Source organism: Gossypium hirsutum, chromosome D12, assembly GCF_007990345.1.
Source record: "Gossypium hirsutum isolate 1008001.06 chromosome D12, Gossypium_hirsutum_v2.1, whole genome shotgun sequence".
Lineage (NCBI taxonomy): Eukaryota > Viridiplantae > Streptophyta > Magnoliopsida > Malvales > Malvaceae > Gossypium > Gossypium hirsutum.
The window spans coordinates 9,976,373-10,048,461 of NC_053448.1; the positions used below are offsets into that span (position 1 = coordinate 9,976,373).

General features: G+C 32.7%; 6 protein-coding genes, 1 long non-coding RNA gene and 1 pseudogene across 9 annotated transcripts; 3 read left to right on the plus strand and 5 right to left on the minus strand.

The window, feature by feature from the left end:
- Nucleotides 1–2,436: 2,436 nt before the first annotated feature.
- Nucleotides 2,437–3,642, plus strand: LOC107945766 (probable transcription factor At5g28040; annotated as a pseudogene).
- A 1,310-nt stretch (nt 3,643–4,952) lies between these two features.
- Nucleotides 4,953–6,725, minus strand: LOC107945765 (cytochrome P450 81Q32). Its single transcript, XM_016879881.2, has 2 exons — nt 5,728–6,725; nt 4,953–5,650 (listed from the first exon to the last, which is right to left on the minus strand). The coding sequence occupies exons 1-2, from the start codon at nt 6,610–6,612 to the stop codon at nt 5,033–5,035; spliced, it is 1,503 nt and encodes a 500-aa protein (XP_016735370.1). The 5' UTR covers nt 6,613–6,725; the 3' UTR covers nt 4,953–5,032.
- Nucleotides 6,726–11,967: 5,242 nt separating this feature from the next.
- On the minus strand, nt 11,968–13,792 carry LOC107945767 (biogenesis of lysosome-related organelles complex 1 subunit 2). Of its 2 annotated transcripts, none has more exons than XM_016879884.2 (3): nt 13,535–13,792; nt 12,667–13,408; nt 11,968–12,435 (listed from the first exon to the last, which is right to left on the minus strand). In XM_016879884.2, exons 1-2 carry the CDS (start codon nt 13,628–13,630, stop codon nt 13,142–13,144), a joined length of 363 nt encoding a protein of 120 aa, XP_016735373.1. In that variant the 5' UTR covers nt 13,631–13,792; the 3' UTR covers nt 11,968–12,435; nt 12,667–13,141. The 2 variants fall into 2 exon arrangements, with proteins under 2 accessions (XP_016735373.1, XP_016735372.1); XM_016879883.2 differs by having other exon boundaries at nt 11,968–12,556; nt 13,535–13,763.
- A 4,283-nt stretch (nt 13,793–18,075) lies between these two features.
- On the plus strand, nt 18,076–18,920 carry LOC107945769 (uncharacterized). Its single transcript, XR_001696728.2, has 2 exons — nt 18,076–18,327; nt 18,630–18,920. It is a non-coding gene; the product is annotated as an uncharacterized lncRNA (long non-coding RNA).
- Nucleotides 18,921–19,714: 794 nt separating this feature from the next.
- On the minus strand, nt 19,715–22,308 carry LOC107945768 (amino acid transporter AVT6A). Its single transcript, XM_016879885.2, has 6 exons — nt 22,217–22,308; nt 21,600–22,122; nt 21,346–21,498; nt 20,791–20,994; nt 20,230–20,695; nt 19,715–20,129 (listed from the first exon to the last, which is right to left on the minus strand). Exons 2-6 carry the CDS (start codon nt 22,024–22,026, stop codon nt 20,003–20,005), a joined length of 1,377 nt encoding a protein of 458 aa, XP_016735374.1. The 5' UTR covers nt 22,027–22,122; nt 22,217–22,308; the 3' UTR covers nt 19,715–20,002.
- A 25,785-nt stretch (nt 22,309–48,093) lies between these two features.
- LOC107945770 (WPP domain-interacting tail-anchored protein 1) lies at nt 48,094–54,204 on the plus strand. Its single transcript, XM_016879887.2, is given in 6 exon segments — nt 48,094–48,496; nt 49,446–49,849; nt 49,852–50,025; nt 50,443–51,662; nt 52,243–52,437; nt 53,529–54,204. Coding segments are annotated over 5 exon segments (2,169 nt in total). The 5' UTR covers nt 48,094–48,496; nt 49,446–49,461; the 3' UTR covers nt 53,721–54,204.
- Nucleotides 54,205–54,297: 93 nt separating this feature from the next.
- Nucleotides 54,298–61,982, minus strand: LOC107945771 (pentatricopeptide repeat-containing protein At3g02330, mitochondrial). Its single transcript, XM_016879891.2, has 3 exons — nt 60,199–61,982; nt 60,015; nt 54,298–55,396 (listed from the first exon to the last, which is right to left on the minus strand). Exons 1-3 carry the CDS (start codon nt 61,728–61,730, stop codon nt 54,338–54,340), a joined length of 2,592 nt encoding a protein of 863 aa, XP_016735380.2. The 5' UTR covers nt 61,731–61,982; the 3' UTR covers nt 54,298–54,337.
- Nucleotides 61,983–68,564: 6,582 nt separating this feature from the next.
- Nucleotides 68,565–70,161, minus strand: LOC107945772 (factor of DNA methylation 1). 2 transcript variants are annotated; one of them, XM_016879893.2, is made up of 3 exons: nt 70,058–70,161; nt 69,179–69,468; nt 68,565–69,065 (listed from the first exon to the last, which is right to left on the minus strand). In XM_016879893.2, the coding sequence occupies exons 2-3, from the start codon at nt 69,389–69,391 to the stop codon at nt 68,868–68,870; spliced, it is 411 nt and encodes a 136-aa protein (XP_016735382.1). In that variant the 5' UTR covers nt 69,392–69,468; nt 70,058–70,161; the 3' UTR covers nt 68,565–68,867. The 2 variants fall into 2 exon arrangements, with proteins under 2 accessions (XP_016735382.1, XP_040964359.1); XM_041108425.1 differs by lacking the exon at nt 70,058–70,161 and adding an exon at nt 69,912–70,017.
- Between the last annotated feature and the right edge of the window lie 1,928 nt (nt 70,162–72,089).

Sequence of the window (72,089 nt, forward strand, 5' to 3'; positions counted from 1 at the left end):
CAAAACAGAATGCTCAGAATTGATCACACGGCCTAGCACACGGGCGTGTGGCTTGGCCGTGTGACCCTTGCAGTTATTTACTGATGTTCACACGGCCTAGCACACAGGCGTGTGGCTTGGCCGTGTAACCAAGTCAGAGAGTTACACGGGTACAGACACGGGCTGGACATGGCCGTGTGCCCTATTTTGAATGCCCATACGGCCTGACCACACGGGCGTGTGTCCCCTGTACCTTGGAAAAATTTTGAAATTTTGCGAAAATTTCTCTGAGTACCTAGTTTAGTCCCAACTTGTTTCTAATGCATGTTTTGGGTCTCGAGGGCTCATATAAGGGACTTTATGAATAATATCTGACGTGAATGTTAAATAATATGAAATGTCTGTATTTGATCTGTATATTCCAGCAATGCTCCATAACCTTATTCCGGTGATGGATATGGGTTAGGGGTGTTATAGTTAGAATTAGGGGTTTGCCAAAAAAAAATTAGAAATAATGATAGGGAAAAGACTTGAACCTTGAATCTTTAGGGAGGGGTACTAATGTTTAACCATTGAAGTTGTAGCTCATTTCTTACTTATTTTAGACAGTTAATCGTATATATGTTTTTGTCTGTTTTTGTCGAAAATTTAAGAAATTATAAAAGGACGGAAGGTTTTGAACTTGAGACCCCCCTAGGATAAATGCTCTAAATCTTTCATTTCTCGCTTAATCTTATTTCTTAACTGTATATATTTATTTTGGAGTGTGACTTTACCCTAGTTTGCCGAAAATAATAAAACAAGAGAAAGGGAGATCGAACCTAGGATCTCTAGAGATATTTACATTACTTAATCGCTAGCCCAAATACTCAATTTTATTTAGATTCTTACAACATTTATTCTTAAAACGAGGTGTGACACTTGCTTGGGTTTAAAACTAATGCAAATGGAGGGATTTAAACTTGGGTTTCAAAGACAAATTCACTAACACTTAACCATTAAGCTAGTAACTTTCTTGTTTAACACACGCACAATGATAACCTTATAAATCAGGCCTGACCACCCTCGGTTTCACAAACCCTGATTCTATTAACCCTATTTTTGAGATGTGACACAGAATTTATATATTGTCTCAATTTGGTCCTAATTCTAAAAAAATAAAAAAATACATAAATATTTTCAATATATATTAAATTTAAATATATATTTAAAAAATAGCTAGATCTTGATTCTATTTTTATATATTATTATTTTTTGAAAATTTTTATATATATTTGAATATTTTAGAGTTAGGACTAAATTCAAACAATATGTAAACATTGAAGGTTAATTTTTTAAAAATAATGACTAAATTGCCACAATATATAAAAGTTCAGAGCTAAATTTGTTATTATTCCAAATTTTGAACTGTCAGCTCACTCTTCAATTGAACACTTAATAACACTTAAGGAAATTGACAAAAAATAAAATTTTGATTAATTGGATGATCATTTTGAAAGTTTTTAAAATTAGGTGACAAAAGAAAACTTAAACGTAACTATGTAGTTTAATTCTTTTATAACTTCTTATGTTTTGGTATGATAATAATAAGACACATTGCACTCTCGCACAACTTCGAATATTAAAAATTATATTTTTGTAAGGGGCAACTACAAATCTGAATATAAATTATAAAAAAGACATGAATGATAAAAAAAAAATTTAAATCACCTTCCTTCACCTAATTACTCTTGTTTCAATAGATCACACAATATTGCCACATTTGCATGCAACTTGACCAGTTCCAACGGCAAAGCAATGGTTATCAATTAACCTCATAATTTCCTCTTTTTTCATAATCCAAAATGCTAACCTCCTCAATTAATCCATTCTTCTAGCTCATTCAAGGGCATTAGTAGTCATTTCCATAACTTAACTCTCCATTAATCATTTTAACTTATGGTCTAATTTCACACTCCCTCCCTCATGTTTTACTCCAACTCCATTCTAGTCCACAGCCAAATTCTAAATTCTAAATTTTCCTCCAATTTCATTATCTATTCAAAATATATAATATATTACATTATTTATATATGATGCGATTTATATCACACAAAAACTAATAAATAAACAAATAAAATCATTAAATATTAAATTAAAATGGAATTTGATTGATTTTTTATAAATATAAATAAATTTAAAAGGTGATATTTCAAATCAGATTTTGCTTCAACAAGCATAATATCAATTTAATACATAAGATTTGTTTTAATTGGGGTTAAAAGGTAGATTTAGCTCTAAAGCTTTACCCCTTTGGTATTTTATTATTATTATTTTGGTGCTTGAAGTTGTAAATTATTGTACAAAACACTGCTAGGAAAAAAAAACCTTTTCATGTGGCATAATTTTTTAAAAATAAATTAAAAAATCTTAATATATTAAAAAAGAAAATTTGTGCCAGGTGACAGTTTTCTAATTAAGCATTAACCCTTTGAGTGGTTATTGGATTTGTTGATGGGAGCTGAGCCTCACCCTCGCTCTGGTGTTCACCTTCAACCCCAACACACCTTCCATCCCAAGTCCTAAAAAACCTAACCCCCCCAAGAGAAAAGAAAAAAAAAGACTAGCCATGGATTCCAGCCAACCCCACCCCTCTAAACCCTCTGCCTCCAAACTCCCCATCAAGCGTAAATCCCCTCACCACCCCCAGTTCTTCACCCCAAAACTTGAATACCAACCCATCATTCTTCCTCCCCCAAACCCAAACCCAAACCCCAACCCCAAACCCTCCTTTCAAATTCCAACGGATCTGGTCAGAGCCCGACGAGATCCGTTTCCTCCAAGCCCTTCTCCGATCCCATCATCTCTCTTTCCCCAAAGACCTCCCTCTTTTCTACTCCTCCTTTTCCCACTCCATGTCTCAACCTTATACCAAGTCCCAACTCTCCGAAAAGCTTAGGAGACTTAGGAAAAAGTTCAGGGTCGTTTCCTCTAGGCTGGCTCGAGGCTTGAACCCTTCTTCTCTCTCTCTTCATGATCGAGCTCTGTTTGATCTTTCTAAAAGGCTTTGGAGCCCCGAGTTTGCTTCCTCTTCCCCTTTTGGTAAGAACAGTTCCGGGTTTAATGGCGTTGCTGGGAATGGTTTTGATGATTGTGACACAATTGATGATGACGGGGAAGTGAAGATTAACGGGGTTAGTTTGCATTATGATTTTGCCGCGGGAAGGGATGAGGTTATTAGTGGCGAGACAATTGATGGGGTGTTGGCGAAAAGCGTGTTGAATGCGTTCGATGAGTGTATCAAGGAGGTTCGGGTGATGTTCACGAAGCAGGGTGTGGTGTGCATGGATACAACGGAGAGGAAGTGGAAGGAGCAAAGGGTTTCTGAGTTTGACGTGTTGGGTAGGCGGCTGAGGCTGGTTATCGAGAATTCTTTGACTAGGCGATGAGTTTTTCTTCTAGAACTGGTCGAATAATTGAGATGATAAAAATTTGTACATTCCAGCCCTTGTAGATAAATTTTCAGGTTGGTTTATGTTTCGATGTTCTTCCGTATTGGAGTGTTTTTTTTTATTATAAAAGTCTGATTTTTTCTTTCACATGGTATACTTGTGAGCTTCAAATGTTCATGGATTTCCCTCGACTTCAGTAGTTATTGTTGATAAAACTGGTGGTTATTGCTCATCAGTTGGGATGATAAACTTTTCTTGCTGTTGCTCATCATAGCAGATAAATTTTCAGGTTGGTTCAGGTTTCAATGTTCTTTCATATTGGAGTTTTTGTTGATAAAAAATCTGATATATTAATACTGTGAGCTTCTAATGTTAATGAAGTTTCTTTGAGTTCAAATGCTATTGTTATGAGGAATCTGAGGATGACTTATTAAATATTAAAAGGGGTGAATAGATTGTTTCATAGCAACGACTAAAAGTTTGACTTGGATAATTGAAATTATAATGTTTTATCGTGGAGATTTGCTAGAATGCTTTGGGTAGATTCTATTGGAGTTATGGAGCATTTTATGTTTAATAACCCAAGGTTCTTAGAGAGTAACATTGGATGGGTAATTGCAGAGTACTTTGTCAGTCTTAGTAGTTAGAGCAATTAGATAAGATCTTAATCATTTTAGGTTCATTTGTCCTGTGCATTATTCTTCCTTGGTTAGATAACATTTCGAGCAACACGTGTTTTAGGAACAAAATCAATTGAGTTTTGTTTGCTTCATCCGGCAACACAGTATTCTCGGCTTCGAAAAATGAATTTCAAACTGTTTAGAGAAGTCATCTTGCATCTTGCAGAAACTAATCAGTCTTTATATTTGCCTCTCACCTTTTCCACATTGTTGTTTTGTTTGACTTAATTATATATCTCCACATCGTTACTTTTCTGTTCCACAATTCTCTTAACTTCTGAAATTATAACATCAATTTCAATTGGAATTGCATGTTGAAGTTGAAGATGTTTGCTTTTTTTCTTTTTGTGTGTGAGTGATAGTACATACACTGAACTCTCAATTATTAGAAGTGTTTTCTGGCACTGAAGTGAAATTTAAGAATCACAGTAGTTATAAATATTGCAGGATGAAGATTCTTAGTGCTGTTCCTATTTTTTGAAACAACCCTTTCAATTGCTTTGATCATCATGCATGTTATGTTTTAAAAGCCTCAATCTGATCATGCCAAATTTGAGTTTTAGGCCGAAATACTGGCATGGCATGTAATGTAGTGACTGATTTGAGCAATGAGATATGGTGCTTGAAGAACATGCAGGCACACATCATATTGCCTCTTGAATGATGCATGAATGAATGCATCAACCATTTTGCCCTGTCCGCTGAGAAAATGAGATTAAGTACATGAATATTATCTTTTATTTAATAAAGGTAAATTTGTAAATTATCATTACATTATTAGTAAAGTAATCAAAGAATTAAACATGATAATGTAACTTTTCTGATATTTTAATCAATACCTTTTAATGCTTAACAAATGTTGTAAAATAACTTCATTGACAATCTCATTCCAAAAAATCACTTAGTAAAGTACAAAGTATTTAAATATAAAAAGAAAAAATGTTAATAGAAAAGCTTATCGACGATGGGGCGAGCTTTACACAAAGCTTCCAAAGGGTGAAGTTTAGGCATAATGGTCCCTTTACCTTCGCTCATATCAATTTCCTTCCCCTCAATTCTTTCCCATTCAAAGCACTGAATCAATGATCCTAAAGCCAGACCCACCGTTCGTTGAGCTAGATTGGCCCCTGGACACGACCTCCTACCCAACCCAAACGGCAAGAGCTTCTGAGAATGCTCTATTTTCTCACTATTACCATCAAATCTCTCAGGCTTAAAGCTTGTTGGATCATCCCATACGTTCGGGTCTCGATGGATGGCCCATGCGTTCACCAACACAATTGTGCCACTTGGCACGTCGTATCCTCCTATGCTGCAATCAGTGGATGGCATGTGTGGGACCAAAAGAGGCGCTGCAGGGTATAACCTAAGTGTCTCATATATTATACTTTGAAGGTAATGCAGTTTGGGAACATCTGATTCTTCAATCAGCTTTTCTTCACCAATTAAATTGTCTATTTCATCTCTAGCTTTCTTCAGCACTTGCGGGTGATTTAACAAATTGGCCATTGCCCACTCCATTGTCACTGATGATGTATCAGTTCCTGCAAATAGGATCACCTGCACACGACACAGCAATATTCTTAATTTCATCATACTTACAAAGTATTGATCAGAGTAGAAAGACTGAAACTAACCATTATGAACCCCTTGATAATTTCATCAGTGTAGTAAAGAGGATCAGATTCTTGCATGGAAAGGAGATGATCAATCATACTATTATTCTTCAGTTTATTACTTCGATGGTCGTCAACCAACTTCTGCAAAAATCCATCCAATCTTTTTCCAAGCTTTTTCAGCTTTCCTTCAAACCCTAGACCAAACCAGTTCAACACAGGCAAGTAATCTGCTGGATTTCCCGTTCCACTGTTCTTAGCTACCTCCACCATAAGCTCCCTAAACTCCCTGGCTTCTTCTTCATTCGTCACTTCATCCCCGTAGTACCGTTTTCCCGCCAACATCCTCATTATGTTGTTAAACGTCAAGTCGGAAAGCATGGGTTTCAGCTCCACTTTGACGAAGTCCTGACGCGAATCAGTCGACAGTCTTAGCATCAACCGCCTGGTTTCGTCTTTCCGAACGTTTACGGAGGCGTTTAGGCGACCCGAAGAGAAGATCTCGGTGGCACCAATTCGACGTAAGTTGCGCCAATGATCACCGTAAGACGAGGAGATAAGTGTAGTGTAATTGTAGCCTAAGTGCTTGGCGATGATGAACTTGGGTCGGTTTGCGAAAATGATATCATTCTTGATCAAACATTCCTCGGCTGCGGTCGAGGACGACACCACGACCATGAGCCGGGAACCAAGCTTGACAGAGAAGATCGGACCATATTTTTGGGAGAAAGTGTGGTGCAAACGATGGATGGGTGGTTTTAGGAGGTGAAGGTGGCCAACAATGGGGAGTGACGGTGGGGTTGGGGGGAGGTTTTTACGGTGTCTTCTTGATCGAAGAAACAAGTTTAAACAAATGATGAAAAATATAAAAGAAAGAAATGAGTAGAGAGTTATTGATTCTTCCATTCTTTTTGGCTTTACTTTTGATGGGTTTTTTTTCTTCTTTTTATTGAAACACCTAAAATGTTTATATATCGGGCTTACATATAAGTGTCGTCCAAACAATTAACTCTAGTTTCCAAATTTGACCTACTTTTCAATGGGTCAAATGTTTGATTTTTCAAATGCACTAGAAAGTTTGATCTTTTAGGGTCATACCATGTTTTGCATTACTTATCTACGAGTCGAAGTTAAGAAATTTTGTTAGGGAAATTAAGATATAATGCATGAATTTGATGAATTTTAGTCCTTCATACTTTTGAATTGCTCAATTTTAGACCTATACTTTTTTGTTTTTGAAATTTTAGGTAACGTTGGTTAAATTCTGTTATTATGCGTAAAATTGTACATTTAGAGCTAGTTTAGCATTACTTTTGAAAAATGTTTTTAAAAAGTTTGATTTAAAATCTAAATGTTTAGTATTGTTGACAAAAAAAACCTTTTAAGAGCTAAAATATTCATTTTAGTCGTGATGTTGTAAACTAAAAAAAATGCATTTAAATAGTATTTAAATTTTTTATATTACAATATTTCAATAAAATATAAAAAATAATTTATTGTAATTCATTATTAAAATTTTGATTATGAAATACAAATTTTGAATATTTTAAAGTAATTAATATTAATTATTTGTAAAATTCAATTTGAATATATAAATTATATTAGACACCAAAAGCATTTTAAAAAACAATCCAACATGTATATTTTTTCAATAAAACTAAAATGTAATTTAAAATATAATAAAAGAGTTTTGACCTACCTAGGTCAAACATGCCTCCTGCATGCCATACGTCATTCATTGCACTTGAAATAATTGAGTTCCTCCGCTCGACTCCGTCTCCATTTGTGCTTCTTCTTTTTCATGGACTCAACCCGATCTTTTAGGGTCAGATTTTTTTTCGGAAAATTGGGTTGGAGCGAGTTGAGTTTAGTGAAATTAAAAAATACTCAGGTCGGGTTGGATTTGAGTCCGATTCTATCTTGAGAAATACCCTTAATATATACATTAATACATATATTAAATTTTTGTTTTCAATAAACAAATATATAAATAAAAATAAATAAATACACTAAGTTTTAAGTTCAAACTAAATAATAATAATCTTATTTGGTTTAAAATAATTAAATCAAATTCGGGTCGAGGTGAGGCGAGGCGAGGCGAAGTCTGATCTATTATTAAATTTTGAGTTTGGGGTGGATTTTTTTTTCTTAAGAGTTGAGGTTAGGTCAGGGTCGGGATGGATTGGTCAAATTTTGAGTTAGGACGAGCAAAAACTTACCCCACATTGTTGCCATCCCTAATTCTTGTTAAGTTTTTTTTACATAACATCTTGTTTAAGTTTGAGTTGAATATAAGTGATGAATTAAAAAAAAAACTAGTTTTTCAATTCTAGGTAAATTTTTGTTTTCATCATTTAATTTTAAAAAATTATATTTTGGTCACTAATATTTTTCAAATTGTTTTTTTTGTTACCCGATCGTTGATCGCTAAGTGGCTAACGGTGGCATTTTTTTAGTTGGTATAGGAATAATTTTACTTTTTATACTTTCAATCAATTTTACCCTTATTATCTATAAAAATTTTAAAAATAATTTAAAAATAGAAAATTCAATGTAGAACTATTTATAAAAAAATTAAAATGTAAATAATATATTATCAAAATTATAAAAAATAGAAAATTATAAAAACCATATAAAATTTAAAAATATATATACAATATTTTTAAAAAATTAGTAAAGTTACGAAAAAGTTATAAAAATATTTTTAAAAAAATTCTAAAATGAATTCTTTCAATGGATTGAAAAAAGTAGAGTGACATTTACATTTCCATCCTTCATACTAGTTTTGAGGGCTATTTATTTTTACACTTTTTAAAAGTTTCAAGTTTTATATATTTTATTTTATCTTTCCTCCGGCTATTTAAAATCACTTAAATTGGGTAATAAACTAGCTAACGCGTCAAGTTTAAAAAGCTTAGGAAACACATTCAAATTTCATATCTTACCTTATTCACAATAGTGTTGAGTCTTATACAAACATATGGTTGAGTTTTAATTATGCCGACTTCATACTAAATTCATAATAGGACTCAACACTCAAGTATAATTCATTACACATTTTCGTACCACTTATTGAAATGACTTGCATAGTTAGCACTTATTGTTCAATTAGTGAGTATTCGACTTATACTATATTAATTTAAATTTCATTTCCGATCTATACTGATTTCCATAAATAAATTCATTTTCATTTCACAAAGCTTAACTTACTGGAATTAAAATTTTCTTTGTTATCTCACATACTTGTTGTTGTCGTACTGATTAGCATACAAGCTCACTTATAACCAAATACTGAATTATTTGACATGTTTGCTAAATCACTTAATCTTTATCAAATATAATCATTTAACAAATTAATTCATATTTCAATGTACTTATGAGCTTATAGTTGAACTTTTTTATGAATTAAGTTCATCACTTATTGCTTACATATCAAATTAACATATTATCATGATCAACTTCATAGCCCTTTGTAACTTAAGTAAGATGAGACTTAGATATTCGAGATTTCAATTGATCACACCACACATATTGCACTAACTGCCTAACACACCAAACATATAAGGGCTTAAGTTGCATCGAGGTGTTCTATCATAAGGCATCATATCTCCATTCATAACATATCTTCATTAAAATCACGCCACATTAATTTTTATGGCATGCCAATTATATCTTAACTAATCTACTAAGCTCAAAAGGGTAATTCACATATTAATCATTCAAATATTTGCACAGCTCACATATAGCATAAATCATGCTTATCTCATATTCATACATTTGATCACCACATATCACAATCACATATGGATGCTCCTCGAGCAATCTTTCTTTTCTTTATTACAATTTCACACATTCACTTATTTACTAGGCGACAGTGTCAAAGTTTCACATACTTTGTTGTCAATTACCTCATATGTTTTCAAATATAAATTACCTCATATGTTTTCAAATATCAAAGAATCAAGTTACATTTACACTTTTATAACATATTCATCCAAATAAATATTTTTCTCAACAATTAGTGTCATGTTTTATATGTTTAGTTCATTCATAATAAACATTTTTATTACAACTCATATATACAAAGTAATTTAATATTACAGCTCTTCAAACCAGGGTTGTCTAGTCATACATCAGTCGCTAAATCATTTATATCTTAACCTGCAAAATTCGAAATTATAATCCTTTTATTATTTCTGAAACTAGACTCAATTATTTTATTACCATAAAAGTTTCAGAATTTATATTAATGTACATTAATACTAGACTTGATAATCTTTTCAGGCATAAGAAAAAAATTGTGGAAAATTTTTAAACGCAAACCATTACTGTTGTCTCCAAACAACCTGTATGTTCTTAACTCATTTTCAACATTTAAGCCAATATCACTAATATTACCATTTCCTTTCTAATTATCATAACATGCCAACTTATGTTTATTCACATTCCAATATCAACTTAAATTTAACCATTTATTATACTAATTATCAGATCTAATAATAATAATATTGAAAGAAAGTTAGCAAATTCAAGAGTACTTACCTCTTGGATGTACTTAAGTTTAAAACTAAGTTTATCAACACCTTGAATCTTTCTGAACCCCAAGTTATGGTCTATTGATCAAGTATTCATCTACTAAAAAATATCCTGAGTTCGAATCATTATTATATATAAAAAAAACACTTTAAATCTTTCTTTTCACTAGCTTGGGAGCTCATCCTCTACCATTTCCCTTTTCCTCAACACTAAACATATAACAAAAATATTGATACTCAAACTTTCATAACTTTCCCACAACAAAAATCAAATCTCAAATGATAAAGATGAGAAAGAAGGATACTTAATTTCTTACCTCAATTAAAGCTTTCTCTCACTATACTATAGAAACCCTAAACTTTAATGGAAAGATTGAGGATGTAAACATGCTTAAAGGATACTTAATTTTTTACCTTAATTAAAGCTTTCTCTCTTTAACCCAAACTTTCTCTCACTATACTATAGAAACCCTAAACTTTAATGGAGAGATTGAGAATGTAAACATGCTTAGGAGGTGATTTTCTGAGCTGCGGCATAGCTAGTGGTAGGTCTTGCCCCCCTCAACCAAACGGTATAATTTCGCTTTTAAGCCTTCCAAAAAATAAAACATTAAATCTAAGCATTTTAAGCTTTTAGTCAAATAGAAAATTTTGAATTTTGACCCCTTTAAAAATAAATAATTTAATTTAAGTATTTTTAACACAATAATTTTAACTTTGACCCTAAAATTTTATAATTTTATCTCGATTCCCCTAAAAAATTTCGTGTCCGCCCTTATTTCTAACTAATTTCAGTGAGGAATCAAAGTTGAAAGATATAAGGTTGATTTTGAGGGAAAATGCAAGAAAAATGAAAAAGAGAGAACTCTCCCATTCAAAGTCAAAGTTGGTCAATGATCTAAGTCAAAGGCCTAGTTTAGGAATGCTTCTCAAAAGTGTTTTTGGAAAAGAAAAATAACAATTTCAATGGAGAAGCTAAAATTTTCAGCTTCAGAAAAAAAATATTTTTGGATCAATTTTTAGCTTAGAAAAAGCATTTCTTTCCCTCAAAAAACAACTTATTTAGGAATATTTTTGTACCAAAACACTTTTGAGAAATATTCTTAAACTGGCCCAAAATTAACTTATGTGATTCACATTTAATCACCATATTATAAATACATCCAAAAACTAAAATATAATCCCAACCATATAATATTTCTATCATAAATTGCACATACCAAAATGTCATTATATGAGAAATTCCCACTTTTGCCCCTTTTCTCTACTAACTATTCGTTCTCATCAAATGTAGCATTTTACATATCCAAACTCTAAATCATAGTTGTACTCCCATATTACAACACTTACGATAAAAATTACATGGTAAAAATGAAAAATAACTACAATTTGATCCTTGTGCATTTCAATCTTTTCCAATTTGATCCAAAAATTATTTCTATCGTACTAATTCATGTTCCTAGTCATTCTCCTGCCAAATAATAATTTATAGCTCATGTTTTCTCTAGTTTTTTAAACTAGAGTTTAATCCTCGTACCTTTTAAATTTTACGATTTAGTCATTTTGTTCTCACATTTTCACATTCAAATTTTCTACCTTGATTTCCATTTTCAGAATCAAAGTAATTCCTTTCAATTTCTCCCAATCTGACTCATTTTCTAATTTTCCTAAAAAAATCAGTGTATGATCTCAGAACAGTACCGAAAATTTTGGGTTACAAAAACAATAAGCAATAATAAACGAACCATAAATACTAAGATGAAGCTAATCCTTCAAATTACAAGCAGGAAATATATAATCTGATTACGACCAATACCCGCTTTTGCCAAGCTATCAACTAAGCCATTAGCCTCTCTAAAAATCTCCAGCCAATAAACAACCTCTAGTAGTTTCACGGATTTGTCCAAGCTCTTCAAATGATTTCCAAAATCTCCATGGACAAGAATTCTCCTTATTACACCAAGCAATCGCCATAGCCCTTAACTCAACTTTCACTAGGATTCTGACATTCAAGGGGGCAAGAAAATAGCCCTGACAGTTGTAATATTGTCATTGATTACTAAGGGTTTCATGTAGAAATCAGACAATTTGATAGCATTGTCAATGTTCTTCAATCCTTCTTTGAGTCTCATTGTTTCCTTCTTCAACCTCTCTTCCATGGAAGCCAAAGCCACTGCCACATCTACTAAGCACTCTAAGGAAAAGACAACATCATTTTTGTTTAAACCCATCGTCTTTGCTTCTATATCAGATGAATTCTCATGATAATGGGAATTCCTATTTCAAGTAGAGTTGAAAATTAAGTGATCCTATACCTGTAAGGATTTGGATATTGGTTTTCAAGCGTTATGATTAAAATAGTTCAACACTACCTAGAGATATTTGGAAGATATATAAAACAATTGTGGATATGAACAGTACTAACCTTTGATCATCAAAGCAATTATGGTCTGCTTCTAGTAGCACCACTAAATTTAGCATACAGAGGACGAACACCACATGTTGTAACAATCTTTGTAGACCATCTGAACTGCAGATCTGCAAATGCTGTTATAATAGAAGAATAACCAGTATCTCTGGGTTCATCGTCATTCCGAATTTGCCAAACTCAACTGAAAATACAGCTGCCAGCCACTGCCAAATTGGTTTGCCAATCAATCAAGAATCAGAATTCCCGATTAATACCTCACAATTTCAAAGCATAATATGGACCTTGAACAACTTGAAACCAGACTACTTATATAATGATAAAAAGGCATACAGATTTTGGCCTACACTTTAAATGCTTAGAAGTTCATAGAACAAAGAAATAAAAACCAGAAGACAAGAAAAGCAGACATTTTACATTCAACCAACAATTGGTTTTAATCTTAAAAAGGAAAAGGAAAAAAAAAATCTATTTATGGAGGTGGATGTTGGTAAACAGATTGAACTTTAGATTCCAACAAAGAAACATATCTATCAAGAACTGAAATCACAGCTTCAAACTCAGTCACTTGCTGTTCTATTGCATCAATCTGTTGAACATATTCATCAAAGTTCCCACTCTTGTTTTTCAACTGTTCAACAAATACCCTTAACCCAGATGCCACATCCCCAAATCCTTTGTACTCTTGAGCCACTCTCAGATTCATCTTCTCCAATAGCTCCAAAACATTGTTAGTCCCCTGCACAAACAAAGGTTAAACAAAACCTGGATAGCCTTCAAAGGATTGAAAACTGGAGCGAGGTATCTGAATTATAATGAAGTATTTGGAGTTTTAGAGAGATTTGAAATGGAGATATAGGGAAACCTGGAGTTCTGATTTGACCATTGAAGAGAGGCTGGTAAAGAGATCGTTGAGCGACTCGGCAAGGTCGTCTTGGACTTCTGGCTCTTTGTCAGCCATGGCAGGCTTGGACTGGAACCAAGTAATTTTTGCGTTAGGTTTCTCCAACGATGAGATTTAATATTAAGCAAGCATGAATGGCCTTCTAAGGAAAACTGAGCTTTTAATCACCTCAAAACAGTATGGGCCTTTCGATGAGAAAGCAACTCATCTCAACCATTGAAAACGAAGTAAAAATGTCGAAATGGGTTTATTATTTATTTTCAATATAACTATTCTTCTTTCTTTATTTCATACAAATCCCTTAATTTGGTTATTTATCCAATCCTAACTAATTGCTATCATTTTGAAAGGCTAAACTATTAAAATAGTCTCTCTTTTTTTATTTATCTTAAATTACATTTTAGTCATTTATATTTAAAATGTTACGTTTTAATCACTTACATTAACGTGTCGTAACATTTTAGTCACTCAGCTGTTAATTGTCATTAATGGTGTAACGGTAAGCTGACATGACATGACACGTTAAATCATCATTTCAAACAAAAGTTTTAGGTTAAATTATACAATTGGTCCTCATATTTTTTCGTTTTGAGTAATTTAATTTTTTTATATTCTTTTAACTTTCTTTGTTTTTTTTTAATTTCCATTCTCTTTTGCTTCTCCTTTCGTTTTCCTCCCATCTTCATCTTTTTTAACTTAGTTTTTTTATGTTTTTCATTTGTTAAAATTAGTCCCTGTATTTTTATTTTTTTAACAATTTAATTTTTTCTTTTTATTTTTTTATTTTCCTTTTCTTCTTCCCATCTAGTTTTAACAATTGGAAAATATAGAAAAACTACATTAAAAGAGATGGAGAATGGAGGGAAATAGAGAAATAAGCAGAAGAGAATGAAAAATAAAGAAAAATAAAGGAAAGTTAAAAGAACATAGAAGAAAAAAATTAAATTGCTCAAAACAAAAAAAATATGGGGACCAATTGTATAATTTAACCTAAAATTTTTTGTTTGAAATGATGATTTAACTTACCACATCAGCTTACCGTTACACCGTTAATGACAATTAAAGGCTTAATGACTAAAATGTTACAACATGTTAACGTAAGTGACTAAAACGTAACATTTCAAACATATGTGACTAAAATGTAACTTTAAGGCAAACAAAATTGACTATTTTGATAATTTATCTAAAATGTTAATATTTTATGTAACTCCCCGATTAGTTTATTGTTGTTTTTGTGAAATTTGATACTTCAATGGTTAAGTGTTTTGGGTGTGTGTATGAGGTCTTGGGTTCAAGTCCCACATTTGGAAAATTTTGTTATTTTTTTTATGTTGGGTAGGCTTAGATAGTATCGTTTGTAAACTCATATTAGAATGAGTTTGTTGGCTCTAGTGGTAAAGAGTTAGCTTGTCTTGAGGTCTTGTGTTTGAATCTTTGTACGAGCGTGGATCTTAATTTTTATGAAGTTTTGAGCTACTATTGTCGAGGGTAAGTTTTTGAATTGTTTATGAATTTCTGTTGCGATTTTGCATTTGGTTGCGTTGTGCTCAAGGGGGGTCTCGTTTGGAATTGTAAACTCATTTTGATTATGGGTGTTTTGTGATAATTTTAGGTTCTGTTCACTCCGGGGGTGCGATTGGTTCAAAAACAAACCAAGTGTGTACTCCTAACACGAAAAATCGAGCTTCAGCGAAAGCAGAAATTGGAGTCTATCGACGCCACACGGCCGTGTGGTCGGCCGTGTGACTGACAAAGGTGTGGTCGTGCACATGACACGACCGTGTGATGGTGTGAGTGCAGCCGTGTGGGCCACATGGGCAAGGCCAATCTGGGCGTGTGGGCCCATACGGGCATGTGGGCCTAAAATTTTAAAAATTTTCCTACGGTCGTACGGGCCAATCTGATCAACTGTGGGTCTACCGTAGGGCCAGTAAGGGCTAACCAAACCTTAATTTTTGTGATATGATATTCCGATAGTCTACTCTGAGTAAGACACCGATATGTATGGCTGGCTGTTCTGTTTGAGTATATGTATGTTATCTGTATACGAGCATGTTAATTCTGTATTTTGTATCCGTGTTTGGGGTGGGATTTGCATATGTGGAGGAAGTGATCTATACAACAACCTTTCGCCTATATTTTGGCAACTTGATTGCATATTATTCTGTCATGTGTCGTATTGACACTATGTGGTGTGTTGGGATAGGTGGGTGTTTTTAACCCCACATGGTGTGATGGGATGGTCGGAGATGGTGTGTAGAGGATGGGGGTAGAATTCTGTATATCTGTTATGATTATTTGATTATACTATCTTTATCTATCATGAACTTAGGTCCTAATTTGTATCTGACAGTATGTGAAAGTCTGTGTATGTTGCATGACTATTTCTGTTGGGTTACACATTGAGTTTATGAAAACTCACATCTATTTGTCTGTTCTGTTCAGGTAATTCACAAACATAGAGTCGGTGTGACGGAGGCTCAACGGTGACCACTTGACGGGAAACTGTTTCCATTCTTATTATTTAATGGTTTTATTGAAATTTTCGGTTTTCGTGAGAGTTTTGTAATTTTTGGAATCTCTGAACTTTTTGGACTGTTTGGTTTAAATTTTTTGTCTGGTTGCATTTTGATTTCTAAATTGCGACGACTTGAAAAAAATATCGATTTTGAAAACACGAGTGTGGTTTTGTTTTAAACGGTTTTTCAACTTTCGCTGCGAAATGATTTGGATAACATTAAAGGATAACATGTAACGGTCATGTCGAAACCATTTTTTGAAAACAAAAATTAGTTGTCGACTTTAAAAAAAATTGGAGTCGCCACCGATCCTTGATTGAGATGTGATCGGCTCACCTTAAAAACGATTTTGGTCTACAAATTTTGAGAAAACAGGTTCGGGAGTCAGTTACGCACGAGGAAGGGTTAGCACCCTCGTAACGCCCAAAAATCGGTACCAAATTGATTATTTAATATCTTAGTGTCGAGGGTTAAAAAGATTTTTTTAAAAAACTCAAATGATAAAATCTGAAAAGGATAATCAAATGTTCAAGTCAGATAAAGAAATCGAGACCCAATACGTTAGGGTACAATTTCTCAAAATCCCCGAACTTTGGATATCGCTTTTTAGCTTTTAAAGAAAATATTCATTTCGAGAAAGCAATATGTCATTCCCAATACGTTAGGACACCACAAATTAAGTTCTCAAAAATGATTTTTATACTTATGCACTTTAAATAAAGAATATTCTTGGTTATTTAGGATTAATAAAGAAAATCGGAACCCAATACGTTAGGGCTCAATTTCCTCGAAAATCCTGAATATCAAATATTGCACTATTTTTTAGAAATTCTTATTTCGAGATGACAAAACGTCGTGACCAGTAAGTTAGGACCCAACATTTTTGAATTCCCGAGAATAAGCTTTTATTTGAAATATGTACAATTGTAAAAATAAATACTTGGCCCTCTAAGTTCATCGAATAGAAGCGAAGCCCAATAAATTAGGACACAATCATTCTCAAAAAATATGAATGCCAAATATTTAAAAAAAATTAAAAATACGATTTTAAATGCTTTGATGAAACCAAAATATATTTTAAAAGTATGATAAAAAGAATTTAACACACAACATGAAACAAATACTTTAATTTAAACTATACATGTACATATATTATAGAAAATGCGTGTATATGTGCATGGAATATGAAATATAAGAGATGCATATGTATTATAAAATGTCAATGCGTATATATATATAAAAGTCATGAAAATAAAATAATAATAAAATTTATATAATATATGTACATACATTTTAAAAATAATAAAAATAAAAATGTATAAGCATAATATATTAGTAAATTATGAAAATATGGATATATATTTATATATAAAAAATGCAGAAAATATATGTATAATAGGTTTGAATAGAGTATGTATATATATATTATAAAAAATGTATATATATTTGGATTATAAAATATGAAAAACTATATAAATATTATAACATATAAATATATGTACGTATATATATGTATATAAAAATAAGAAAAAATAAAATAACAATAAAATATAAGATATGTATATATATTAAAAAAACATTTAAAATATATACATATATATATAATAAGATACATATATGCATATATATATGTATTGAAATAACAATAATAGTAAATACTAATAATAATACAGTAATAATAATAAAATTTAAAAGTATTAATAAAAAATAAATAATAAAAAAACCATAAAATGACAAATTAAGGATTAATTTGAAAATAAACAGATTTTAAAGTTGAATTAAAAAATAGAAAACGAGAAAGGGAGCAAATTAAAACACGCGCAATAGAACGAGGACCGAAATAGAAAATTACCCAATCCGCCCAAAACGCTGCGCATCATTTGGATCAATTTGAAACAGAAATAAAATGTGACAGAAAATTTAAAAGAAATAAAAATTTTAATTTAGACAAACTATAAAGTCAGGAGAACTAATTGCGTAAATAGTTCATTTGTAACAAAAGACGCGGATCCTATGGAAATGGGTCGGGTTGCACGGGCTATTGGCTATATGGCGCCGTTTTGGGGCCACTGAAACAGGCCCCAAACGACGTCGTTTTAAGCCCTATAAAAGCCCCTCTTAAAACCCTAAAAATCATTGTTCTCTGCCATTTTTCAATCGCGCCGTTTCCATCTCCCCTCTTTTGTTTCCGACCCATTTCCGATCGGCCACAACGACGACGAAGGCGCCTCGACGGTAAGTACTCTCTTCCTTTCTTTTACGTTTAGTTTTTGTTTTAAGAAACAAAAGAAAAAAAGCAAAATAAAATAAAAACAGTAAAAAGAACAGAGAAAAAAAACAAAATCCGTCACCTTCAAAATCCTTGCTTTTCTGTTTTTCTTTTTTATTTTCTTTAATTTTTTTCAATACAAAATTTGTCTCCCCCCCCAAATCAGTTTACAATCAGCCCTTTTATACCAAAAACTAATAATAATTAAATAAACAAATAAAAATCCTATCACTTGCTCGTTGTGCTGTGGTTCGTGGTTTGTTTGTAGGAAGAACGTGAAAACGGCGTGGGGGTTGCTGTGACATGGGGCGTGCGCGGCGCTGGAATTTGCTGCGACGTGGAGAACGTGCGCGGCGCAGGGGAAGACTTAGGGTTTCTGGAAACAGTTTAGCATTAGGTTAATTGGGTTAGGCTGCATTTGGGCTTGAGTTAATGAAATTGGGCCATGTTGGGCCGAATGTATATAGTTTATTGGGCTGTGCAAATGGTTTTGGGCCCAGGGCAATAATTGGGTATTACAGGTCAATAATAAATTTATAAATGAACACGTTTTATTAAACTTGGACGTTTTATTGAAGGATCATTAGTTTCAAAACCCTTCTTCGTGACACTACTGGATTCGGCCATAACGTCTAGGCCGGGTTTGGGGTGTTACATTTTAAAAATCTAAAGATATTGTGATATAACCTTAGAAATTTTGGTAAATTCTTAAAAATATTGGTATGCCAAAATGTTTTAGTTGATTAAGTTTGGGCATTAATGAAATCTTTAGAAATTTGATAAACCCATAGAAATTTTGGTATAACCTTAGAAGTTTTGGCAAGACTTTAGCAATTTTGGTAAATCTAAGATATTTCGATATAACTTTAAACACAAAATATTGAGTTCATCGAGTCTGAGATACTAAGAAAATTTTTAAAATTTTTGATATAACCTTAAAAATTTTAGTAACACCTTTGGAGATTTAATACAACATTAAAAATTTTGGTAAAACTTTATATATTTTGATATAACTTCATGAATATTGATAAATCTTTTGGTATGCCCAAATATGAGTTATTCAAGTCTATCTGTAAAGATTTTAGTAAACTGTTGGGTCTAAAATAGCTCACATATATTTAAAATTTTACAAGTTGCTTTAATACATTTAATTAAACTTCATATTTAATAATTATTGTCTTGTCGGTTAAGTTTTAACTTGATTAGCATAGTTATTGTTGTCAATACAGGAGGACGTGAGTTCAAATACGCTGAAGTACAATATCCTCTTATTTATGGATTAGGGAGAGGCTATGTGTTGAAAAATCAAATATGATCAGAACATATAATAAAATTGATAAAAAAAAGTTATTGTCTTTGTAATCAAATGTAAAGCACCAAACTTCTCGGAGTGATGTATGATGATGCTCACATTTTACAAGTCTAAGATTTACCATATTTATAATTTTACAACTTTGATTGCAAGCCTCCACAAGATGATTATTGCATACAGTGCAATGAAATATAAAATTACATTCACTTCCCTAAAAATCTAACATTTTTATACAGTTGAAGAGAGAAGTTGATCTAATTAAATGGCTTGAGAAACCGAAGCCTGGGTTGGATGATTCTATAACTCGGGTTCTCTTTAGGGGCTCATGCTTATTGATTCTTCTTCAACAAAGATATGGCATTGCCATATACGAGCACCATATTTGAAAACACAGAAAGGACAATCATGACAATAGCTAACATCCTGTCCTCCTTTCTCGATATAACATGGCGATCCCTGAAACCGGATGGAGTATGATTTGATGGAAACCAAACAATAATGGTAACATCGACTTTAAAACCAAAGATGATGAACTGAATGGAATTGAAAACCTCACCTAAGCGTTACAGCGGCGGGAAAAATGAATCCAAGGCAAACTGCAGCGGTTGCTCCAGTGAATTGGAAAGCAACCCAGATGCTGGGTATGAAATTTGCACCCAAGAAGATAAGTATCAAGAGTCCGGAAGTAATAAAAGCAAACCTCGTGGTAGACTGGGGTAAAGGGCTGGCGGAAGGGAAGAAGAGGCCATCTATGTTGATTCTAAGCGGATAAAAGACGATGGGAAATACAAGCATGAGGTGAGCAGCATAGCTCACACGGACAGCATCATTAAGTAGGTAGCTATAGGGAATGCCAAGGTCAGTATCGAAGTTGGCAAGCACATCAGCCAATGTTGCATCACCGAATAGAAGGAATCCGAAGACACTTGTCATTATGTAAACAATTGAGCATGAAGCGAGAGAAGTTCGAACAACTGCTCCTATCTGGGTTGTGTTTTTGAGTTCATTGGCTATATTGTGAACTGCAAATTGTTAAAAACACATGAATCTTAAGTATTCTGATTAACCTGCACTGAAGTCCAGATGAAAAACAAGTTACTTTAATCAAGTCGCATACCATTGTAGTGGCAGATAAATGCGGTGACTAGAACCGGGAATACAGTGAAGAGTTTCCAGAATGAGGTCAAATCAGTGACATCCGGTAGCAATCTCGGCATCACTACAGTTCCGCTAATCAACTTGAAAATTGCTATGGCCAGAATAATGACAAGAAACGCAACAGCAAGAGCAACTGATAATGCCGACGAAAATCTTAAGGAGTCTAAAATATGAGAATGCACAACAGCAAGTTAGTGACATGCAATAAAAGCTATACAATTCAAAGACAGGATGTTTGAGTTTGGATTTAATAAGTAAAAGAGCACTGCTGATTCTCCGAGATAATCGAAATAACAAACACTTACAGGATTTGTAAATTCCATCCATGATAAATGAACGAAAGTTCTTCGTAGAGCTGCTCTAAAATACCAAAATAGTTATACATCTAATATGTTTACCGATTAACTTGGGTGCTTTCTGCTTTAATTGTGTCGACATACTAAGTTCTAATATCTCTTAAGAACAAGCAAGACAGATAAAATTCAGCAAACATTAGCACAACAAGACCACTAACCAATGCGTTTAAAACATGCCAAAGGAGAGAAGATGCCGATTGTTGAGATGAGAAGAACAAAGGTACGCCCGTTCCACCAATGTTGCCCGAACCAACCTTCAAGGACACCAGCATGGTGAACTCCACTTGATGATGTTCCAGAAAGCACATCACCTTCAAGAAACAATTAATGAATCATAATAAGTTTATAGCTCAATTGAATGTAAAAGAACAACCAGATATGCAATTTTAAGTTGAATGAAATGAAACCATACCAATAATAATCATATACACAATGAGAACTCCAATGTTGTTGACTAAAACACAGATTTGTAACATGATTTTTCCATACTTTCCAAATGCATCCCCCATAAGACCTCCATAAGAAGTTATTTTTCCAGCCTTACTAAACCTTATCAAGAACTCAATAGAGGCATCAGTTAAGAAGGCCATAAAGATGATAAGAGCAACACCAAGAATCAGTCCCAGGACTTTCATTGTAGCGGGCAAGGCCATGATCCCTGCACCAACAATTGTTGTTGACAAGTTAAACACTGCCCCAATAAAAGAGGCTCCATTAAATTCATCATGAACAGCATCTTCATCTTGTTGTTTAGGTAGCAAGGGAGCTTTCTCATCAGCAACATGTTTGCTTCTCCCTGAACCCTTCTCTTTATTTGGTGTTATATCCCCAACTGTCATCTTCAAAATCACCAAAAACTCTCAAAATTTCCTAATTTTCATAGAAATCTCAATCACATTACAGGGTAAAACCAGCCTTGAGCACGCTCCAAGAATCTGATTCGCACAAAAAAGACAAAAGCTTTAGGTGCCAAAACATTAATTCCCTGGATAACTTTTTTTCTTTTAAAAATGCATTAATAGTCCTAACCTCTAACAAAATCTAAACTTTAATTTGCACCCTTTTGAGGTTGAAAAAAAAGAGAAGATTTCTCTTCTGCAGCTAAAGGTATACCTTTTCCAAATATATTAATACAAAATTCCAGACAACAAAAGCTTAAAAACCCAATTTATATTTCCTTGAATTAAATCGAAGACAACCCCAAAAAAGGAAGATCAAAATTTCACCGGACACAGAATCTAAAATTAGAATCTAGTACTAATAATAGAATGATTTGGGATATTTTATTTCAAGGAAGCCCGATAGAAGGATGGTGCATGTTATCAACTTTCCGCCGTTGCGCATTAGCAATTGTAATGGCTGAGCTCTTTCTCCCGTTCTTTGACTTTCTTGCTACTTATGCATGGATACTGTTTCTACCATTGGGAAACCCTTCAGCCGCTCGACCATTCCATGCAAATTTGAAGGGAGAAAACATAAACAAATTCGACTGGCGAGTTTACTTAGCTAAATTTTAATATCTTAATTACGGATGGTAATCGAGTAAGGCATGAGGAAGATCGGTTCATCTACTTCCATCCAAGTTTGCATGAAAATTTTCATTTTATTTTTGGGAAGTGTGACCCTTTGGCCAATACGTTATAACTTCAATTTCTTCATTTTTTATTTTTTTAATAGTCAATAGATAATTAGTAATTAATATAATTATATTATATTGCTATATAACTATACTATTTATAAAATTTTATATATTCATATATAAAGATGTTTATTATATAAATTATATAAATTATTATTTAAAGCTAAAGTAATATAATCAACATGTGCTTTTATATATATACTAGCTTCTGGTATCACGTGCGTTTGCACCTAAATACATGCTTTTATATTTTTATTATTTAATGAAATATTTTTATTTCTTATAATTGAATACGTTTAAGTAAAGATAAAAGAACAACACTATTTTGAAAATTTATGTAAATATCTTAAAACTTTAATTCTGTTATAAAATAAAGAGATATGGAGAGAATAAAAAACAAAGAAAATATGAAGTAATAGAGAATGTACTTTATTGATCAAATGGATAATTACAATGTTTCATCAAAGTCTCTATTTATAGGCATAAGAAGTATAAAAGAAATAGAGATCTAATTCTAATAGCTATTAGAATTTAAAGTAGATCAAAATTTTATTTTGATCATGATGGACATCACTTAATAAGATATTCATAACACTCTCCCTTGGATGTCCGTTAGTAGATAATGTGCCTTGTTAAATCCTTATTAGGAAAAATCCTATGGGATAAAAACCTAATGAAGAAAAAAGAGTTCATAATTTTCTATTATAAGCTGCCTCGTTAAAAACCTTTACCAAGAAAACCCAATGGGACAAAACCTTGGTTAAAGGAAAAGAGTACAACTTGTTTTTAGACTCGCCCTAATGACAACATTACATTACATCTTTAAGTCGACACATTCCAATCTTGTGTAGTAGTCTTTCAAATATTGAAGTTGGCACTAGAATGAATTTGTTGAACATTTATATCACCTATGTTTCGTTCTGTCACCTTTGATATAACAAACCCTTTAATTGAGCTATACATGCTGCATTATCTTCGTATAAGATAGTTGACATCTTTTCCTGTAAAGGCAAATTACATATCTTATGGATATATTGGGTCAATAACCTTAGCCAAACACACTCTCGACTTGCCTCATGCATTGCAATTATTTCTGTATGATTTGAAGAAGCAGCAGCTAATGTTTGTTTTGTTGAACGTCATGATATGGCAGTACCCCACATGTAAATAAATATCATGTTTGAGATCAACCTTTATGTGGATCCGATAAGTATCCAACACCAGCATAGCCGACTAATAGGGATTTTGGATCATTTGAATAAAATAACCCCATACCAGTAGTCCCTCTGAAATATTTAATTACATGTTTAATTCCATTCCAATGTCTACGTGTTGGAGAAGAACTAAATATTGCTAACAAGTTTATAGCGAAAGCTATATCAGGTCTTGTGTTGTTTGCAAGATACATCAATACCTCTATGACACTTAAATATAGTACTTCAGGACCAAGAAACTCTTCACCATCCTTGCAAGGACGAAATTAACCTTTATTCACATCTAATAATCGTACAACCATCGAAGTACTTAATGGGTGTGTTTTATCCATGTAAAATTTCTTTAGTAGCTTTTTCGTATAAGTTGATTAATGAACATGAATTTCATCTTTTAAATCCTCGATTTGTAAGTCAAGATAAAAATTTATTTTTCCAAAATTTTTCATCTCAAATTCTTTCTTTAAACAATTTATTATCTTTTGAAGCTCTTCAGGAATTCCAATAATATTTAGATCATCAACATAAACAACAATTATCACAAAATCTGATCCAAACCTTTTTATAAAGACACATGGACAAATTGGATCATTTTTGTAACCTTCTTTTAACAATTATTCACTAAGACAATTGTACCACATCGTCCAGATTGTTTTAATCCATATAAACTTTACTTTAATCTGATCGAGCAATTTTCCTGAGAAACTCTATATCCTTTTGGGATTTTAAATCCTTTAGGGATTTTAAATCCTTTAGGAATTTTCATATAAATTTCACTATCAAGTGTACCATATAAATAGTATGTAACAACATCCATTAGATGCATGCCAAGTTTTTCACATACTATCAGACTAATAAGATATCTAAACGTGATTGCATCCACCACAAGAGAATATGTCTTTTCATAATCAATGTCGAGCCTTTGTGAAAATCCTTGTGCTACAAGGCGAGCTTTATATCTTACGACTTCATTAATTTCATTTCGTTTTCGCACAAATACCAATTTATATCCTACCAGCTTTACACCTTTATATGTTTGGACTACAGGTCCAAAAACTTCACGTTTAGAAAATGAATTCAATTATGTTTGAATTCTATTTTTGCCAATTTTTTCTATTTTTACATTCTTCAGTAGATCTAGGCTCAGGATCCTCATTTTCTTTTGTTATTTCAATAACAACATTATAAGCAAAATTGTTGTCGACAACTGCATTTATTTTTGGTTCCATCTTTTTCTCGTATTGACATAACTTATTGAGATTTCTTTATTTTCATCATTTTCTTTTTCACTTTTAGGTACCTAAATCTCTTCTTGAGTTTTATAATTAGTTATGTCATGGGTCTCTTCAGGAACCACCGACTCTACTATATGACCATCTTAAATATTTGCTCCTTTTCTTTTACAAGGATTTTTATCTTTGGAACTGACCGGTCTTCCATGCTTCAGGCATGGATTATTTTCTTTTGCACTAACAGTTTGTCCTATTAGGATATCAATTCATATTGGAGCATTTTCTGTTGGTATGTGAGATTTAATGAATCTGGCGGTTCATTTGTAAAATGAATTATCTGTTCAACTTCTGGTTCACATTGCTTTGTATGAGGATCTTAGACATTGATAATTCATTTCAAGTACTTTATTAATCCAACTTTTCATCCTCTCCCCCTAATGTTGGGAAAACTGACAACTCATGTCATAATTAAATCTTGAATTAATAGCTCAAAAATATTATAAGGAGACTCATATAAATATACATTTCTAATTTTTTATTATGACTCATCTTTGTGCGTTGCGTTGGAGCAGTTGAAACATATACCACACATCCAAAAATTGTAAGATGTGAAATATTTGGCTCTTGACCAAAAATCAATTGTAATTGGAAGTATTTATAATTTATTTGCTTGATGCGTACAGCATGTAAATCAATACAATCTCATGCTGAAATAGGAAGTTTTGTTCTCATAAGTAATGGTTTAGACATTAACCAGAGGCGTTCAATCAATAATTTCTCTAAACTATTATGCGCATAAATAACAAACTTTTACAAAAGTTTTTCAAACTCAATCAATAAAAGACTGAGATATAAACTCATCAGTATTAGCAAGATGAAGTTTCTTAGTTGCGTGATCTAAAATTAATTATTTAAACAAGCAATCTTGCAAACGATAGGTTGCAAGTTGATAACACATACATGATTATTTTGTAGATGTATTTACCAAAATCATATAATAACAAAACCATCCACATGGTGGATGAATGGGCCCATATTTATTTGAGAAATGTAAGACATTATATCTCAACTTTAGCTACTGAGTTTCTAAGAATCAATTTTCATTGGGAACAAACAACAAATGAGAATTCTTTAAATTAAAGAATCTTCTGGTTCTTTAATGAATATCCATATGAATTTTCAATTAATTTTCGCATCATATATGATCCAGGATGGTCTAACTGGTCACGGTAAATAGTAAATGTATTTGTATTAGTAAACTTCTGGTTTACTTTAACATGTTTTTTCAATTTTACTAATAATGTAAATATAAATTTTGACAATTGATAATTTTATTTTCATTCTTTTTATTTTGTATCCACATATAAATACTATTGTGACATTTACTACTGAAAATGTCTAAATCAATGTGAAGTCTATAATGCCACTAAGTTAATAAATAAATATAATTTTCAAACAATTATATGTAATATTCGCTTCAGAGAATATGTCAAAATATTCAAATATAAAGCATTTGGTCTAATGGAATGATTCTCACTTAGAGTGCGAGAGGTCCCGAGTTCGATTCAAAATATAAATAACCCAATCCTCTTTTGATTCATATGAAGTATAATCTTTTTTCTCATTCACAATCTCAATATGAGATTCATATGACATATAATTTTATCATCTCAAACTTGGTGCTTTTTAGATATTGATATATTAGCTCTTTTGGAGCTTTCAAATAATTTTGTACTATCAACTATTAGAATATATTTGTTTATTTTAGTACCAAATAAGATAAATATTTTCTATCTGTAATGATAAAATTCATTACTACATTCTCATATCCTTCCTTAAAAAATATTAATAGAAACAAAATATTTAGGCATACATGTAACAACTCGTTTTTAGGGTTAATAGGAACAGTGGTTTTGGGACCACAAATTCGAAGTCAAAATATTTATTTTATTATGGTTTAAAACATGATATAATTATTGTGTGAAATTTTCATAAAGAAATTTTACCGTTTAAAGGCTTAATTCGGTAAAAAGGACTAAATCGCGTAAAGTGTAAAACTTGCATTCTATTAGAAAAAGGTGTCTAATAGCTATGAATTATTAAAGTAAAGACCCTTAATTGGTAATTAGTCCATTAATAAGATAGTGGAAGTTAGTAGCATGGCATTTGGAGTAGTTATTAAACTTATTAAAGGTTAATTTTGTAAATTGGTAACTAAAGGCTAAATAAAATAAAACAAAATAATTTCTTCTCCATTCATCTTTTCTAGCCGAAAGTTGCTAAAGAAACACAGCCATGGGATCTTGAATATTTGGCCATCTCAAGGTTTAATTGTAAGTTCATTTTTGACTCGATTTTTAATAATTTTTATGTTTTTGAGGTCGTTGCAGCTTAATCTAGTTAGCCCGTATCTCCGATTTCAAAACTGTTAAAGTATTTGAATGCTGCCATTATTGAATACATATGTGTTATGATTTTTGATGATAGATTATGAAAGTTTGTTGTGAATTATACAAGTTCTATAAAGTGATTTTTAGTAAAAATGTAAAATAGGGATTAAATTGATAAAAGTGTAAAGTTAGTGGTTAAAATGTGAAATAAATAAAAATTATGTGCTGCTAGGGGCATTATGGTAATTTTTCTAGCATGGGTCTATTGGGAATTTCATTAATTTGTGATTTTTTAATAAGGACTAAATTGTAAAAATGTGAAATAATAGGGGTAAAAAAGTAATTTTTCCAAAATGTGTAAATTGTGCTAAATTGAATGAAATGATGATTAAATAAGTAAATTTTGATATTTTATAGATTGAGATAAACGAGATTTGGATCTAGAACAGGGGGAAAACAAAGTATCAAATTAGTCGACCTAATTCGTCGTTACAGCGAACGAGGTAAGTTCGTATGTTTAATAAGCATTAAATTATACATGTTTAAATGCTTAATTGAGATAATTATGGTGAATGCTTAAATATTGAATTCATTTGTGATTACAATGCTTTGGAAATGTTCGACGGAGATTCGACAAAGTAAAAGTCCAGGTTGAACCTTAGGAATAGATGGAATACAAATGTCATGATATTAGGGTTACCGAGACTACATGTAAGACCATATCTGGGATATGGCATCGATATGAGACTTCGTGTAAGACCATGTCTCGGACATTGGCATGGATATGTGATTTCGTGTAAGACCATGGCTGGGCTATTGGCATCGATACGAGATTACATGTAAGACCATATCTGGGATATGACATTGTTACGGTACTATGTGTACGAGATCCCCGAGTATCCTTTAGCATTCCAAATGGTTCAACGAGAAAAGTGAATGAAACATGGTTATAAGTGATGGTACAAAGAAATAAAGGTATTCGTGATAGAAATCAACAAGTAAGTGAAAGTTGAGAATGAAAGTACGATCGAGTTAAGCAAGATAGGTATGTACAGAACCTATGTGAGAACCAAATGAAAGCGAATTGGTGAGTTCATACCATATCATGTATATGAAACGAGAAAGATATGTGTTTAGATATGTTATATACCAAAATGTGCTTATTTGGCTATATGGAAGTATAAATTGAATGTTGTATGAGAATTAAATTGATTAAACTTGTGAAAGCTAAGGATAGCTATGTGGGTGATTATGTGATTGAATTGTGAGATCATATGAATTGGGTTATACTTTATGTAATTACTTAAAATGTGTTTAGTTGCTAATATTAGTTTATTAGCCGTACGAACTTACTAAGCTTTATAGCTTACTTTGTGTTATTTTTTTCTATGTTTATAGTGTTTCGAAGGCTCACTCAGGTTGGAAGTCGTCGGAGATCCCATCATATTATCCAGCTATGGTTTCGGTACTTAAAAGATTTATAATTTTGGTTATGTGGCATGTATAGGCTAGTTGGTTTATTAAGTGTATAAGTGATTTTGGCTATTGGTGCCTATATGTTTGAAATGTATTGAGCCATGAGATTTGGCTTGTTTATAATGTGAGGTTTGATATGTAGATGGCCTTATAATTGGTATGTGATTGTGGTTATGTGGTAAGCTTTAGTAAAGTTATTGATGTATTAGTGGAAGTGTCCAAATTGATATTCACGATTGATGAATAATGGTATTTATGCGTTTGTTTATATTGGTATTGAGAGGTTAGGTTGCAATTGAGATAATGAAAAAGGAATGGAGTATTTTAGGTCTAAAAGACATTGATTTACATGCCTTGTTAAATTGGTTTAAATGATTATTGTTTGGCTAAATAATAAATCATATCGATTTAGTATGTTTGTGGTTAGGCAAAAGTTTGTGTATGAATAGATGAAATGGTTGAATTGGTATGGCATGTTTGATGCATGATTTCACAATATTTAAGCTGTCTATTATGTATAAAAATGGTATATTTTGTGCTTGTGTAGGGTTGACCTTTATGGGTGGCGAATTGGCCTTGCAAATGGTCTATATTCGTCCACACGGCTGTTCACACGGGTGTGTGAATTCTGTTACTTAGAAAATTCTTAAAGCTTCGAAAATTTTTATGTGTAACCAGTTTAGTCCCAAACCTTCTTAAAAGCATGTTTTAGATCTCGTAGACCTATTTAAGGGACAACGTGATTATGAATGAATGTGATATGATGATACATGATCAATGTATATGAAATATTTGTATAATGATGTGAATTGTTCGATAATGCCTCTTAACCCTAGTTCGGCGACGGATACGAGTTAAGGGTGTTACATTTATTGGTATCAGAGCTACGGTTTAGTCGATTCTAGGACTAACGTAGCTTATGTGAGTCTAGCTATACATGCCATATTTAACCAGTGATAGTGTGATATCTCCCGGCTCTGATGAAATTTGTTTATTTAGACAGATGTGCTTTCCAACCGAGCTAATTCCAATAGTACAGAGTGTGACACTCAAATATTTGAGTGAAAATGTGTTTATGATGAGTTGAAATTCATAAAGGTATGAATGAGAGTGCATGATATTTGTTATTGATAAATTTTATGTTATGTGCATGTATATGTGAAAGTTAAATTTGAGGCTTTACAACCCTCACCCCCTTCATTAGTAAAGTGTTACAATGAAATCCGTAAGATTTAGATTGAATAAGCTCACAAGTCTGGAATTACAGAGTTCCGAAATTGAAGGATTAATACTATGATCAGATAAGAGAATGAGTCAGCAAGTAAAGATAGTACAGAAGAGATAGTGAATTGTTTTGAAGGCCATTCGGATTATGCAAAGTCATTGTTAAATAAGAAGTTAAATTCGATGAAACAAAATATTCAGCTGTGATATCTAAAGATTATATTAACTGGAAGTTCTTCTGAATTGATTTCTGTTAATGATGGGATAATGAGAAATCAGTAATGTCAGAGATAGACAGTAGAATAATGTTTGAATTGTAAAGATAGTTGAGTACAACGGTTATAGTCGAATAGTTTACGACGATTTCTTCTGGGTACTCTATGTGTTTGTCTACTTTCAGAGGTATATGTGGCCGAATATCTTCAAATGAAATTCTTATTGTATGAGAACATTAGCTAAATATACTAATAGACGAAAGCATTGTTGGTCTGTTTGGGTTATGTTCGGCATTGCTCTATCTTTCATTGGTATTCTATTTCTTTTTGTTAAAGAAAAGTTGATGATAGAATCTGTGTGATGATAGTATTCTATTCCTACTGGTTATTGTTTTGTTGAATATACATGAAGATTATATTGCTTCTGTCACAGTTGATTTTAGTGCTTATGAGTGATGTTTTCTTCTGGAATTTCTCTGAGATATCATTGAAATCTTTTTTATTCTATATGTGTTGTAATTTTCAGAAATTCTGTATAGTTCCATACTTTGAGATTTCGCTACCTCGGTTTTATTATGGTTCTATATGATTATTTCCAAGAGATATTCTTTTGACGGAGATGAATATATCTATTATGATTATAATTTCTGGTTTGATCATGAGAGTACAGTGGTATTGTCATCAGATTTATAGAGGTTATATTTCTGCATTTATTTCTGTTGAAACCATATTTGATTTTCTTTTGTGTTCAAAATGAATTATTAACAGCTGGGATATTATCTATTTATACGGTTGAGATGTAGGTCTTATTATGGCATTATGATTTTTATCTGACGGAGGTGGCTTCAGTATAGTACAACGCTTCGATGATTAATAGTTGAGATAACTTTATTATAATCCTTTCTAGTTTTCTTGAAAGGGAATTGACATCGGCAAAAAGCATAGACGATAGAAGATCAAGTTCAAATTTTTATAAGAGTTATCACTTCCAGGTAAATCTTGATATATGTCAATGAGTAAAGATGAAATGTTATGTCATATTTGAGTTATGAAGTTTTTAAGAAGATCTTTGACTAGTATCTTGAAGAAATTGCGATAAATTGTATGTCTAAATTATCTTGTCAACAAGAAAAAAGGTTTTCTTTGAAAAGTTATTGTTTGACAGCCAAGATCGATTCAGTTGTTTGGTTTGATTGGGTTATTTGTTTGAAAAGTTAATTGAGTTATATGTGTTTGAGTTCATCCTTGGGTCCGGAAATAAATTTTGTGCTTTCATGGGTAAATAGATGGATAGTCTGAATGAAAAATTCATATTTTAGAAGACATTATACAAAATTATATCTATCGGAATGGTTCTAATTGAGAAATATTATTGTAAAATTAAATTTGTTTCGATTGTTGAAGTTTTCATTTGTGCGAAGTTTGATTTGGTTTAATATATGTTAATAAAGTTATAAATAGTTGAAAACACTGTTAACTGAAGCAGCAATTTTGGTTCAGCCTGAATCGGGTACAGAGTTTATGATTTTCAGTCATGCGTCATTGAATGGTTTGGAGTGTGTTTTAGTACAAGAATGTATAGTGATGGCTTATGCTTCCATGCAGTTAAAGTTGTATGAAAAGAGTTATTCGTCACGCGAATTAGAGATGGTTGACATTGTAATTGCATTGAATAGTTAGTGACATTAATTTTTTGGTGAGTAATGTAACCTATTTGATGACTGTAAGAGTTTAAAATATTTGATGTTACAAAGAGAATGTATCGCAAGAGAAGATGAACATGACCATTTGGTCATATATGGAACCTAGAAATTTACATTCATGTCCATTTGTCTTCCTAGGATAGTCTATAAATAGTTTGCATTTTGTAACTTTGAAAGGTTAGAATTCTGATTTTAATAAAAAAATATTTTTTGAGAGTTTATTATTTTAAGTTTCGAAGAACACCCCTGAACTTATCAAGACTTTGTTTTGTGGCGTTCAACCCTTTCGATCTTATCACTCCCCTTCTCATCTATATTCTGAGTGTGGTGATCAACTATATCGACGGTTTCTAACTCTTTATAGTTAGCGGGTCTCGATTTTCTATTTTTATACTTTTCAATTCCATAAAAAAATTATAGAAAATGGGTCATGATCTCTTATATCGTTGGTTCTTTTTTGGGTTCGTTATTATGTCGAAGTCCCATATTTCCTTATCTTGTTATTTTAATTTTTTTCTTTTAACTTGTTGTAACACCCCAAATCAGGTCTAGACGTTATGGCCGGATCTAGCTATGTCACATGATAGGTGTTCGAAAACCGTGTCGTCATATTAAAACCATTTCCATTGAATTCCTTATCTTAATATCTTATTAGTTCCAAAATTGCGTTGCTCGTTTAATCGATAGTTTCAAAACGTTATTCGTTTGCGAAAGCTTTTAAAACAGATTAAACAATTGTGCATTTAGGAAAAACATTTGTTTCTTTTGAAAACCAAAGTTTCCTACTACTAGCGTTGTAATCCATAAGGAAAGGAAAATTAAAACCCAAAACTAAAGTCCAAAAGCCCAATTACATCCCAAAAACTTAGCCAGTAAAAATAGAATAGAAATAAAACCAATTATCGAAAATATGAGTTAAAAACCATGAAAGTCCAAAACTGTAGTCACCGCCGAGTCCTCCGCCGCATCGATCCATCTAGATCTGGGGATTACCTATGCACATTTAAACAAAAGGGGTGAGTTTACGAAAACTCAGTGTGTGATCCCAAAGAAAACAAACAATAGCAAATCACAGTGCACAGTTAAAGCAGTCTTGGGCCTAACCCCTTTTTTAGCATCAGCAACTATTTGGGCCTTAGCCCATCTCAGTACAGTATCCAATATGCAGTAGGGCCTTAGCCCATCACATTATCCGTTGCAGTCATGCAATATTCAGTAACAAAGTCCTACCCAACCAGCCTCTACACACCATCTTCGTCCAACCCTACACTCCATGTGGGGATCAAATCAACCCACCCATCCCTACACTCCAGGTAGTACCGAATGTCGCACAAAATAGTAATTTACAGCTGAGCTGCCAGTATGTTAGGCTTAAGAGCCTTTCAGTAGACTTCCTCCAAATATAATTAACCCAACCCCATGCAATGCAACATACAAATCATAACATGCTATCTCAGGACATCAGTACATATAACCAGTTCAGTATACAAGCATACTATCGTCATGCTCAACACATATATAAATCAAACAGACAGTTCGTACAATTAGTGGTCTAAATGATGCTTACCGATCCTACAGTAGGTTCACAGTCGACTTGGGCGACCTGTGCAACCTTAGCAATGAATTAAGTGATAATGGGCTCACACGCCTATGTGGTTTGCCTGTGTGGGCCCACACGTCGTGTGGCCCACTCAGCCCAAGTTGGTCTTGGCTACGTGGTCCATTTTTAATGTAACCCATACTAGCTAAATATTCATATATGTTTTCACTATTTACTTATATGTTCCTTCAAAGCTGTCTACTAGAGTCACTGTTACTAAATTATTTATATCTTGAGCTAAAAAATTCCAAATTAAGGTCCGCTTGATATCTTTGAAACTAGACTCAAATGCCTTTCTACCATAAAATTTTTAGAATTTTTGGTTCAGCCAATAAGTACAGTAAAATCTTCAACCTTACCCATGTTCTGTTGTCTGACAGCTTCGACCTTTCTTTGCTAAAAATTAATTATCTCTTAGTACAAAATTTGGATGATGTTACCATTTGTTTCTATTGAAAATAGACTCATTAATAATTTAAAAATGTAAATTTTAACCCCTAATTATTTTTCTCCAATTTTTTATGATTTTCTAAATTTAGAATAGGGGAACCCGAATTCATTCTGCCCTTGTGTCACAAAACTTATTATATCTCACGATTTACAATTCCACACCGTTTCTTCTATGAGAAACTAGACTCAATAAGATTTAATTCCATCTTTTTTTTCATCCTCTAATTCAATTTCCACAATTTATGGTGATTTTTTAAATTTAGCCTACTGCTACTGTCCAAACAGCAAGCAATTTTGGCTTTTCACTAAATCTCGTTTTTTATGTTTCGGGTACACACCTAGTTTTGTTTGATGCTAAAACAGTCCACGAGCACTCCAAAGCTTATAATTGAACAAATAACACTAATTTAATCTCACATAACATACTCCCTAATTGAACTCGTATCGAGGTTTTAACCCATAAGCGACTAAACCTTACCTTCAACCGATGAACAGTAATTCCCACACAAACTAAGACTCCGATTGGTGATTACGAGCCCTTGAATCCTCCCCTAATACGCATAAAAAAACACATCAGAAGAAAGTTGACAAACAGAGGCAAATCACTTATCTAAAACTTACCGAACGATCGCAGACAAATGTGGAGCGACACGAGGCAAAGTGGGAAAAGAAAGATCAAGAAGATGAAGGGTGAATGAGAGCAGAAATTTGGCAGCCCAAACCCTTATTTCTCTCCATCAAACTCCCCACTAAATCCACATTTTTAGTCCATCTCAAACTCTCCTGGACACACGAGCAAAAATAATGCCCACGCCAAGGTTCAAACATAGGACCTCTTTCACACCAACACTCCACTTATACACCAGACCAGCAGACCCATTCTATTAATTATTTGCCAACTTTTACTTAAAAGCCTACTGACCAAAGATAGGGATTATTCATAAAAATACCAAAATTTCCCTTCCCCAAGTCCTGGCTTGAACTTGGGACCTCCCAAACACACCCAAGACACATAACCACTAAAGCAAACAGATATTTTGTGTCACACATTCACAATACCCAAAATTAAAATTTTAGGGCGTTACGCTTGTTTTCATACTTGTTAGAAATGGTTGGGCAACAAAAGTGATCTGGTGATCATCTAACGATTACGAGCTAATATCAACGAATGAGGACGTCCTTTGGTGACAACATGTACAGGATCTCTTAAAGCCACACCATCATAAAAAAGTATTATCATCTTCACCAACTATAGATTCATCAATTAAAGTTAACTTTGTGGCTTTATCAACTCTATCAATGGCTAAATTATCTAGTTCATCACACAAGTTTTTGATTCATAATGTTTACTTGATCTTGTTGCTTTTTCATAAATTCTTAGAGATTGTAACATAACACTATTGAACCACAAAGTAGATGACTCATTTTCCTTATCAATAATTGCATTCGGTAGGATAACTGAACTACCATTTTTCTTGGCATCTTTTCTCCACCTACATAAGATGTATTGAGAAAGTAAGGAAAATACTTCATTCTTTATGAAAACTTCCAAAACATGCCGACACAAAATGCCCATGAATTTAATTTTGTGGCAATTACAAACACCATCATTTTATGATACGTCAAAAGTTATCATATAAATTAGCTTTTACTTGTTAATCTCATGTACCTTGTATACTTTTGAACCATCATTAACACCAACTTTTTCGGCAACATACTCTTGAGAATAAACTAACTCATCTTGAAATGTTCTAAATAATTTCTGAGAGTATACATAAGAGGCCTCAGCTTCCATAGGATATAATGTTTTCAAAAATGGGTTTTGAGTTCATAGTCTTAAAATTTTTCTCTCATTCTCTAGTATACCGATCATCGACAGTTTCTTCAAATTTCTTGACAAACTTACTTACTAAAGTACTGGCATTGACATATTCCTTGAAAATTTTCTTCAGACTTTCACTTCATTAAATTGTTGACATTCCAACACAAAAAGAGTTACGTAAAAATGTCAGAACCCACTTTTGTCAAATAAAGTAAATTTGGTCTAACCATAAATTACCTTGTAAATTATATGTTTGAATAAGTCTCATCCAAGCATCTTCAAACTCATCAGGAGTAAGTGTATTATGAATGCAATTACTGAACTCCTTAAAATCAATATTCTAAATGTAAAACATCACTCAAAGTTTTCAGGAAATTTTTTCTCAATATTCCACATGCAAAAATGGTGTATGGTACGCGGCAAAACTATTGCAATTGCATTTGTAATTGCAGAATCTTGATCTATGGTGATTGTTTTTGGAGGACATCTATACATAGCTTCAAGCCAAGTTCTCAATAACCAAATGAATTTTTTCTTCGGTTTCATCCCATAATAAAAAGCACATCCAAATAAAATAGACTGATAACCCATTATCCTTGTTCTTTCTTAGATATTAAAAACATTGCTTTAGAACCTTCTCTAATTTCATCCAATGCTACATGAATTCTATCTTCTCTTAAAATGTTCATTTCCTTCACACCTTTTGAACAAACAAATTCCTGAGAAATTATTACTTTATTAGTTCTTGATCTAAAAATAGAGTGCCAAAAGCTTTAACTCTTTCATAGTTGTTATAATATTTTTGTGTTTCATCTAGTGACTCAAATACTATGTCATTATATGGTTCTGGTACAGCCTCAACAATTGATTGTTGGATACCATGCTCGATCATATCTTCATGTTCAACACCTTGATTTTATTCAAATTCTATCAAACTCGTCTGATCAAATACTATTGTATTCTCCATTTTAATCCTTAAAAGATAAAACAATTATTTAGTCATGATTTGATAAAGGAAAGCTAAAAATAAACTATAAAGCTATAAGACATTAGCACATGTGAAAAAAAAATTTACATAAATTAAAATTTTCTCGTCCAAAATTATAAATAAAATTTTCTTGATATTTTAAAGTTTCCAAAATCACACAGAGAATAAATTATATAAAAATAGATAAGAAAACAAAAAGAAGGAATTAGGAGTATCTCAAATCAAGAATATAAAATAATAACAGGATTTGTAACGCCCAAATTTTAAGTGTTTAATTACAGAAATTTATAATAATTAAAATTATGTATTTATGGTTTTGTGTTTTACTATTGTGTTTAAAGTCTAGAGTTCGAGACGCGTCATTAGAAGTTTTATTATTTTAAAACAACCCCTATCCGTGCATTACATAGTTAAATGTAATTCTGTGTAAACCTATATCGAGAATGACCTTGTTGGTTCATTGGTTAAACATTTTTATTTTGCCTGGTCCTGTGTTCGAGTCCCATTGTATGTGTTAGGAAATATTTTGCTTCTTGTTGAAAAAATCGTTGGTGTTTATGACAAAATATTTTAAATATTTCTATTTTTTTCTTTTCTTTTCCTCTTTACGTTTTTCCTTCTTCTTTCCCTTGTCTTTTTCTTTTTCCTCTTCTTTCGCTTGTTGTTTTTATATCATTTGAGCATGTTGTTTTCGATCATTGGACTTCTCATTCTAATCTGTTGTACGAGTCAGGTAAGTACATCTTCTGTGATCTCAATTGTGTTAATTCGTTAAAAGTTCTAAGAAAAGACGGTGTCGTGTCGTTGATAGTTTGCGCTAATGGATAAATTCTCTTTGTTAAATGATGTTTGTTCCTTATTTTAGGAATAGGTGTTGGAAGTAAAAAATCTCGGCAAGTTAATTCGAGTAATTGCAGTTAATCTTTCGGTAAGTGTCGATTTCGTTGAAGGTTTTATGTCGAAGTTTTCGACATAAGTTTTTGTGTATAATTGTGCATCATTGTCGTTAAATTTGGTTGATTGGATGGTTTCTTTAGGCTTCACAGACTCTCTACATTGTTATCGCTTCAAAATCTCTTAAGGTGCATTCTAAAAACCCCTATTTTTGTGAATTTTGGATGCTGAAAAATGTGGCTATCGATGCCACACAGCCGTGTGGTAGGCCGTGTAGCTCACTGTTCATCGGATTTGAGCCACACGAGCAAGGGTCACGGGCGTATGTCCAGGCCGTGTGTGGCCATGTCAGTGCAGGGTTCACACGGGCAAGGACATGGACATGTGTCTCGGCCATGTAACTCACTGTTTATGATTTAGAATCATACGAGTAGATGACATGGGCATGTGCCTAGGCCATGTAAGCCACACAGGCAAGGACATGGGCATGTGTCCAGTTCGTGTGACTCACTGTTTACGATTTAGAACCACACAAGTAGACGACACGGGCGTGTGTCTGGCCGTGAGAACCACATGGGCAAGCACATGGGCATGTGTCAGGCCATGTGGCATATAGATAAAATCCAAACCTTATTTTTGAGACCGTGAGTGTTGTCTGACGCGAGCACTGACCTTCACAATGTATTGATGATCTAAATTTGATTATATGAGGACTATCTGATGCTCTGAGACTGAGATATGGATTGTATAAAAGTATGTGTACTATGATAACTATTAACGATACTGATTTGTAATATCCATTTATGAAATGAATCGAAATGACTGAACACCTATTGTTGATATTTGTAATATGCATTTGCATGGGTTGGAATATTGGGAAGGAAAAAGTAATTTGCTCTAAATCAGTGGCTAAGCCACGATGTATATATATGAATTTGGCGCTTTGTCGCATTTTGATCTAGCAGCTAGTTTGCATCTCTGTAAACGTGTCGAATAGACACTTTATGGTGTGTAGGGTTGGCTGGGTATTAAACGCCCTTAACGGGGTGTGTTGGGATGGACGAAGATGGTGTGTAGTGAATGGGGGTAGGAATATCTGCATATATATATCTGATCTATTTTGAATCTCAAACTGGAATTTCTTCTATTATCTAACTGAATCTTAGGATTCAAGAAATTATCTGACATATGTGCTTCAATTGTGTGAATGTCTTTAATGCATTGGGTTCACAACTCACTTTGTTGTTGATTGGATTTTAGGTGGTTTCCAGACTTGCACAGGTTGGCACTGCGGGAGCTCAGTCAATCAGATTATCTTTTCCTAAAACTTTCTATTAGTAATTTTTGTTTTCTCTGATACTATGGTGTTTGGGAAGATTAAATAGTTAGTTATAAAGTGTTGAATGATTTCATTTTGATTGCGTTTATAAATGCAGTTTTCTTAATATCGTCAATGTAATCCTCTGGGCTTGGTCTGGATGTCTAGGCCAGGTTTAGGGTGTTACAGGATTGGGAAAAATGAACTTTGGATTATATGCAACTGATTAAAAAAAAAGAAAAATTACCCAAAAGAGAAATACAATAAGTAAAATTACCTAGAAGTTTTGATCGTTAAATAAAAAAGATAAAGTTACTAGTTCTGGAAAAACCTAACAATGAACTCAAACAAAAATTATCCAAAACAAATTATGATTTTTACCTAAAAAAAAGAATTAATAGAAAATCAACAATAGAAAAACGTACATTAACCTCCAAAATCAAAGCATTAGATATGAAATCAATAAAAAGAAAATTTGATTACTTGGGATATAGAGAAGAATTTAGGCTTCCAAATTTAGAGACGAGTTCAAACTTTGAAACCAAATTCTGATTTGGGTTTTAAGTGAAGAGATTACTGGATACACGAAAGAAATACGAGTTTACCAAAAAAAATAACGGAAGTATAAAAAGATGAGAAATCAGAGTATTAAAGAGTCTTTAAGTTTTCATAGAACTATCCATATCCCTCCCAAATACATAAATAAGAGAATAATGCGCTTCAGCGCACGAACTCACGTCCTCTTGCATTAGCAATAATGCCTATGTCAATCGAGCTAAGATTCAATCCATTATACACCCTAAAATGTTAAATCAAAACTTTTCCGTATTTTTTATTATTTTTTATTATTTTTTCCTTAAATACTAGATGACAAAAACTAAAGCATGACTCCATTGGTTGTGTACCATATAATTTCCTTTAGTTTAATATATGTCTATGTGATTTTTTTTATATATTTTTGCTATTTTTAATTTAAATTAATGTAGGTAATTATTTTTTAATTTAGATGGACAATATTATTATACAATTTTTAAAACTTATTTATGATAAACTAAGTATATTGATAAGATTTTTAATAAAAAAAGGAAACATTTTAAAAAAACTAATTTAAATTTGAAAAATTGGGATTTTGATTATGAATTAAGAGAAAACCAAACTTTAGTGAGGAATACTTAAGCTGTTAGGCAACAACTTTCAAGCTAATTTTAAAATTTTGTTGCAACTTTTATACTTGGTAATAAATTCTAAAATTTTTATGGGAAAAAGATCATTGAGCCTAGTTTCTGAAACATCAAATGGATCCTTATTTCAAATTTTATAGACTAAGATATAAATGATTTAGTAATTGGTATATGAGTGGGCAACCCTGTTTTGGAGGTTAAGTTGCCTAAATTGACTTGTATATGTGGTTTATAATAAGAAATGATGTATATATGGGTCATAATATTTAATATTAATAATTGACTAAAATTAAATGTGAATGAATGATGTTCAAAAATATGGAAAGACTAAAGAAGTGTATGAAGGAGTGTCTACTCTCTGACCAACTGCAATAGATTGGATTGTTTTCATATTTGAGTTGTTGGCAATTTGTTGAACTGGATGTTTGGATTATACTAAGATTGTGGATCGTATTTGGCCCATCAATGAATATCATATCACTTGAGGAAACATATATGGAGGATTGGATCAAATGGGATCATGCTTATCAAATCCCTTGGATCAAGAAAATTGGATTGGATCGAATCATTGAAGAGTAAGCTGCCAAAAATCCTTGTTTACATTATTTGTCATTAGTTTGTATTTAGCTTGTTTAGTTTTTTTATAGTGATTGTGAATGTTTTGAGCATATTGAATGGTGTTAAAGGATCTTTTGAATATGGTATGTGTCTACTTTATTAGAAGGTGATTTGGAATGATTTCTAAGTGGTTCTAACTTGAAATTTGTATCCCCTACATTAAGGTTTTGAAACCTTGCATGTTGGTACCGTTATAAGCGAACTTAGTGGCCAAAATAAGCTCTAAGGGTCCAAGGTGCCTGTGCATCCCTAATAGGTATTAGTACATTACAAGTTAGTAGCTAAATTGCTACAATAATACATAGAGGTACCTATACATCCCTAGAATGTACCTATACTTCGCTCTAGTTTTGGCCAAAAGATTGTTATGGTCATTTTCTATCCCCGAGATCTTTTATTTGGTTTCGAACACCTCTAATTGTTGGAAAAATTCGGTTTAAAAATGGTTTTCTTGCAAAGAAAAAAATTAAATTTGTGAAAACTAAGCTGGTTTTTAATATTTATAGCAATAAACCCTTAACCAAAATTACACCTGTGTTTTTTACTAGATGGATCCTTGTCGTTCTCGGCTTTCAATCAAATGGCCTTCTCCACTATTCTCATACCACAAATTGCTTTGAGTATGGCTCGAATGAATTCGAATCAAACACAAAACCATAAATTGTTTACTTTACTTTCAGTGGGAAAATAAATTCTCTCTCAATAGAAATCAATAGAATTGTTATTTTGGAAAATAGAATTTATATTTAGAAAATAAATTCTCACTATTTTCGGACAGAATAGCAATGTCTTTTAGTTGTGTATTTAGTCTTACCGATGCCATCTATTTATATAAGAAGAGGTGAAATCCTTGTTAAATTGTAAAAGTTTATTTCAATAGAAAAACGAACTCCTAATCTAAATAAGATTAGGTGGGGCACAACCCTAGTTAAATATACTAGGGTTCGCCTTCCCTAGCATTATCATGAGGGGTTTTTGGGCCTCTCCAATATCGGGTTCAATTATAAGTACTTCCTAAACTTTTAACCTAGAACTTTATAATTCAATCCAACTTAATATTTGTTTTTCTATTTCCCAAAATTAACATTTTAAATTAATTTCCCAATTAAATAATTTCTCAGCCCAAATTTAATTCCGTTAAAATATGACGACTTTATCGTAAAAGAATTTATGATAAAATATATTTAATATTTCTACATTCAACAGATTCACCATGACCAATAAATTTATTTCCATTTTCGAACTTCAATTATTTAATAACTTAATTAGATAATAATTAGAAAGACCATAAATTCACTTTTCAGGTCATTTCCTTTTAGAGAAAACCACATTCATTTCCAAATGTTTCTCATTGCTCTAACTTTACCATTTTCATCCATTTATGTTCATTTGATTCAACATGCAATTCATTTCTAGTTTCAACAAGCTAGTGGAGGGACCAATTGGCCATATGTGATTAGGGCTCAAATAATTTATAATTAAGTTCCAACTTTTCGTCTATTAATTATAAACTCATTTAATCACAAAGTCATTCCACTATAATATCGTTACTGAGCTCTCCCTAATGACATACCATTACAAAAGCAACTTGATCAGTACTCGTCCAATGATCTTATCATAAGTGTGTTACCCTCACTGGATATCCTTAATCTCTTTGGGATAAATTTGTTTTCCCAATATGATCTTATTTTATCTCATGGTAACCATTACATCTTCCTTCATGAAAAGTCAATTACCATCAAATGGTAATTAAGTCATACATCATAAAGATAAACAACCTGTGGCCAATGAGAGGATATCATTTACCCATATCTCAGATTATAAATTTCACTGTTGTGAATGACGCTACACACTGCAGAAGTCGTATACCCAACGCACCAACTTTCAATTCCTTATCTATTCGAACTCAAGCTTTTACTTACATTAAAGTATACGAGTCACACATACATAGTCCGTCATCCATTTAGGATTAAGGTATGCCACAATGTGAATGTCACAAGTGAATAAATCCATAAACGAGTATAGGATCTATCCTTCTTAGGTCCAGTCTGATGTACTGTCAGTTCAGTCAATCATGTAACACCTATATCCCGTTTTCATTGCCGGAATAGGATACCGGATATTACTAGTCAAGTTGGAACAATTAATACGATTTACATTCAATAATCAATTCAATTTCATAATTACAAGTAATATTCAATATGAAAGAGATCATTCAGTTTCAAGTCTTAAATCAAGTTTTAGAAACTCTAAAAATAAGTTACAAACATTCAAGGGCCAAATCGGAACAAATCAGAACTTTCAAGAAAAATTCAAAAATTTTCAAGTTAGGGGTCACACGGTCGTATGATAGAATCCAGCCCGTGTGGCTCCAAACACGGCAGTGTGGTTAACCTACATGCCCATGTGCGACCTCACATACCCGTGTGCAAAGACTGTGTAACTCTCTGATTTGGATCACGCGGCCGTGTGTCATCTCGTGTAACATTCAAAATACCCTTACACTGCCGTGTCGTAGGCCGTCTGTCTGCCCGTGTGAAAACTGCATCTATACTATTTCTAAACACTTCTGGGCACACGCTCATGTAGGTTGCCCATTTGCTTCACACGACCATATGACAGCCCGTGTCCCAAGCCTTGTGAGACAAAAATGACCAATTCTAAGCTAAATTTTCACTTATTTGCTTAGGAGCTTAAGCACATTCAAATACACACTTTCATAGGCTAAAAACCATCTTCAAACACATTCAAAACATGTCAATGGATTCAACCTATATATCAAACCAATATGCCCTCATTAACATCATAAACCATTTCATAACATTTCATCTTCAAGGTTTCATATACAAGATATAGTTGCACATCAAAACATCAATTCATTCCAAACCATAATCTCACATATTGTCAATGTTTTCTACCATCATTCTTTAACATTTAAACTTAGATGAAACATGCATAATTTCATTTGTCGCAACACATAACACAAACTTAAGTAAACTTGCTCAAACTAGGATTCAACATCATACATACAAAGAGGTCCTAGTACATGCCATATATACCAAACTATAACAAAGTCTACCAAAAATCTCTTGGATAGTGTGATTTCTTATTTTGATCCAATCTTCTAAGCCTTCAAAACGTAATTTACAAAATAAGACAAATACAGGTAAGCTTGAATAAAGCTTAGTAAGTTCGTTTGTATATATTGATAAACCTTTCCAATTAAACATAGTAATCAATTAAAATTAAATGTTGAAATTCCATAAAACACAACCTTTATCATAAATTAACAATCAGTAAAGTAGTTCAGTATATTCAGTGGATAATGCTCGTTTGAGCTTTACTCAGTATTTTAGTATATTTCACTCGATTAAGCTTCTTTAGTATATCAGTGGATAACGTTCCATGAGATTTATTCAGTATATCGGTAGATTCTTTTACTCAATAGAGCATTCTTTTCAATAGATTCAATAAGTATGGCTTGAGAGCGCATACGTTTCAGTAGATTCAGTAGGTATCGCTCGTCTGAGCATCGATCAGTATATCAGTGAGTAACGCTCACTGATCTCATTCGGTATATAATATAACATTCAATAACAGTATACTAACAAAGAGTATAAGGATTATTAGAAGCATAAATAAATGTATGAATTTACAAAATTGATTTACAGTAATGACTCATAGTATCTAAATCAGTGATCAATGCCATTTCAATTCATTATTTCTATTTCCAATTACACACATAAATATAATCCAATATTATGCAATTAAGTTCCTATAATACATTTAAAAATGTACTAAAATTAATCCGTACGAGCTTACCAGACTAAACTACAGCAACGACAAAGTATAGGGGCTATCTAGTAATTTTCTCTTTTCCTCGGTTTTCCACTCATATTGGATCTATAACAATTCTATTCAATTCACTAATTCTAACAGCAAAATTAATTCATTTTATACAATTAATTCCTTTTTGATATTTTTACAAAATTACCCCCAATATTTTATTTTTATACAATTTAGTCCCTAAGCTCAAAATATGCAATTTAACCAATTTCAAATAAAATCAAGTTTAGCCGAACTATATAAGGCCTCTCTGCAGCCCATAATTTCTGTTATTACACAAAAGTCCCTGTAATTTTATCACTTTAACGATTTAGTCCTTAAACATTACAGTTACCAAAAATTACTTTATAAAATAGTCCTATCTAGCAACCAAGCTTAATATTCTACCATAAAACTTCAAGAATAACTCAATTTTATCAATGGCATAATAAAAAAATTTGACAATTTTACGAATTAATCCCTGAGTTAGCTAGATTAAGCTAATACGAGCTCAAAAACATAAAAGTTACTAAAAATGGGCAAGATTTACCTACTCAATCGACAAAACCTAGCTTGGCCAAAGGTTTCTCCTCTTAACAATGGTAGATTCGGCTTTTGAAGGAAAAAAACAAAAAGATGATAGCCAATTTTGGCATTTGTTTTATTTTCATTTTACCTAATTTCATAAATTACTACTATAACCTTACTATTTGAATAAAATTCCATGCAATTAGCCTTGCAAACCGTCCATTATCTACTCAAATGGTATAATTTCCAATAAAGGAGGGTTTAATTGCACTATTGGTTCTTCAGTTATTTTAAATTTTAACTAAACAAGTTTATTTTCAATTTAATCCTAAACTAATTAGGACTAAATGAGAAAATAGCCCGAAATTTAGTGGATTTAATCATGCCACCACCGCTTGGACTTTTTGACCATGGTTTAATTACCATTTTGATCCTTTTACTATTTTAAATCTATAGCAATTAACTTTTACCTCTTTTACAATTTAATCATTTTACCTCAATTAAGCAATAAATCATCAAAATTACCGGACCCAAATTCAATTCACATGTAATACGACTCTATAAATATTTAATAAAAATATTTACAATTTTATATTACAGAAACAAGGTCCTAATACCTCGTTTTCAATAACCACTTAACTTTTGAACCAAATCACTTATACTAACTTTTAATTCAATTATTTAAAATCATCAAATCAAAATTCAATATAAAAATCGCTATTGACTCGTATAATTTAAATACTAATTATACGAACTTGCTAGTCAGATTTTTGGTCCCGAAACCACTGTTTTCGACACCACTGAAAAATGGGTTGTTGCAAATCACAACTATGTTTCTAACTTATGGGAGTCATCCGCTCTAATGCCCAAGACAAGACATCTTCCCAATTGGACTTGATAGACGACATATTAGTCTTTCAATCAGTTTGCTCATTTCCAATTAGACTAAGGACATGTTTAGGTTCATCTACAAATATAAGTTGTCTTTCCATATTACGATCCAACCACGTAATACCACTTAACATTAATTTAAACATTAGACAACCAGTGAGCCAATATTTTCTTCTATTTGCTCTGTATGAAAAAATCACATGAGGACATTATACAAAGTATATTAATGTAATCCATGAATTGTTTTATTAACTAATATGTTCGAAAAAATTACAAGTGTACATAAAGGAAAATACTACACTCAAGGCATCAAATCCAACACTAATCACTTTTGAATCATTTCTAAATAATTTTAAAATGTTTCTAGTGCCTCTAAATTGTCTTAAAGTTGATTCCTTGCATTTGTGTTGGTAATATATTTATATCGGTTATCAAGACAGGTAAGGAGTGTTACAATATCAATACTTAGCCTCCAAGTCTCAAGACATGAATTACAAGTTTCGAGACTTAGCCTTGTGAACGACTATAAACTACTAGTCTTTTGAATAGGTATTAATGCCTCCTTAGTAAGTATAGAGACTTGAGTTGCAGGGACACTTTCTCAACCTGCAATTAATGTCTCTAATGGCTATAAATCATTATCAATAGCTCCAAATGTTCACAAACTCTTTCCTTGATATAAATGCAAGTAAGACACTTAAAGACTTATGAGAGACATATCTAAACATCAAAGTTAAGAGGAAATGCTTCAAAATTATTTCCCACTTTTCTCTTGTACATGGTTTCAAAGTTCATATTGTAAAATCTTTTATCATTCGTATTTCATTTATTTAATAAGCTAAACTTTGTAAACACATACCTTCCTAAAAGCTTTATTGTTTACTTCATCATTATCACTAATTGTAAATTATGAGGGTTTTAGTTGAGTCAAAAAAAATATGAAGGGTTCTAGAATAAGTATAAAAGCTAGGGGAAATATTTTATCTAAGCCTTAAGAAAAATATAGTGTTGTAAGGGTTATGTCTTCTTCTTGAAAGGTATCAATTATAGTAGTGAATTGGGGAAAACTGAGGTAATAGAGGAGACAATCACTTTAAATCACTTATGCAACTTTTTTCTCCTTCTCTCAATTTTTTTTGGAAAAGTTTTTAGAATTCTTAAAATACCATTTCACGCATTTCGTTGGTGTTTTCAGGCCTAACATTAACTATAAAAAATGAAAGAGAAAATGGTAGCTTTGAGGGTGCTGCGATGGTGAAGAACAAAGACGGTCATATGACTTTCTATTATAAAAGATTTTATGTGTAGTCAAGACTTCAAGTTTTGTATACACATGAATAGGGAATTAGTATATGTAGGCTATTGTACAAGGAAAAGAAATGGAGAAATATTATCTTGAGAAGTTAAAAGCGAACTGAAACCTCATCTCTGTTACGAATGACATCAAGGAACTCATATAGGACATTGCAAAAGAATCATTCATGATTTGGAGGAGGTGAAAGATTGAACACAAAAAGCATCTGATATGAATTTTTTGTTTAAGTGGTCATGATCTTTTGTTTCTTTTTAAAAAGCTTTAATATGTAAAAAAATACTATCCATGTCAAAATAAAATCATAATAAATTTAAATATCTATGAGTAAGTGGAATTGCAACAAAAATTCAAAAATATATATATGAGTGGTAAAATTATTAAGATATTAATATGCTAGACTTGTTCGTACGAAAGAAACACTCACTAACCCTGTATCTCTTCGGAGAGCACACCCTAATTATGGAAAAAATCCCTAGATTTAGTTATAACATTTTAAAAATTTGAGCCTAATTTAAAATTGGAGCCATAGTTTTGTGATGATGGATGCAATTAACCTAGTGATACAACAGCAGAGCAAAAAGCTAAGTTGGAATGACACTACTTTTTCTTTCATTTAATCTCTTTAATTTTGTTTTCAAAATTTCACCGGCGGAGTGTTTGTGTGCCTTAATCTAAGTTCTCTTTTAATCCTTTTTCCTTGATTTGGTTTCCTCACAAATTTTTCTCTAATTTTTCTTGTTCTTCTCTGCAACTTTGTCAACCCTCAACTCCCTGCAACTTTCCAGAAAGGTAATAAATTTCCATTTCTCTGCTTTTATTTATTTGTTTTTGGACTTGGGTTTCTTGAGAAACTGACTGAAACCACTTCCATTTTTAGAGTACGCTAGATGGGTAAGTGATGATCTTTTTATTAATCTGTAGATAGGCTTTTGTTATTTTAACTTAATCATGATAATTGCAGAACAGAAAGAGAAATGGGTTCGATTTATTTGATTTGGAAATGAATTTTCTTGTTGAAATTGATACTGTCTCACGTTATTGTCTTTTTTTTTTCTTTGGAGGATCGCACTTTCATTATTCATTTCTTACATTCAATTCTCCACTAGCTATAATTAAGTAAAAAGAAAGAAAAAAAATACAGACCTTCAATGAAAATATTGGTTCGGAAGATTTACATCTGAAGAATATGTATATGTTAGTAGTTAGTGACTTGATGAAGAGGTTTGTATCCATTGAGTTGTATAAATTGTTATGTCATAAGTTTATGTGAAATTGCAATTACTGTCACTGAATTTGTACAATTAATTTATACCAAATGAGTTAGCTTTTGGTGTGCATGTATTAATTAAGACACATTTATACTAAATGTGGTTGTATTTATAAGCTGATTTCTTCCAGAGTTTGGTTAGAGAAGCATGAACAATATCGGTCTGAAACATAACATACCCATATGTTTCTTTAGCTTCAGTTGGAGAAAATGAGTTGAATTTGTATCAAGCTATGTAGGGTCTTTCACTGTAAAAATTTGCAAAGTTGTTCTGCAAACCAGCATGACAAACTTGAGAGAAAAAGTAGAATAAACTGCATTGAGTTAAATCCTAGAATGGGATTGTCTACTTTTGAAATAGAATGAAACCATCTCATTATCTTATTTGACAAAGATCCTGTTTGTTTTCTGTTTTGACTTTCTCTGACCTTATTTTTTTTGCTAATGATATTTGGTTTTGAATCAGAGCAGCTTACTGACCCTTGAAATGGATGCTGATATCCTTCACGAAGAAGGTGTTTCTGGTGATGAATTCAATAGTATGGAACTGGAGGCAGGATCAAGTAGAGCTGACATACTTGACGGGATATCATCTGGTGGAGAGGTGAATGAAGAATTTGGAAGGGCTAACGAGATTCTAACAAGAGTGGAGTTAGATTTAGCATGTTCCTCCGAGAAATTGGTTAACTTAAGTGTACTTACAATGCATTTGGCAACTAGGGAAACTGACTTCGAATCATTTATGTCAGAAAAAGACAATATGCAGGTTGAATCTATGGAGAAAGCTTTGGAATTTGATCTCTTATCAGGAATTTTAGATTCAGAGGTTAAAGAACTGAATAAATTTATGGAGCATCTTGAAACTTACATTATTAGTTCCGTGAAGCGATATCTTCATTTAAGCACTTGGGAGAAACTTTCTTCAAAATGGAGGAAAAGCTACTTGATTCTGAAGAATCCTTGAAGCAGTCACGAAATCAAGTCTCAGAAATTAAGATGCAGGCTGCTGATTTCCACAGGATTTTATCATGTCTTCATGGAAATGAAAACAGTAAGCTACAGCTCAGTTACTAACTTTATTTTGTTTTTATATTTTGCCACTGATGGAATTAAAGAACCAACAGTGGGCATATGCTTTAGAAGTTTTTAACATGGATTAGATATCTTTGTTTTAGAACCTGCTAATACCTATGTAAAAGAGTAGGGAGAATGACTTTGCTGATGTTACTCTGTCTTTGTTGCTGTACCACCAACATCTAAAAGATTATGTCCAAAAGAAGGAAAATCGATGCTAGTTTATGATAACTGAATGCTTTCAGAGCGTATTCTTATTTTTGACCAGTCTCATTCTGCTGTTTCTGGATAAAGTCAATGAAATATTATGAACATATATTTTGTGAAAGGACAAGGGATGAATAAGAAAAATATTTACTTTTATGTTCTTTTCCTAATATGCGCTTATTGCTAGGGAATGATGAAAATGGTGTGAATGTCTCTGAAGGTGATCGATTGTCTAGTGGTAATACAAAGATAAAAATGCAAACTATTGAACAGCAAAGGCATATTTTGAGAATGCTGGAGAAATCTTTGGCTCGGGAAATTGACCTGGAAAAGAAGTTTGCAGAATCTAGGCAAATTGAGGAGGAGCTGAAACCAAGGATATACACGTTAGAAGAAGGGATCGTCAGCATGGAGGAAGAGACGATGGATGTTAGTGAAAGGTTGTTTGAAGCACAGAATGCAGCGGTGGTGTTTATGGGGATTTCAAAGGAGCTATTGGGTCGACTTCAGCTTGCCCAGTTTAATTTGAATAACTCAACTCATCGAGAAACTGAGTTAAGATCAAAGCTTGAAGAATCCACAGTGAAGTTGAAAGCCAAAGAAAGTGCATTGCGGACGCTTCAAAGTAGTGATACTAGACTCAGTGATTTTGTTCAAGCACAGGTAGACACCTTAAAAGAAAAGTTGACTGAAGTTGAAAAAAAGTTTATTCTTGCTGATTCTGAGGCGTTCACTATGCGTGAGAAGGCAGATTCATTAGAGAAGCAACTGAAAGAGTCTGAATTGAACTTGTCAAATGCAAAAGCTTCTCTTGATGAAAGTCGGGAACAACATGATGCTTTATATTCTCTGATCAATACATTGGAAAATGATACTGCTGATTTGAAAGCGAAATTATTTGAAACTGAAAAAAGAGCACATAATGCTGAATCCAAATGCAAATTAATAGTTGAGACTAACACAGAACTTATTGAAGAGCTGAGTCTTCTTAAAGGCCAGGATCTTACATCTGAAAAGGTGGAGTTTCTTGAGATGCAATTGAAGGAATCTGAGATCCGGTTATTGAATGCTGTAGCTTCTGCTGAAGCTAGTCAGGAGAAGCAAAATATGTTGTATTCTACCATTGGAGATATGGAAAACCTAATTGAGGATCTAAAGCTGAAGGTTTCTAAAGCTGAAAATAGAGCTGACAGTGCAGAAGATAAGTGTATCATATTATCTGAAACTAATGCAGAGCTAAGTGAAGAATTGCGCTTCTTGAGGGGTAGACTGGGTTGCTTGGAGGCATCTCTAAATCAGGCTGAGGAAATGAAAATGGCAACTGCTAGGGACATAGGCATTCGTACCCAACTGATAGCAAATTTGCTCATGCAACTGGGCATGGAAAGAGAGCGCCTTCACCAGCAGGTATGCTTGCTTTACTTCCAACTTATCTTAGTCAGTTTTCATTTTCAATGTGGATTTCTAACTGAGATATGCCTTGTGTTGGCCATTCTATTCATCACTTCTATAGAGTCTTGAAAATGTAACCACCCCCCCCCCAAAAAAAAAAAAACAAATGTGGTTTGGACTATATTAAGAATGAAAATGACTGTAAAAGCTAAAAAGTATTGGTAACTATCTTACTTAGTTCACCTTAATCAGCTCAGTAAATTCAAATAATTTTTTTGGTTAATCTACCCAATGCTGCTTTAACCTTCATGAAACCTTTGTGAACTGCCCAATATAATGTGATGGCATGTGGAACTAGTTATTCCAAAAACGAACTAAAAATTCCAGAAATTTGTTTAACCTTTTGTGGATTTGGAAATATGAATAAGCATTTCGCCAATATACATTCCCTTCAGAGGCCATTTAAGAGTTTTTTATCAGATTTTACTTATTGTACCAAGTAAAGATTCGAATATGTCCGTTGAAGATAGAATTGGTTTTTGACAACCTTTAATTATTTTAGCACTCTACCTGAAATGCCTGTCTTGCTAAGCAGATATCTGGATTAGCCACGGAAAATAAAGTTTTGATAGTAAAGTTGAAGGAAACATACAAGGACCACTCTATTGTTCAGAGCCATGAGAATAAGGGAAATGTCAAAGATTTTTTGTTTTCAAAGCAAGACTCCACGGCTGCTTCTGCAAGAGAAACTAAGGAAGAAATAACCAAATCACCGGTCGGTGGTTCTGAGGTAGGGTTTTCCTAATTCATTTCTCATATCAGTTAGTGCAGGTGTTTAATATGTCCTTCCCATGAATTTGATTGCCATCTTATCCTTCATTGTTATAAAATACTCTTAGGGATGATACCTAGGTTGGACATAAATTGCTTCAAATATGTGAGTTTATGACCATTTATCTGCCTCATCTGTGAATTGGATTCTGTTATGATAGTATATAGTTGAGGAATGTGTTTATGGAAGAACTGGAATAAAGGTCCTAAACAGGCATATATTGCGTAAGGGTAGCAGCTTCTTAATTTCCTTTGCTCATCTATGATCTTATTAAGAGTTTCAAGCTGTTGATACTTAAGCTGGTATTTCTTGAGACAAATGATTTCAACTATGGCTATTTTTAGCAGTTTACTCGGCATTTTTGCTTCCTCTAGGATATGTGCAGCTTTTACATTTATGCTCATATACCATATGTGGTACTCGCTCAAATTCCATAGACTTTGAGGTACCCTTTCAAGCTTGCTGTACCCTCTTGCTTCATTTACCCTGAACTCTTCATGGTGTTGTTACTTAACAGCACTCTTTCTTTCTGTCTGTCTTGTCTTTTTCTTTTCTTCTTGTTATTGTCATTTTCAAGCCCGTCCAGAGAAGCTAGATGAAAAAGTATACTCTTTTACATTTGGGGGGATCCATTGATAGCATGGATCATATCTATTGAGATAATACTTGGTTCCTTTTGAAGGAGTCAAGCTTCTGGCCAAGAAGTATAGATGATCTTTTAAATGCACCTGCAGTAAGTAAAAAGATGGAAAGTAGAAAAAAGAGAGAATGAGAGGAAATAACACAAAAAACTAGAAGAAAGCTAGAACAGGAGGGAATTTTTCTCAAAGTCTGCATTGTATTCTCCTCAATTGGAAAACTAATTGACTATCTAGCCCTCCTAAAATTAGATTAAGTCCTATTTTCTTAGCTAGGTATGAGGCGGTGATCCTCTGTCAACAAATTCTTTTATTTGTTGGCTGTGTTTTGCAAAAGATTTCTATTTTGCAGAATTGATTGAAATTAAATATGTTGCTCTCAATTTTGTTGGTGTGATGTACCATTTCCAGCTGGACAAGACTACTGAATCAGTTGGTGAGTCCGAAGTGAAACCCACAGATGGCACTTCACAGTACGAGACTGTGAGGACAATAGATGCAAGATTGCTTAGCTTCAAGCACATTTCCTTGGCATTGCTCGTCTTGCTAGCTTCAACAGCAGCAGCTTATTATTTCCAGAAGCAGAAAAGCCCTTTTTATTGATGATATGTACTTTCATCCTTTCTGTTATTGAATCTTGACAAGGTTTTACTCGTTTTCTCTCCTATACCAAATCCTTTTGAAGTTATGAATCCGGTTTTCACCCAAGTTAAAATGGTACGAAAACTTTAGTATATGCAATCTTCTCTAAAATTTTGCTCGGATTATTGGTTTTTTTTTTTGGGGGGGGGGTTAGAATATGCGTGGTTTTGAAAATATTTTTGGGATGAGGTGCCGATGCGTAGATTGAAGACCTTCAAATGCATTGGAAGTTGTGCTGCAGTGAAAGAACAGTTTTTCATAGCTTTTCTTTATGTTCATTAAGACTGGTGGAAAAACATAGGGAATGAGCTGTGTTAGGAGGATTGTCTACTCTGGTGTTATAGATTTAATTGCAATGATGTGCTGATATGTAGATCATTGAAGGATTCTTCTTTTGCTTTTAACATAGTAATGTTTAATTCCTTTGCAGGTGTTTCCTTTTTCATTTTATAAGCTCCCAAATAATTTGAGTAATGGTGCCTTTGAAGTAGGCCTTTTTGGTGTGATTTTAAACTATCTATATATATATATATAGGCATAAGAAAAAGATTGAGCCGTTTATTTCATTACCATTTTCTTCAAGCAAAAAAATCTATATCATCCACGTAGCATCTCATTTCATCAGCTAAGATACCAAGCGTGTCATATATCTGTTTGCATCTTGGATGAGCCTTTTCGCCGACAAGGAATGCATGAACCTCGTCTTTTATTTCAATCCAACTACACCCAGGTTCCTTCTTGAGCTTATTATACCTCATTATTTTCCTCATATCCGAAACCTTCTCCCACATCCCGGCATCAGCATAAATATTTGATAGAAGAATATAGGCAGAAGAATCCTGAGGGTCCAATTGCAGAAGAGAATCCGCCACCTCTACATTCCCATGGATCTTGCAAGTGCTAAGCAGTGTTCTCCATATAACATCATCAGGTTCAAAAGGCATATCATTTATGAGGCTTAATGCCTCGTCAACTTGGCCCGCCCTTCCCATTATATCCACCATACACGAATAGTGCTCCAACTGAGGAGCTAAACCATAGTCACTTAACATCAAACCAAAATAATGCCATCCCTTTTCTACCAGCCCTATATGTGCACATGCTCGAAGGACTGAAACAAATGTTGCTTGATTTGGGGTGACATTCTTAACAATCATATCTTCAAAAATTTGAAGGGCCTCTTCTCCAAGGCCATGTTGGGCATACCCACAAATCATGGCATTCCATGTTACAAAATCCCGATTAGTTGCTTTCTCAAATATAAGCTTGGAATGATGCATGTTTCCACATTTTGAATACATATCCACAAGAGTGCTGCATATGTATGCATCCGATTGCAGTTCAAGCTTGATAATTTGAGCATGAATTTGCTCACCAAGTCCAACAGTAGCCAAATTAGCACAAGTATCAAGAACTGTTGCATAAGTGAAGTGATCTGGGTTTACCCCCATTCCCAACATCCGGGAAAAAAAATTCTGAGCCTCTTCACTTTCTTTCTGCAGAGAAAATCCCGAAATTATTGCATTCCAACAGACCATGGTTTGCTGCTCTATTCTGTCATGGATCTTATCTGCCTCTTCCATCATCCCACATTTGCAGTACATATCAACAAGAGCACTTGCAACAAATGAATGAAACTGATACGAGTCACAAAAGCCCAAATTCTTGAGGGCAAGGCCCAATAAGAAGATTCCAAGCCCAATCAAGAAATCCACCCATACTTAGTTGAAAATCAGGCCAAATTGTTAAAGTGGCCCAAGTTGTAAAGTTTTATTTTTATTTATTTATTTATTTTACTTAGTTTAAATGTTTATCCAAGAGTCCCAAATAAAAGACCCTTGGCCGAATTTCCATATTAAAATAATTAGGAGTTTTTTTTTAGTTTTAGTTTTAGTGTTCTAATTAAATTAGGAAAACATTTGAAAGGCCTATTTATATGGCTTGGCCAACCACTCTACATAACATTACAATTACATTAAAAATTTCAGATTTGATTTGAGTGAAAATTCTCTTTGAGTTCTTCAAGGATTTTCTCTTGAGTTTTCTTTAGAAGTTGTTTTAACAATCTTTTTGATTGTGGGAGCCATCTTCAACCTTCTTCTTGCCATTGATATTCTTTGGAGGGGAGATTAGAGCCGTTTGAAGGGAGTTGTGAGATCTTTCGAGATTTCAAGGCTTCTTAGGACTTATCTTTTAATTTCTTACTGTCAATTCTTTCTTTATTTCTACTTGTGCTGAATCATTATCTAATCTATTTTCTGTTCTTATTGTGTTTTCAGCCTTTTTCTATCTTAAGGAATCAGCCCAAAAATCCCCAAATTCTAGGGTTTTTCCATACTCTTTTTGGGTGAAATTAGATTGTCGAAATTTGGGGAAAACTATCTTGGTGTTCAATTGGGCAGAATCACAATCTCCTTGAGGGTTTCAAGAACCCTAACACTTATTTCTATTCTCAATTTGATTCTTTGCTGATTTGGGGATTTTATTTTAGATCTAAAAATTCAAAAATCTAATCTTTTAATTTTCTGTTTCGTTTCAGATCTAATTGTTTAGGGTTTTCATAGGAGTTTCTCGTGACTTGGCAACTCGATCTTGGTCCGCGCGCAACCCCGTATCATTTGGTATCAGATTTTGGGCGTTTTGGGTGTTCTTGGTTGATTTCTAAACTGATCTCTATTTTTTAAATTACAAACAGCAGTTTTACCCAGAAAAATTTTTGAAAAAAAATTCATTTGAGTGGGTAAACATTTTCTTATTGATCTGAAATTTTACATACATATTTTTGGCACTGTTATTGAATATACAAAAATATTTCCCGCAAAAAAATAAGTCGAAAAAGTCAAAAAATTAAAAAAAGACGAAATCCAATAAAAAATTTAAAAAAATATTCAGCGGGTTGAATTTGGTGCCCAAATTTTCCAGATCAAAAATTAAATATATAAGGACACTCCAGATTTAATTTCATGATTTTTGGAGATCGGGAACACCTCGAACGAAGTTGTCAAGTTACTCCGCAGTTTTTCGGGTTTTCTGTTTTCAGCAATTTTTATTGATTCTTAGCTGTAGGTTTTAATTTGTTTACCTTTATTCTTCCTTTACGTTATCTAACACCTTCTTGTTTCTTGTGTTAGTAGGATTTAAACGTGTGCACAACTTCTTCCTCGGTGCAACACGAATCAATTGGTGTCTCGTCAGTTTTTGGCATCCTAGTGCAAATTAGGATTCTTTGGTAGTTTGGTTCACACTCTCTAATTGGTTGATATAAACTCTGATAAAGAACTCACAAGATTGAATTTGACCTCATTGAGAATTTGAATTTTCTTTTTGAGTGATTAATGGTGAGGTTTGCTAACTTTTATTTTTGAGTGTTGAGTGTTTATTTTTTACAGGTTTTGAAGATGTCTAAAGGTGATAATAATGATGCACTTATGAAAGTCCAACAACAGTTAGATGGACATACTGCTGCAATCACACAAATAAATGCTACACTTCAAGCATTGAATACTACTTTGAATGAGGTACGAGTGAATCAAAAACATCAATATCGAGATCCAATTAAGGAAGATAGGGATAACCAACCCCAAAGGCGCGGCCCTCGACGTGTCACTAGAATGGATGATGATTTTCATGATCGTGGACAATCATCTTTGGCAAAACCAAGGAGCGAGCAGCAACGAGAACATCTCTTTCATACTCGCTGCCATGTACAAGGTAAGCTTTGTAGAGTTATTATTGATGGTGAAAGTTGCTCGAACATAGCCAGCACGACGATGGTGGAAAAGCTTTGCTTAACCACTACCAAGCATCCACAACCTTATCAACTACAAGGGCTTAGCAACGAAGGCCAATTTAGGGTCACTCAACAAGTGCGCATTGCCTTTTCTATCGGTAAGTATCAAGACGAAGTTGTGTGCGACGTAATGCCTATTCAAGCCTGCCATTTGTTGCTAGGAGAACCATGGCAACTGGATCGAAAAGTCACTCACGATGGTCGTACCAATAGGTATTCTTTCAAGCATCAAGGAAAGAAACTTACCTTAGTGCCGCTCACTCCGGAACAAGTCCATGAGGACCAAATCAAACTGAGAAATTCTGTTAAAACAAGTGAGGAAAAAGAAAAAGAGAATGAAAAAGAGCAAAAAGAGATTGAGAGTGAAAAGGAATGTGAAACAGAAAAGAAAATTGAAAAAGAAGTTGAAGAAAGAAGAGAAAATGAGTTAAAAAAAGAAACAAAAGAAAAAGACGAGGAAAGGCTAGTGAGGAATGTTTCCACTAACCAAGATATGAATTTTTCTTGTGTTGCTACTTTTCAGGTTCCCGAAAGATCGAAAGATAACTTTCAACTTCAATACCTCTCAAATGAAAGACGCTTTCATACGATCAACTTAAGCAAAGATGAAATCACACTACATGATCCCGAAGGTAAGCGAGGTAAGGAAATTTTAGAAACCGAGTCCAGTGCAGATTTGAAAATTATTGATAAAACTTTTGGTGACTTAGTTCTTAAAAGATCCCATCATTTTGATCCGATTAATTGTTACTCTTCGATTGTGGTTGATAAAGTCATTACGAAAAGAAGCGTGATTTGTTATTCTCTTGATTTACCTTGTGTAAAATCCTTGAATTTGTCCAAATCTGTTTTGGAGAATAAGGTAACGAAATTTGCCAAATTTGTTTTCAATTTATATTCTTGCCTTAAACAGTTTATGTGGTTGTACATGAAGTTTGAGTTCCATTTGACAAAGGTTAACTCAACAACGGAGATTCGACTACACTATGCCCCCGATGAACGAAGGTTTGTTTTAAATGAAAAAGGTAAAATCGACCCTTATTCTTTTGCTTATCGAGGTAAGATGCTTGAAACCTTTGAAACACTTTTGTACTCCTCGGATAGTGATAAAGATCGTGTTGATGAACACTTAGATCGAAACGTGCTTGACTGTCCTATTTTATTTATTGATGATCTATCTGTTTTGATGGTTGATAAAAAGATTCTTGTTTTTGATAATGCATGTGTGAGTGAATCTATAGACCGTCGATTAATGCATGGTATGATTATGCAACTCTGTGAACCATGTAAATCTTTTCAAATACCTACTTGTGACGATTATGTTTACCATTTGATTTATTACTCGCAATTTATTCATGGTTTGTGGGAACAATGTGAGACGACTGAATGCCTTAAAACATGTCCATCTTTGTTTCAAATATTTGACGAGGCAGTGGTGAGTAAATTAGATTGTTTGCATGGTAATCTGAATCTGTCCATTCACATGCGTTATACCTGTTCTGTTATGCTTATGATTGGACTACAAGCTTGTTTCCGTTGCTATTTACTATCTCATGGCTATTCTTTTCAGTGGACTCAATTGCCATTAGTCCCGTTCGATAGAGGAAAGTCGAGTTCATTTGATTTTTCAGATTCGAGGACGAATCTTTTTGAGGAAGGGGGGAATGATACGAGTCACAAAAGCCCAAATTCTTGAGGGCAAGGCCCAATAAGAAGATTCCAAGCCCAATCAAGAAATCCACCCATACTTAGTTGAAAATCAGGCCAAATTGTTAAAGTGGCCCAAGTTGTAAAGTTTTATTTTTATTTATTTATTTATTTTACTTAGTTTAAATGTTTATCCAAGAGTCCCAAATAAAAGACCCTTGGCCGAATTTCCATATTAAAATAATTAGGAGTTTTTTTTTAGTTTTAGTTTTAGTGTTCTAATTAAATTAGGAAAACATTTGAAAGGCCTATTTATATGGCTTGGCCAACCACTCTACATAACATTACAATTACATTAAAAATTTCAGATTTGATTTGAGTGAAAATTCTCTTTGAGTTCTTCAAGGATTTTCTCTTGAGTTTTCTTTAGAAGTTGTTTTAACAATCTTTTTGATTGTGGGAGCCATCTTCAACCTTCTTCTTGCCATTGATATTCTTTGGAGGGGAGATTAGAGCCGTTTGAAGGGAGTTGTGAGATCTTTCGAGATTTCAAGGCTTCTTAGGACTTATCTTTTAATTTCTTACTGTCAATTCTTTCTTTATTTCTACTTGTGCTGAATCATTATCTAATCTATTTTCTGTTCTTATTGTGTTTTCAGCCTTTTTCTATCTTAAGGAATCAGCCCAAAAATCCCCAAATTCTAGGGTTTTTCCATACTCTTTTTGGGTGAAATTAGATTGTCGAAATTTGGGGAAAACTATCTTGGTGTTCAATTGGGCAGAATCACAATCTCCTTGAGGGTTTCAAGAACCCTAACACTTATTTCTATTCTCAATTTGATTCTTTGCTGATTTGGGGATTTTATTTTAGATCTAAAAATTCAAAAATCTAATCTTTTAATTTTCTGTTTCGTTTCAGATCTAATTGTTTAGGGTTTTCATAGGAGTTTCTCGTGACTTGGCAACTCGATCTTGGTCCGCGCGCAACCCCGTATCAGAAACCCTATTCCAGATTTAATTATTCTATTGTGTACCTCCATGCCATAATTCAAGGCTTTTTTACCAGCACAAGCTTTTAAAACACTCCCGTAAGTGAACTCATCAGGCTCCATCCCAGAATGCAGCATGGAAACAAAATGAGAGAGTGTTGCCTCTTCATTTCCGTTCTGTTCATGTGCTGCAATAATTGCATTCCAAGAAATAGCATCCCTTCTCTCCATTTCATAGAAAATGCGACATGCTTCGGCTAAAGCTCCAGATTTACCATACATGTCGAGAATAGTATTGGCCACACAAATATTTGACTCACAAGTAGTTTTGACTGCTAAGGCATGTACTTGAACGCCCTCCAAATACCCTTTAATAACTGCACAAGCACTAAATGCTCCAGATAAACTTATTTCATCAAAACCAAGATCAGATTCGAGCAGATGTTGAAATAAATGCAAAGCTCGAATGGCCTGATCATCACTTTGGGCATAGCCAATTATTATGGCATTAAAAGACTGCAAATTGTGAATTGGAAACAAGTTAAATATCTTTTGAGCTTCAGTCATGCTACCGCATTTTGCGTACATATCTAATATTGCTGTTCCTACAATTAAATCCGATGCGAAATTCGTCTTCAAGGCATGACCATGCAACTGCCTACCTAACCTAAATGCAGAGAACCCGGCACACAACCTGAAAACACTAGCATAAGTTGACTGACTAAACCCAATACTTTCCCTTTGCATTTCTTTGAAAAATTCAACACCCTTAATGAACTTATCATTTTGAACACAACCTGCAATCGCAGCACTCCAAGAAACCCAATTCTTCTCGGGCATTTGATAAAAGAACTTAATTGAATCATCTAACCTCCTACATTTTCCATACATATCCACTAAAGCACTCCCTGTAACCACATCTTTATCAAAAGCAATCTTAACCGCGACACCGTGAACTTGTATCCCCGCATCAGCGTCTTCCAAAACAGCACAAGATTTTAAAACAACAGCAAAGGTTGTCCAATCAAACCCAACTCCTACCCTCCCCATTTCCACGAAAACCAAAATGGACTTCAAACATTCACCATTCTTCAGGTACCCGGAAATCAATGAATTCCACGAAATAACATCCTTTTGAGGCATATCATCAAAATATCTCTTAGCAATTCCCATCATCCCATTACTAGCATTCCCGAAAACCATTGCATTCCACGACACGACATCTCGTTGAGGCATTTTATCAAACACTTTATTAGCATACCCCAAATCTCCACATTTTACGTACAACTGGATCAAACAATTGGCAACAAAGACAGTTGGGACAAACCCAGATACTATCATTTGACAATGGGCTTGTTTGCCTGGATTTAACGATGTTTGATTTGAACATTCTTGGAAAATGTGGGAAAATGTTTTTTTCTTTCTGGGTGTTGGTTGCCTTGTTGTTAGAGTTGAAACCGAGATAGCTTTAAAGAGATGTGTTTTGGATGAGGGATGAGAAAAGAGGAGTTTCGGGAAGTTGAAGTAAGAAATTTTATATGCCATTTAAAACCTTTTGTTGTTGTCATGCTTTGGCGGGTGTCTTTTTCGACTCTCGAGTATTATGCAACTTCCGTTTCAAGTTTCAGCTAGAACTTGCAAGGGTTGTGGAGGAGGCAAACGCGCACACTCGAATCTTTTTCTTTTTTTTTTTTTTTCTCAGGGCTCGGGTTTTTTGTGAATTCCTATCTTATTTTAAGAGGAGTAGTATCTCGTATAAAATATATAGGAATCGAGAAAATCAAAGTTGCAACTGTTTCTCTTTCTTATTTATTTAAAATAATTTTGTTTCATCCTTTTTTTTATTGATTTTAGAATTATCTATTCCTTGTAAATTAGTCCTAAATGTTATTAGGATGAATGAGACAAAAACTTCAGCGGTCTTAAAATTTGTCATTTGTATTTCGGGATTGATTCTCTTTTAAATTTAATTTTTTAAAAGTTGTACTAGTACTTTATATGTTAAAAGAATATCTTAGAAACATTTTAAGTGATCTGTTGAATATCAATTTAACTGGGTCATCTGTAAAGAAATTAGAGTTAGTACTTTAGATCCAGGAAATATTTATGGGTATGAATTTGAAGAATCAAAGATTGTAAAATGTTTTTATCGGTTAAAAAAACCATAAAATTTGAGTAGAAATTAAAATGTATTGGACACAAGCTTGTTTCTATAGTTCCTAATAAGGAGTCATTAAACATAACGTGTTTTTGGTCTCATTTTTTAGTAAAAAAAAGAAGAAGAAGAATATTTATGGTAGAAATTCTTAAGTAAGTGATCTATAAATAAATAGTAGTATAAGAAATTGTGAACGTTTTTAGAGAAAACCGTCAGACATGAAAACACAGAGGATTATTAGTAGGAGTATAGGGTTAAGTTAAAAACTCAATATCGAGTTCAGAAACTAAATTGAATAAGTTAGAAAAATATAGATACTAAAGTACAATTATCCTATTTTATTTTAATGGAAAGGACTTAATGGCAATTTTTCCATTACTTAAAAGGGAGAAAGATGTTTTTTTTCTCCCGAGATTCTTTCTTATATTCTTTTTTCAAGAATTTAGGTAGCCACTGATCGGAATTTCACTATACTTTTCGAAACTCTGTTGGCTTAATTTTTTTCTTTTTTATCTGCAACATGGTGGAGGATTGTTTCTAACGAAGATATCAACATTTAGGTCATTTGATTCAATTTTGCTTGGTTTTCTGATTTTACCTGAAAAAAAAATCAAAAACACTATTTTGGACTAATTATAGAGAGGTCCTGAATTTAGTAAAAAAAATGTCACATGTCAACCACTCAATGGCCTAATGTGTGATGCTAACAATCCGTTAGTGGATTAACGAAGCTTTTAAGGGCAGTGTCTAATTTAAACAATTATTTTAATTAGAGTGACTAAATTGAGAAAAAAATTTAGAGTGAACAAAATAGAACAAACCCTATTTTTGAGTGACCATTGTTGTAGGCCATTTTGCCCGGGGCCCAAAACCAAACAACAAGCCCCAACCCAAACTCAAACACCAAAACCTAAACAGCAAAACAGTCCAAATATTACAAACCCAAATAGAACCCAACTATAGGCCCAAATTCACAGGCCCAATTATCTAAACCCTAATGGCCCAAACCCATAACAGAAAACAACAAACCCTAGGTGCGCTGCACCAAGGGTCTTCTAACTTCTGCGCCGCCGTCGTCACATCATCAGCGCAAGTGGCGCACCTGCCCTCTGCCACCGCCACTTGCTCTCTGCCACACCCCCATCAATTACCTGCAAAAACACGCAACAACAAAAGAACCAAGCAAAAAACAACCAAAATAGGAACTAAAATGATGTTCAAATCGGCTATAAAAGCCAAGATCTAATGCTTGTAAAGGGTTCCTTTTTTTCGCGAACATGAAATAAAAAAAATAACATTTTCAAGGTGATTGTTTTTATTTCCGTTTTAGGTACTTATTTTGGTTATATACTCCTATTTTTTTTATCTATTTTATTTTTTATATATACGAAAATAACAAAAAAAAGAAAGAAGAGGAAAAGACTTACCTAGGCGGGGCCGAAAAGCCCACTTTGTGCAACGCTGGCCGCTGGCCACTGGCCACCGCGGCAGCCGACGAAAGCCGAAAGGTCTTTAAATTTTTTTTTCTTTTTTTCCTCCTCGTTTTTTTTATTTTGAAGTCTTTTTAATCTGTTTTAAACCCAAATCGGGGCTCTACTCAAAAAGAGGAGAAAAAAGGGTGAATTTTGGTAGGAGGAGAAAAAAGGGTGAATTTTGGTAAGAGGAGAAAAAAGGGTGAATTTTGGTTTTCTCCGAATACCACGGACGGTGGCGTCGGCGCCGGTGATCGACGACTGGCGCGGTGGCCGATTGCTAGACCCCCTACTGGCGCTTGGAGAAAAAATAGGGGGATTTGAGAGAGTTTCAGATTTTTTTTAAGGGAAGGAAGGAAATGAATTTTTTGGAATTTTTTTTGGCTTAAATAGCCGAACGAAACGACGCCATTTTGGTCGGCGTCCTTAAGCCCCAAAACGACGCCGTTTTGCCCCCAGGATTCATGCATTGACCCGACCCGACCAGGGATCCGCGCATTTTTAAGTTTTGGGCTATTTACCCATTTGGCCCCTTCGCTTTTTAGAGATGTTACAATCAAGTACTTTAGTTTTTTTAAATTTTACCCCGTAATTTGTTTTGGCTTTCAATTTGGTCCCTTTTGAAGCTGTGCGTTTTGGAGGGTGGGGAAAATTGCCCATTTGGTCCCTCCTTGTTATTCGCGCTTTCAAAATGGTCTTCCCCTTTTATTTATTTTTAGATTTGACCTCGAATTTTGTTTTAAAATTCAATTTAGCCTTTTTTTATTTTTTTATTTTTTTTGTTATTTTGGTTACTTTATTATTAACATTAATGAATTTGATGTTATTATTATTATTATTATTATTATTATTATTATTATTATTATCATCATCATTAGCATTATTATTATTTATTATATACCTATTTATTATATTTACTTATTTAAAATTTAAATATATTTTTCTTATTATATATTGATATTATTATTTGCTTATTTATATCTTTTTATTTCAAACTTTGTTATATATATATATACATAGATCTTTTTGTTTTTATAATTTCATTTATTTTCGTTATTGTAACTATTGTCTCATTTGATATTTATTTATTTATGTGTTCATTATTATTTTGAAAAACGTTTTAGTCCTATTTGTTTATTTATTTGTTATTTTATGTATAATTGATTTGTCCTTTTTATTTATCTTATTTTTTGTTGTTGTTGCTCGTATTATTTATGCTTACATCATCATAAACATTTTTTTTGTCACGCATATTAACACCGTGTTTTATTTCTACTATTTCGTGTTAGATTAATTTTGTTCAATGCATAAATTATGACTTTTGAATAAGCAAAATCTCGTGTTTAGATTTGAGAAGGTCGTACCCTAACTTACGGGATTTCGATTTTTGCAATAAATCTAAATACACGAATCTTTTCAAACTTAAGTTTTTAAACGTTCTCGGGAATTAACAAAAGATCGTGTTCTAACTTACAGGGCATGATCCCTTTTCTAAACCCGAGATAGTTAAATATCTTTTAAATAAGTAAATTTTTGGCATTTATTCGCGCATCGGGAATTCAAGACATTGTGTCCTAACTTACGGGATATAATTCTCTTTCTCGATTAACGTGAAATATGCCCTTTTCTTAAAAAATTTTAACATTTCAATAAAGGATCGTATTTTAAATCTCTTCAAAATTTTCAATTTTCAACACTAAATAATCAACTAGATACCAATTTTGGGCGTTACGAGGGTGCTAACCCTTCCTCGTACGTAATTGACTCTCAAACCTGCCTTTTTGAATTTCGTGGACCAAAATCGTTGTTTTAATAAAATCAAATTGTTTATTAAAAGCAACCACTTTTCGAGATGACCCGATCACACATCATCAAAAATATTGGTGGTGACTCCCGTGTTTGTTTTCATTTTCAAAATTAAAGTCGATCCCGTTTTCACAAAAAAATGGTTTCGACAACCATGAGTGTAGTTTACCCTTTTCTTTTGACATTCAAATTTTATTAATAGACATGACTTTTAATTAATAATTTTTTGTCGTAGAAAATCTCTTATACATTTTTCAGGAGTATTATTTAACGACATCTATTCCACTAAGCCAATTTTTAAAGAATTTTATGGTATTCTTATTAAAAAAAACTTAAAATTATTTAAAAATATAAAAACATTTCAATTAAAATGGGAAAATCCCTAAAATTTTCAAAAACAAAATCATAAAATTTTAAGATTTTATTAAAAAAAACCTAAAATTCCAAACAAATGATTTTATGAAATTTTATGAAATTTTTTTAAAGATTTTTTTTAAAGTTTTGCATACTTTTAATTTTAAAAATATATTTTAATTTTAAAAATATATTTATAATTTTCTAAAATAGATTATGATTTTTTTTAATTTGTTTAATAATTTTCTAAGTTATAAGATTTTTCCATAATTTTTCAATTTCTTTTTAATTTTTTTATATTTTTAAAAAATTAATTTTTGTTAGGCTAAACTACTAAAATAGTCACTTTTGTTTGTCTCAGGTTACATTTTAGTCACTTATGTTTGAAATGTTACGTTTTAGCCACGTTATCATGTTGTTAATTGCCGTTAACAATGTAACAGTAAGCTAACTGGCATGATAAATCATCATTTCAAACAAAAATTTTAGGTTAAAGTATATAATTGGTCCCTATATTTTTTCGTTTTGAGCAATTTAATTCTTTTATTCTATGTTCTTTTAACTTTCTTTTTTCTCTCTTTTCCATTCTCTTATGTTTCTCTCTTTGTTTTTCATTTGTTAAAACTAGTCCTTATACTTTTATTTTTGGTGAGCAATTTAATTTTTTCTTTTTATTTCTTTATTTGTTAAAGCTAAATATCTTTGATTACATACTCTGTGTGTAAACTTAGAGACCATTTTTGATCACTGCAAGATAAATAAAATCGATCCTATTGAATTAATCAATATCGATTCTTCTTCGATATATAATAGAATACCAAGCTAAATTCTACCAAAGACATTGATTTGCTTACCAAATTGATGCCAAGAACTAGAAACCAAGATAACCCTAATGAGATCAAAAGGATTAACCAGATTCATGGGAATCTTCATTGAAATATTAAGTCCAAACAATTCTATAAAATCACTAAATTAATTTATTTTTGGATCCTTTGTATATCTTCAGCAATAATTATAAAATATCATAAACCCCAATTCACAATTTTCTATAATAAGCAAAAAATAAAAATAAAAAATATTTATTCTGGGTTTTCATTGAAGATCAATACAAAATTATTACCCTAAGCTAAAAACATATTAAAAACTAATCAAAAGGAGGATTAAATAGAACGTACAGGAAATACCCAATACCAAAATAAAAGTATAGGGACTAATTTTAACAAATAAAAACATAGAAAAATATGTTAAAAGAAATGGAGAAGGGAGGAAAATAGGGGGGGAGAAGTAGAAGAGAATGGAAAATAAACAAAAAGAAAGAAAGTTCAAAAACATAAAAGAAAAAAAATTAAATTCCTCAAAATGAAAAAATATAGGGACCAATTGTACAATTTAACCTAAACTTTTTGTTTAAAATGATGATTTAACGTGTCGCATCAGCTTGTCATTACACTGTTAATGACAATTAACGGCTTAGTGACTAAAATGTTACAACACGATAATGTAAGTGACTAAAACACAATATTTCAAACATAAGTGACTAAAATATAACTTGGGGCAAACAAAAGTGACTATTTTACTAGTTTACCCTATTTTTTTTAACTTTAATTGACACGTACTAACGTGTCAAGGGCTGATTTAAAAATTTAATGGAAAATATCTAGGTGGATAATGGGGTATTCAAATTGAAAAAGATAAGATAAAAGAATAATACAGATACCAAAATGATAATTTAACTATACTACAGGGGCGAAAAGATATATTAATCCAATATATAATTTGAAAACATTGGGCAGCATAGTTTTGTATTATATTTGCCATGGGTGGGACCATCTCAGACCATTCTCAGTCTACAAGAAATTAAGAACCTAGGGCACGTTTGGTTCGCTGTAATGGAATAGATGTGTGATGGAATAGAGGCGTAATAGTAATTCAATTGTTTGGTTGAATGGAATGGAATAGAGGCGTAATAGTATTCTTGTGTTTGGTTGAATGAAATGATGTTGTAATAGCATAAGGAAAAAACTAAAATGATTAGAATACCCTCAGCAGAATTTTTTTTAGGTATGTGATTATTATTATTGTTATTAAATTTTAATAAGATTATTTATATAAATAATAAATAATTTAATCATATTTTAACATAATTATTATTAAATATAATTTAATAAAAATATATAATTTAATAAAATTCTTAATATTAAATATTCTTATATGAATTTACTAAAATCATAATATATAATACCATAAAATATAATTTAAAATAATTATTATTAAATATAATTTAACAAAAATATATAATTTACTAAAATTCTTAATATAATTATTCTTATATGAATTTACTAAAATCATAATATATAATACTATAAAATATAATTTAAAATAATTATTATTAAACATAATTTAATAAAAATATATAATTTAATAAAATTCTTAATATAATTATTCTTATATGAATTTACTAAAATCATAATATATAATACTATAAAAATAATATTTTTATTTCACACTGCTAAAAACCATATCAAATTCAACTTCTTTTTTAATCATCTCATTTACATTCTTACTTTAAATGATCATACAAAATTTAAATGACCTAACAATGGACACACTTTAAATTATTTTTGAGTTCAAAAACATTAACAAGAGAACTGTTCATAATGTTTGATCAAAATGTTAACATAATCATATTTGAAAACCCAATCTAATAACCACAGTACAAAAACTTTCTCCTAAAACTAAAATCTTTGAAACTTTTGCCGAATAAACAACTTGATATTCACTATAAGAAACTTCAACTACAAGCATACTACAATAAGTTAATACAAAAGAGTTCTTTCAAAGCTGTTACCACTGCATTATAAATCTCTTCACCCCATTCCAGCTTTAGATTTGTTAGTTTCTCCTAAAAATTGGATGCCAATCTGGATTCTTCAGATTCTCCTGCCATGATGAGTATAGAGTAGTGGCCTGAATTTCTGCTTCATCAGGAGGAAATCGTGACTTACAAGTGTCATGAAAAGTCTTTGGATCAAGCTCTCTCATTCTCTTTAATCCAATATTAGTGCGAAGACCCAACAATTCTGGCAAACCCTGCATAAAAGAAAAAGAACATTGATTTTATGACCAGTTGCTTGAGTCTGCATAGTAATCCAAGGCTTAGGCAAACGTAATTCAGTCTTAAGCCAAGATAAAGTAGGCAATACCTGAATTAGCACTTTCCTTGCTTCATGTAGCTCATCATTGCTTTGATGCTCTTTGTATATAAGAGCTTTGTTTGTTGATTCCAGATCTTGCAGATCATAAATTTTCTCTTGCATCTCATTATTCATCTCTTCCATCTTCTTTTGTACAGCTGCATCATCTTGTCCAATATGTTTCATCACTTGCAGCTTGCCTTTCAAGTCTTCGATTTTCATTTCATTTGCTCTTTCCTCAATAACTACACCTTCCGATTTTTACTTCATTTCACTTGCAGCAAAATTATCACCATGAGCTGAAAGAAAAATAAAAGAATTTTGTCAGAATTAAAATTTAGATAGCCTAACTTCTCTGAATTGCAACTCATCTAAACAGGCAGTTGAGAGTAGCCATAGACCTAGAGGGGGTACCAAAACATAAAGCTCATGGTAGAAAATGAACATCAGAGTGTAAATAAAAAAGGCTTAGAGCCAATAGAAGCAAACTACAATAAAAGCCTATAGTATAATAACATCTTTTATAAGATCCAATACAAATTTGTCATCACACAGGTTTAAAAGAGAGTAAAAAAAAAACTGATCATTTCATCATATCAAACGATTGGTCAAAGACAATTTTTAAATTTTGTAAGTTAACCCAAAACAAAAAAAAAATTCAAAAGAAAAAGAACAATTATTCAGAACCAGAATGCATTGAGAAATCAACTAAGACAATATATGAAGGATCAACAACACTCACTCAAGCACCTCTCTAAGTGCACCAAACAATTCTCCTCAGGCTCAGGGGGTAAAAACATGAAAGAAGTACATGAAATGATCTAAGAAATATTGAGCGTTAGCTGTTAAGAACAATGAAAGATCAACAAGACACACTCAAGTTCCTACCTAAGTGCATCAAACAATTCTCTTTTGGTCTGTTTCTCCGCACCAGACGTGTTTAGGACCTTACTCTGCTCTGCCATTTTGATCGTTATATTCTTCAGCTCCTCCTATGGCAAAGAAAAATTACAGATATCATATATATTAGAGGAGTGTTATAAGTCATTACTCTTCAAATTCAATGAAAGTAGGTTTTGTAAACAATATTAATTAATTATGTAATGTCAGCAAAGCACACAATCAATATCAGCAACTTCAATGGAGACCCAAGAACTTAAGTTAACCATCATCTTTAACCAAGTTAGAACAATAAATATAATAAACAAATCATTGAAGCTTGATGGAGTCAAACATTTATAGAGATTATACGATAAGCATATAACATTATAACCAGTACCCACAAAAAAGAACAAAATCTTCTCTTTTATAACATCATAAAGAAAGAGAGACTAAAAGGACTTAATTGCATTCAAACAAGGAACAAAGATTCATATTCAAGCTATTATCAAAAGAGCTCAAATAAATAACATTAGTAAAATTGCAAAATTTCATGATAATACACAAAATTAAGGGGCGTCGTCCCAGAAAATCGTCCAAGGAACTATTTTTACATAAAAACCACACAGATAAAACCAGGTTGAATATAAAAGAGATTATTGAGAGACTAACATTGGCTTTTAGCTGATTTATATTCTTCAACCTGAAAGCATCAATGGTTCCATCATTCATCAATGACTCCAACACATCTTCTGGGGTTATTACTGATGATGACCCCATATTTTAATTTTCACCAAAAACTAAAATTGACAGATTGAATCCCTTCAATTCAATGCCTGAAAAAAAAAAGCAAAAACAAAAACACTCTTAGGGCTTCGTTAAGCAAAAATAAAAGTTGGGTACTTGAAAAAAGAAACAGAAGTTGAATAGCAGATGATGGAGATTAGAAAGTTAGAAATGAAGATTAGAAAGTTGAATAGCAGATGATGGAGATTAAAAAGTAAAATGAACACCGATAATGCAAGGTCGTTGACGAAAATCTTACCTCGTAGAAGACGAAGAGCGGCAGAGAGAGAGAGAGAAAGACTGAAAGAAACAAACCAGACAGGACTCACCGTAAAGATTAATTCAACAACAGCAATGCGATTTAATCCGCCATTTAGAAATTCTAGGAGAAGATTTGGAAAAGAAAGAAACGTAGGAGAAGAAGGAAACGTAGGAGAAGATGCCGAGGGCAAAAAATGGAAAATAGGAAAGAAACGCAGATGGAATCCCTATTCGGCGCTTAAGGGACGGAATGGCTATTACAGCCAATGGAGGTAATAGACCCGTAACTGAATCGGGCCGTAATAGCATTACGGGCAACCAAACGCCCGTTTGGTGGTGGGCCCGCTGAATAGGGGGAATGCATGCCTATTCCCCCAAACCAAACGCCTCCTATTGTTCTCCCGTTCCATCAAGAGCTTAGCCACTTGAGTTCGTCCTCCAAGAATTTTCACCGTGGTTCCAGATGATGCATGGTAGTGAGGTTTGAAGAGTCCAATATCCAGTTCCTGAAAATCCATCCCCATATTCACCTGCTTTTGAGTTGAACAGATTCTCAAATCCTCCACTGCATAATTTGAATATCCCTCCCCAATTCCGCGAAATCAGTCCCCGAAGCAGTCATCAACTTCGGATGAAGGAAAGCAAATGAGGATGATATCTAATAGAGAATCTGCACGAATGCGCAAACAAAGGCACCTGGATGAGCTATGGGCACACTTAGTTGGCTGAGAAATGAGAACAACCAGCTTATACATATGCTCAACCATGATAAGGTTGTTCAACAGAATGCTCAGCTCAAACAGGAAGTCTCTGAACTCCGTCAAATGCTCTCAGATATGCAGCTGAGCAACCCGAGATACCTGGAAGGTGTCTCCCTGGCAACCATTGGCTTTCCTTCAGTTTTCATGGTAGTTGAGTGCCAATCTGATAGCAACAAAATGGATATGAGTGTAACCATTAATGTAAGAAATTAAGGAAATGTCAATGACATGTT

What these genes read in the sequence shown, in the direction of transcription:
- LOC107945765 (XM_016879881.2), bottom strand. Translation starts at nt 6,612, where the DNA reads ATGGAAGAATCAATAACTCTCTACTCATTTCTTTCTTTTATATTTTTC. An exon ending in TTATCAAGGGGTTCATAATG is followed by an intron (nt 5,651 to 5,727) that starts GTTAGTTTCAGT and finishes TGTCGTGTGCAG; the next exon opens with GTGATCCTATTTGCAGGAAC.
- LOC107945767 (XM_016879884.2), bottom strand. Translation starts at nt 13,630, where the DNA reads ATGGCTGACAAAGAGCCAGAAGTCCAAGACGACCTTGCCGAGTCGCTC. An exon ending in TGGTCAAATCAGAACTCCAG is followed by an intron (nt 13,409 to 13,534) that starts GTTTCCCTATAT and finishes TTGTTTGTGCAG; the next exon opens with GGGACTAACAATGTTTTGGA.
- LOC107945768 (XM_016879885.2), bottom strand. Translation starts at nt 22,026, where the DNA reads ATGACAGTTGGGGATATAACACCAAATAAAGAGAAGGGTTCAGGGAGA. An exon ending in TGTGTATATGATTATTATTG is followed by an intron (nt 21,499 to 21,599) that starts GTATGGTTTCAT and finishes TGTTTCTTGAAG; the next exon opens with GTGATGTGCTTTCTGGAACA. An exon ending in CCCGCCGCTGTAACGCTTAG is followed by an intron (nt 20,130 to 20,229) that starts GTGAGGTTTTCA and finishes ATCCGGTTTCAG; the next exon opens with GGATCGCCATGTTATATCGA.
- LOC107945771 (XM_016879891.2), bottom strand. Translation starts at nt 61,730, where the DNA reads ATGGCATATAAAATTTCTTACTTCAACTTCCCGAAACTCCTCTTTTCT.
- LOC107945772 (XM_016879893.2), bottom strand. Translation starts at nt 69,391, where the DNA reads ATGAAAATCGAAGACTTGAAAGGCAAGCTGCAAGTGATGAAACATATT. An exon ending in CAAGGAAAGTGCTAATTCAG is followed by an intron (nt 69,066 to 69,178) that starts GTATTGCCTACT and finishes TCTTTTATGCAG; the next exon opens with GGTTTGCCAGAATTGTTGGG.